The sequence below is a fragment of the Aegilops tauschii genome, chromosome 2 (assembly GCF_002575655.3).
Source record: "Aegilops tauschii subsp. strangulata cultivar AL8/78 chromosome 2, Aet v6.0, whole genome shotgun sequence".
NCBI lineage: Eukaryota > Viridiplantae > Streptophyta > Magnoliopsida > Poales > Poaceae > Aegilops > Aegilops tauschii.
This window is the reverse complement of record NC_053036.3, coordinates 471,228-543,316: the sequence shown is the minus strand read 5'-3', so window position 1 is coordinate 543,316 and position 72,089 is coordinate 471,228. Positions and strand designations below refer to the sequence as shown.

At 44.5% G+C, this 72,089-nt stretch overlaps 1 protein-coding gene across 2 annotated transcripts; it reads right to left on the bottom strand.

Annotated features, from left to right (window-relative positions):
* Positions 1–30,682: 30,682 nt before the first annotated feature.
* Positions 30,683–49,107, bottom strand: LOC109784862 (uncharacterized). Of its 2 annotated transcripts, none has more exons than XM_020343472.4 (5): positions 48,973–49,107; positions 48,644–48,731; positions 47,201–47,309; positions 31,262–34,224; positions 30,683–31,068 (listed from the first exon to the last, which is right to left on the bottom strand). In XM_020343472.4, the coding sequence occupies exons 3-4, from the start codon at positions 47,252–47,254 to the stop codon at positions 31,282–31,284; spliced, it is 2,997 nt and encodes a 998-aa protein (XP_020199061.1). In that variant the 5' UTR covers positions 47,255–47,309; positions 48,644–48,731; positions 48,973–49,107; the 3' UTR covers positions 30,683–31,068; positions 31,262–31,281. The 2 variants fall into 2 exon arrangements, with proteins under 2 accessions (XP_020199061.1, XP_020199062.1); XM_020343473.4 differs by having other exon boundaries at positions 48,978–49,106.
* Positions 49,108–72,089: the final 22,982 nt, after the last annotated feature.

Genomic DNA, 72,089 nt, shown 5'->3' with positions numbered 1-72,089 from the left:
TGTTGGATTGGAACTGATCGAATTGAACATTCAGACTGTAATAACATCAGACTGACTGAAGAGGTGTGCTTGTGGCGAACACAAATAAAGAAAAAAGAAACGGTGCTCAAAGGGAACAAAAACATGCTAAAGAAAATTAGTAACTATGGACAGATGCATGCATGGCGAAATTTATACTCTCTCCGGCCCTTTTTACTCCGCGTATTAGATTTGTGTCGAAAGTTTGACCAAATTTATACTTAAAAATATCAACATTTACAATAGCAAATATACATAATATGAAACTACATTTTATAATGAATCGAACAATATTGATTTGGCATTGTGAATGTTTGATACTTTTTTTTCTATAAATTTGTCAAAGTAGAGATTCTTTGACTTCGGACAAAACTTATGTGCAGACTGAAAAGAACTGGATGGAGTACTTCACCAACTCAGACGTCAAACAGATAATAGAAGGTGATGCCGAACAGAGAGAATCCTTTTCTCTTCTTCTTAAGTTTGCTGACTTATATAACCTGCATATCAGATATATACATACTGGGTGACTGAACCCAAACTGCCCCAAGTTATGACCAACAATCTGACAGGATTTGATTTGTGTAATCAACCTCTTTTTTTTGACAATTGATTGAAATAATCATCAACTCAACTGGCCAGTTATGCTGCAAATTTAAACAACTCATGCATCTGGAAAATCAAGTTGGTTTCAGCTAACGATGACAGAATGAGAGGAGAGCAGCACATGCCAACCCATGCGTCTTCCCGGATCTCGTATTGTTAGTGCACCGGACTAGTTGGTGGTGAGGGCCTTGATCTTCTCTCCAAGGCGAGCTAGCAAAGCAGGTTGATAGGGATACCATCAGTGGGCGTAAAAAGTCAAAACTAGCATACATCAGACTGCTAATGAATCACTGGGAAAGCCAGCTGGAATATGAAGAGTGCAAGCTGTTTGATTGGAACTGAATTGTAAGTACACTAATAATTGGACTATGCTAATGCTGATTCCTTTGTCAGTCGCTTAACTGACGACAGAAAAGTAAATAAGATGCATAGGCCGATAATATTTGTCATTTATAGCTCAGCAGAAAGAAAAGGTTGCCGCGTCAATAACTCATAGAGTACTAAAACAATAATTTTCTTATTAAGATGCCAAATCAGAAATCGTCACAAAGAAATAAAGGAAATACACATGTACGTACTAGTTCTGGTGTGCAGTGGGGTTTGGCCTTGCTTTTCCCAAAGAGAAAGCATCCATCCATAGCAGGTGGTTAGTTCTTTGCTTCGGGCTGCAGCAAAGTAGAGAACACAGATGGAATTTGAGCTTGGATTAGCCTCTCTCAGATAGTTTTGGAGCACCTCCTCCCTTTTCTCTGTGTTGTACATCTTTTGTCTTTGAAATAAAGTTTTACTGTAAGGGCTCCCCCATCAGTTTTCTGTTCAAACAATTACCACCATTTCATTTTTTCACTCGAGGGATATGAGTCCTTGTCAGAGTTGACAGTTAAGTGTCAAAACTTTGATTCCAAATTAATCAGGCTCTGGCTCTAGAAAAGGTAAGCAAAATGTTCTGAATCTTGGCTTCATGTGCAATGTCAAATCAGTGAATGGGAAGCATTTATCAATTCAAAACTCTTAGCAGCAGGGAGAAAACAGAGAATTAACAAGCTTCAACCAGCCTTCTACAAAGTGATCAGCTTCAACTAGTCTTAACTTTGAAAGCAAACGGTGCGCTTGGTGCTGTTATACTTTGCAGCACTTTGACCAAGATGATTTCCCAGAAATCTAAACTCAATTTTAACCAATGGAATGATGCAGATTTTCTGTCAGTGTCGGATCACTACAGACACAACACTTCATGGCTCCATGCACAAAGATGCGTTTGCCTTTTCCTTTTCTCTTTGAACAAAACAGGGCTGGGTTCTTTTGCTTTCTGATAAGAGGGAGCTGCTTCGTTGCTTGGATTTGGACTTTGGATCCATACTCACAAGAACCAAAATGCCCACGCTTTGTCGAATGTAAATTGTCGCTCTGTGTCACTTAATATGGAATCGTTCTAAACAAAATCTTACATTACTTATATATGGATCTACTTAATAAGTTCAGAAAACAACATGTGACCGTTGCAGCTCACACATAATATAATTTTACATGTACGTGGACAGTATGCAAAACTATCTGAATAAGAGATACAACTACGTCAATTCTTCTACTGTAATGGGAAATAATACTGTAATGATCGGTCCAAGTTATCTGAGGAGAAGGACGATATCATGTATACTAGTGCGTGCATGTATGCTGTCCAGGATGCATAGCAGTAGCAGGTCGATGTCCCACAGTATATAGTTGGCGGGCTGCTGGTTATGGTTAGTACGCCGGACTAGTTGGTGGTGAGGGTTTGTACAGACTAGAATGCTAAAGCTACTGGACGAAATGCTATCCCCAGTTACAGTTAGTACATGTACGTAGTAAAATAAATAATGGAACCAAATAAATACGCCACGACTGACAAGGTAATGGAACCAAATAAATACGTACTCTACTCAGTTGTTATATCACACCAAGCCAAGCCATGCATTTTCAGTCCAGCGTAGCATATACATGCTGCTGCTAGCTGTACTGAATCTGAATGAAGGGAAACACACACACACACACACACACACACACACACACACACACACACACGCACACGCATCGATCTCTGGTCTTTGGCACACTCAGACTCAGCCAGTCACACACATAAACAGAAAACAAAAACCACACCAACAATGAAATGATACACATTTTCTTTGAGGACAGGATGAACAGGGAATACCGTCTTTAGATCACCGCAGTTGACAATGTGGAGACTTTCCAAGTTCGGGAAATATGATCTTTGATTAGCCCACAGTAATGGGAGCACAAATGCAAGCCTTGGGCAAGAGTATAGGTGTATGCTCCGCAGCTTGGCAAAGCAATGAGTTTCCATGCCACTATAGGTCCTTCCTTTGCTCCAAATGCATTGCGCCATCAGTAGATCAGCCGCCCAAAAGGTCTCCATTTCTTTAAAGGGGTACCAATAATAGTTAGGCATGAAGACTGTGTGCATCTTGGGGCATCTCACCACATGGCACTGTTTAATCAAGATTCATCCCAAGTCCGGACATCATGTGTTCAGGGATGACAGTGGCGATGGAAGAATTGTCATGGACATGCAACGACTCGGATTGGTTCATTGCAAAGATGATAGCCTTGATTGCTTGTACACTCTCCACGCTAGCGTTGCTAGCTCCCTTGCCAATCTCCACATGGCAGCCCGATGGCTGAAACTGCATTCCATTGTTGTAGTCGTGATCAATAATTATGTTGCCAACAGAGACATCAATGTAGGTGCTGCAAGTATTGAGGTTTAATGACTTTGGTTGAGGAGGACCCATTATTTTCCCACTAGCACCAGGGCCCATCTTCTCCTTCATATAGCTTTGTCGCTTAACATTGGTGGTACAAGGGACACAAAGATTTAGATGGAACCTATTGTTCTTCCAACAGAATCGAACATTGCTTTGTAATACCAAGGACCGAAAAAACCTTATGTCCAATATAGTAACATACACTTCATGTAGTTTTGTTTGAACAGGACAAACCGAGGAATCAATTTGCAGTACTGTCAGTGTTGGCAGACCGTCTTTTGGCCATAAAATGGCATGGAGCTGCATACATCCCAATAGAATAATTTGATAGAGACATGGGACCTGCACCTCTTTGAGGTCAAGTGTTTTGACCAATGTGCCTGATAGATCTAGCGCCTCAAGATTCGGAAATGATCCACACAATCTGAACTTCACTAATCTTGCACAACCGGCGAAAGAGATATGAGAGATTCTAGCTTCCTTATTCTGACCGCCACTTGTACATGCATCCAAGCTGAATGATTCAAGTGATGACGGGAGTACTTCTGGTCCAACATGCTTCAGCCCTATACAGCCGTCTAGAACCGGAATCTTGACTCTTGTTGCCCCTGATAGACATGGCAAAACTTGTATTGTACTATCCCCAGAAAGGTCGAGGAACTCCATCTTGACCATATCTTTAAATTCATCCATTTTGCCTGTCTGCCAAGGGGATGTAGGCTCAGTTGCCTGATAGCATCTTGTATATATGTCCCCACCAAAAAAAAACACGCATATATGAGTCAGTGAATGGGTTCCGTTTCCGTTTTTTAATTAAATCTTGAAGTTGAACGTGACATTTTTATTCACGATGCATTCCAATACAAACAGCTATATATCTTTGACATGGATATTAATATATTTTAAACAAGTGTCATGTGTTTATAAACTTTATATATGCTACCACGATAATAGTACTAGTCTAGATTGTGAGAACAACAAGCATGTGTACACAGACCCAAATACCTTTCGAGGCATGATGGCTAGTATTTCAATGAAGCAAGCGAGCAAAGATAAGAGAAGAATTAATCACACATATAGTATCAGTTGTATATAGTACCTGAATTTACGGGCAGACACCGTTGGGCAGTTGGGCCAGAAGAAAGATGTTTATGTCATGTGACAGGAAGGAAGATGAATGAACGAAAGAATTCATGTACTTTGCTTGGGACTGCAGCAAAGTAAAGAAGAAAGATGGAATTGTCTGCTTCTTTCTCCTTTTCCTTTTTCTTTAAATAAAGCGTGGGCAGGGCAGGGTCTAGACCTTGGGTCACATTCCTAATGCAAATCACAAGTACTACAATGCCATCAGTAATGAGTTGAGAGGGCGAAGCCTAGCGCGGATCAAATACAACTATGGAATTAGTTGAGTATACCATCAATCGGCTGGAATCACTGCAAAAGCCGGCTGATATCTCACGAATGCAAGCTGTTTGATTGGAACTAAATTGTGCATTAATTAGACTGTGCTAATGCTGATTCCTGGGTATATGCATGGTATACTTCTCCTTGGTCAGTTGATTGACTGACGACAGAAAAGTAAATATGATGCATTTACAAAAGAGGTCCTAAACTAAAACAAAAATGTTGTTATCGACATGCCAAACAAACAAACGTCACAAAGAAGTAAACCAAAATAAATACTATGTTGAGTCTACAAAGAATAACTGCAGCATTAGTTTCAGAAGACTAACTTCAACATATACACGTACATGCTCTTCCCTCAAGTTGGAAGGGGCTAGACCATGCTGTTAGTTGATGTACTCTAGAAACTTCCCTCAAGGTGTGCCCAACAATATGACAGGATTTGATTTGTTGATAAGAAACTTTTTTTTCCGGACAATTGATTGAAATAATCATCGACTGGTCAGTTGTACCTGCAAACCATGTTGGTTTCAGCCAACGATGACAGAAAAGGAAAGCATGTTCCTGGCCGGAAGCAGAGCAGTTCGATGCATGCAACAGTTCTGGACACGGCTATAAATATTCAGTTGTGAGAAATAAATAAATATTATATAATCCATGTATATCACACCAAGCCATGCATGCATGCATGCATTTTCAGTCCAGCATACGTACGTACACATGCTGCTAGCTGTACTGAATCTGAATCAAGGAAACCCCCGTGATCCAGAGGTTGCGCCGAAGCACTGGCCCGCCGCCACGACTAGCACGATCGGCCTCCCTCCGTTTCTAAATACTCCCTTGGTCCTAAAAATTTCAGTGTGTTAACTTTATACTAACTTTAGTACAAAGTTGTACGTACTAAACTTGAGATACTTATTTTGGGACGAAGGTAATACAAGTCTTTCTAAAGATTTCAATAGGAACTATATACGGATGTATATAGACATATTTTAGAGTGTAGATTCACCCATTTTACTCCGTATGTAGTCTCTATTGGAGATTATCTCCAGAAAGACTTATATATTTAGGAACGGAGGGAGTACTACCTTTGATCCCCAGCATTAGTCCCGGCCGGGTTTCGGCCCAGGACTAATGGAACCTCTAGTCCTGGTTCCAACAACTAGTAGCGGGCGGAGGGACGGCCATCTCTAGTCCCAGTTCAAATGGGCCCTCTAGTCCCGGTTGGTGATACCAACCGGGACTAAGGCCTTCTTTGGTTCATAGGGTAGGAAAATCATAGGAATAGAAAAGTCATAGGAAATGAGATGACATGTATCTCAAATCTTATGAGTAGGAATAGGAAAGGAGATGCAATTTGATTCACATCATAGGATTTTTTCCATTGAGTCTAGGCTAATGTTTATTTTCCTATGAAATATGGAGGATAGGAATAATTCCTTCATAGGAATATATCCTATGAAATTCCTACTAGATTCCTTTAAACCAAAGGAGGCCTAAAGGGGTGGCGGCAGGCTGGGGCCCCTGCGAGAACTTTTCGTCCCGGTCGGTATCATCAATCGGGACTAGAGATGGACCTTTAGTCTCGGTTTGTATCACCAACCCAGACTGAAGGTATCTATAGGACGCGGATTTTGTCTAACTCGTTGCGCGCGCAACGCATATCTAGTCCACCCATCAGCATGCATGTCAAATCAACAAGTTGCTGACCCACACAGATTCTATGTATTCATTTTTTTAGAAAAGGAGGATGACCCCCGGCCTCTGCATCTGAGCGATGCATACGGCCACTTTATTAATTATTCTCACAAGACCTTACAAAGAAAAACAACAATAAGACTAAAGCCGCCGTCTAAGCAAAAGACTGTCGCTACACCTATCCAGTTGATGAAGGGGCGCAGATAGCCTGGGCCTAATACCAAACAGACATCGCAGCCAAACCTAACATCTAAGACCTGGGGTCCCATCCAGGACGCCTGCCGGGCATGGGTCTCACCGGTCCGGCGTGCACTCAGAGGCCGCCGCCGCCAACTGCCACCGCTCCATCTTCAGACCTGTACTGATGCATCAACCTTGCTCGGTCCAGCTATCGTCGACGCCACCACGGCGCCCAACGGCACCTCCTCCCCGCGCGCAAACGGCTGAGCACATCACAGTCGCCACTGATACACCTCAGCACCATGCTGCCAAGTACCACCAGCCGACACAGCTTGAAGTCTTTGGAAGATCTGTCGTGCGTAGCACCTGCCGACCAGGCATGACAAAGCGTAGCACCTGTCGGTCAGGCATGACTTGACATCTCCACAAAAGCTCCGTGCAAGACGAAGCCGCTCCACCTCCAGCCTCTCTGAACGGGAGCACCCCAGGAAGACACGGCGAAGAGTTGAGCACCACAAACACCACGAGAGCTGGACCAGTCGACCGCCATGGCGAAGCGACACCACGAAAGAGAACCGCCGCCATCAGGAACGCCAAGAACGCGCTGCAGCTGTCCACGAAAGAGATTCTATGTATTCATATGTATACCTGCTTTCTTCAGACACCTATGGCCCGGTGTGGGACAAAGAATCTTTCTAGACTGTACCCGTCCAAGTACTACTCAGTCATGGCATATGGACGATTCAAATTTCAATCTTTCTAGCACTTTGGCGGCTCTACATGCAGACATTGGAAGCAGGCTCCGTTCGGTATACAAGAACTTCGCAGGAATTTTTGAAGGACCGCTTTCCCTAGTAAGTTCTACCTGCAGGGCATTCGTTTCGAAGGAATCATGGTGACCCGTTCCACAGGAAAGTCATGCAAACCTGTACTTTTCAGAGGAAATAAAAAATCCAGTGAAACCTCATGTTCTGGCGGACGCCGAGGCTAAGGGCCTCTTTGATTTGCAGGATTTTGAAGATGCGGGAATAGAAAAAGTATAGGATTGGAGTGTCATGCCCATTTGAATCCTATACGATTAGCAAGGAGTATTTGATTTCATGGGAAAAGCAAAGGAATTATAAAAAGAGGTTGGAGTGGATGTTAGATTTCCTATGAAATGTAGTACAAAAGATTTCATTGGAAAAATTCCTATGGAATTCAATCCTATGAATCAAAGGACAAACGTAGGAAAAATTCTAAAGGATTTCAATCCTCCTAAAATCTTATAGAATTCCTTTGAATCAAAGGTGGCCTAAACGATGGCTCAGGTGGTCCAGCCGAATAAACAATGCAGCTGCATGAGAGTTGGAAGAGGTCACCGCTTCATTTAAGACAATAAAAAATGCTAATCATCCCAAGGGTGCCCAGACTGCCAAGGGTGCCTTTTCCTGCCAACCGAACAGGCCAGAGTACTTGAGTGGTTTGCTCTTCACCCTCAACTCTATTCTTGTGCAGTAATTTATTCCTACGCTTCTTCTTCCTCCCAATCGAACGGAGCCTAAACGGGTTTAACTAAATGGGCTGAACTGCCTTTACTTAATTACTAGAAAACTAATATTAAAAAATATGAAATTTACTGGAAAATCCAAAGAACTTTACTAACTCATTTTTTGAACATTATCATCAACACTATAAAACTTTATATTGCACATGTTCATGAGGCAAAGAACTTTATTGACTCCTTATTCGAACTTTAGGGTCAAAACTCTAAAAAACTGTATTGTCAAAACCATATCTCAAAAGTCCTTCTGATATTTGTTGCAAAGTTCAGACACAACCTTCATAAAGTTCTTCAGAAATTATTACAAATTATGGTGAGTTACAGAAAAGTTCTACTGAACTTGTGATAAAGTTCGGACACTGCCTTATTAAAGTTTTTAGGCAAAAATTAAAGATAGCGAACAGAAAGGTCCCGAATTTTTTCATTGCAGTTCATATAATGATTATAAAAAAAGTTGGACGCGACTAGGGAGCAAACAGGTGCTCCCTAGTGTTCCTTGGTACACACCCCATTTAAGGAAAGATATCTTCTCCCGTCTAGAAAAACGATCCAAAAAGGAAATGCCCAACACCTGGTCCCCTGCCCCGATCAGTTCTCGCGCAACAACCAACACCCCTCCCCTCCTAGATCACGTGCAGGAAAAAGGACGTGAGTTCCTGAGTTCCTTTCTTCCCCGTTACTCCCAACGCGCACACCTCCGTCCTCCCAGATCTCGATCCAATGAGAGCTCCATCTCGCCCCTGTCTCCTTTGACGGCCATGACCATAATGCTCTGCAGGCAATTGATGGGATTGGGGTAAGAACATAACCAAAATTCTTAAAAAGTGCAGCCAACATAAAAACACATGCAAGTCACATGCTAAACATTGGCAAGTCACATTCAAATGTCAAGCAAGTCCTACTCAAAAATCTAACTCAACAGGCAAAAAAATTCTGAAGAAATTTTTGTGTAATTCATCGTGACTTTGCTATCCAGAAAAAACTTGTATTGCGAAGTGTTGGCTTTGAAAACACACAGTTCAAAACATTGTTGTTCGGATAACATGAATACTAAATGTTGTGTTGTTATAAATGCATCATCTCTCCCTATATATCAGGTTGCATTTGTCTAGAATAAAAAAGTATAGACAAGACATTTGTGTGATTTTGGGAAAATTCAATGGAATCAACAGACAAAAGTTTTGTATTTTTAGGCAGGCTGCCTTAATTTGTAATAAATAAAACAGAACAAGTTGATGGTTCATGCTTTCCTATGCTGATATGTGGTTGTGTATGCAAAAACTAGAAAAAAAAGTCAAAGCAAAAACCCAATTATGTGTAATAGGCACTCGCACCTAGGGGTGATCTTTTATTCAAGTTTGTGTTGAGACGCAGGCAACTAATGAATTTGTGCTAAACTAGACGAAAACACAAAGAAGCCCTTGGGAGAAGATGTTTTAGGTTGTTTTTCTTTAGGGTTTTTGGGCTGGTTTCCGTTTTGGGTTTGTAAGTTGTGGGATGCATGAGCAGCTGGGTTGGTGTAGGTATTTTTGATCTTGTTTAGGCAAGTTGTGTTGAGATGTAGGCAAGTACAGAATGCTTTGCAGGCAACTGATGGTTTTGTGGGAAAAAGGAATAAAAACCCTTGGAGATCAGTTTTGTGATGTTGTCTATTGGTGTTTTGGGCTAGGTTATGCTGGTTTTTAGTTGTATGAACTACTAGGTTCGTGTTGTTTGGCAAAACTACATATTGGTGGGTTCAAGCTTCCTACCCTGATTTCTGGTTGTGTATGCAAAAACTACACACACACAAAATCAAACATCTATTGATGTTCTTTTCCAGGCAACTTTTAGTGCAAAACAACAAAATAAAAAAACAACTGTTATGGCTTTTTTGGGGAAAAATCAGTGCACTCAGTGGAAAAAAATTACATCTATGTTACAACCAACCCCCGTGTACAGATAATGAAAGATGTTTTTGCTTCGCTTTTTACTTGTAACATGCAAATGCTTTGAAGAAAAAGGCATTGAAAAAACAAGTTAGTCGCAACAAATTTGGTTTGCGCGAAGCATACCTAGAAAAGTGAGTGGTGGAGCTGCTTTCTTCGGCATGTTTATTTTGTTCTCCGGCTCTGTAGTTTGCATGAACTCTAGGTTTGGGAGAAAAAAAGGTACTCCTAGGTAACAGGAAAAAGAAATTAAAAGGCAAGTCATGTCAGGGAATGTAAGCAAGTTACATAGTAGCTTCAGGCAAGTTGTGGTTTTACCCGAAGTATGTGCTGAAAAGGTTGACTTCATTTAGTTTGAGAATTTTGTCAGTGGGCCTGCAAAAAACAATGAACAAAAACATAGCGGGGACGCATGGTATAAACAAAACTCAAACACCCCGCAACCAAAAAGCTATTAGGCGTGGCCAGTTAGTAGTAAGCGAGGTTTCGAAGGTTATATATAGAAGATACTAGTGTTGAGTGCATCGTCAAACAACACGATGATGGACCGAACCCACACAAGAACACAAAAAAGAAGTATTGTTCTTTGATACTGCTAGTTGTAACTGTGAGCAAAACATTTGAATGTGAGTTGAGTGTTGAGTATGTGAATTGATTGACATTTGAATACCCCCCCCCCCCCAAGTCTATGCCTAGCATTTGTGTGTGACCTACCATTTTTAGTTCCGCTAGCTTGTTCTATGTGTGTAACTTGCTTAGTCTAGTAGTGTGGACTTGCCTAACCCCTGGTTTATAGCGCAAGTGAATAAGTGTGTGTGTGTGTTCGTGAACTTCGAGATATGTGTGTGAGGTGCCAGCAAAAAGAAAGCATGTGACTGTTAAAAACCACTAGGATTGAGTTTTATACAATCTGGCGCTTGTGGGAAAGCTTCCAGGGCACTAACTGAAACAACTAGCAAAGAAGTCCTGGAACCATATCAAGCATCCTAAGTAACAAACTGACGCCCATTTAGGCAAATTCTGGATAACTCGTATACGACAGATGCCGCAACTCCATACTGCAAATCTGGCAACTCATGCGCACAGTTCTGGCAACTCGAAGCCTCTGCCCCCCTGCCAACTTCCCACCTCGCAAAAACCTCTCAAACTCTCCCCCAATGGCATCAATCGTCAACAACTTACCTAGAAGTGATGTTGAAGCTTCTCGCTTGGGCGTGTGCACGAAACCTCGAAAACGCCGCTTTGACGTCATTTCAGAATTAATTTAGTGAAGCCCTGCAAACAAAGCAAAAAAATTGTTTAGGCAAGAATATCAATGAAAGCATATTTACGAAACTTAGGTGATTTAGGCAAGTATTATTTATATGTACCAATTAAATCAATTTGTTGCTAAAAACAATCTTTGGGCAAATTGCGTCAGCCTCTCTAGCAACTAACTACCATGTGTTGGGCAAGTTTTGGGCGAAATAAAACCCAGCGCTCTCGGGAGCGGATCTTTGGGCAACTCATGTCAGCATCTCTAGCAACTAACTATCATGGGTCGGGCAAGTTTTGGACACTTTCGGCCCAAATCATCGACAGTTCCAGCACCCGCATCGCAAGAGCGGTTGGGCAACTCATGCCAACATATCTGGCAACTCACTATCATGAGGTGTGCTAGTTTTGGATGCTTTTGGCTCAAATCATCGACGATTCCAGCCCCCGCATCCCCAAGCCGTAAAACATCGCCGCGCTCAAAATCATCTATTTGCCCAAAAAGCCGGGACCCCGCACACCCCTCTTCAACCTCCCTATCCCGCTTCAATCGCATAGAATGGTAGATTTGAGTAGAAAAACACATGCTTATGGGGTCAATCTCGAGGTACTTACCGGCGGTTGGTGGCCCATTCCTCGACCATTGGCGACAACGTTTTCCTGGCTCTAACTCCACGCTAAGTGGTCACGGCACACGGATGGCGCTGCCCCCTTGGCTCTTGCTCTTGCTTCGCTTCCTGGTCGCCCGCACTCCGACACCTCTCTCCTCCCTCCGCTTGCTAGTTGCCGCAAATCATATCCCAAAAAATATGGAAAAAGATTGTAGGCAACTTTCTGACATTATTAGGCAAGTTAGTGTAGAAACCATTGACTAGAAGAAAGCATATTTTTTGGCTAGAACTCAATGGTAAAAAGGTTATAAATTGAAGGGCATTATCCTTGTGCAGCAAAGGGATACAAAACCATCCCCTAGCATGTTATGAAATATAATTGTCCGTTAGTTTTGTCTAAGTGAACACACATTAAATAGCGTTGGAAATCTCAGGTAGAACAGAGAAACTACAATGGTGAAAAACAGTCCAGTCCTCAAAAAGAGAAGGAATTTACCTCGTGAAGATGAACGGACATGGTGTCACTGTGCCGGCTCCAGCTTCTGGTTCCTTCCATCTCCCTCTCACAACAGCCAACAAGTCCTCTTGCCTCTCCTTCTCACCACTGCTTTTCTGTGTAACCTTCACCATGTTCAAAAATAGCCATCAACGCCAGACATTCAACTGATTTCTCTAATTGTCATTTCAACACCTATATAATTGGTAATACTACTCATTACGTATTGCTGTCACCATCTTTCACAAGAAGGCAGCAAGTCAATATCAAGTTATTCTGATTACAATTACTAGCATCAAAGAGAATGACAAGGGATTCAGTTCAAAATCCACCTACTACATATATTTGTGAACATGCAGACAACATCACCCAATGTGTTAGACTACAACTCACATGCCAGTTCTCGAGAAGATTGAAAAGGAAAGGAAAACATGACAAGAATAATCGTATGCAAACATGATAGATGTAATACTACATTTCTATTTGCAGATACAGAGCATAGTTGAGAATTTCAGAATAATCAGGGCCCGTGAGCAGGGGCACCGGCGCCGGTTGGAATCTGCCTTGTTTTACTGTCGTCGTTGGACGAAAAGGGTTGGAATGTGATGGGGATCGAAGCATCCAGTCGCGGGGCGCACTTGGCCAGCGAGGGATCGATGCAGCGGGGCGCAGGACGATGTCGGGAGGGAGAAGTGGGGCGGGGGGCCGCGTCGTCGCCGGTCGCTGCTGGTCGAGGTGTGGGGTGCGGCGTCCTGGATCTGGCCCAGGCCTCGGGGTGGTGCTGTACCGGGTGGGTGGGTGGATGGTGGAGGCAGTGTGTGAAGCTGGACGGCCGGTGCTGGTCGGAGGCGGGGAAGATTGTTCGCCGGGGCTTGTAGGGAGGTGGGTCAGCGGGGGGAGGTGGCCGTGGCATGGAGGGAGGTGGTCGGAGCGTGGAGGAAGATGCGCACGGGGTTTTGTTTTGGTACGACCAGACGACACCTGACAACACAAGATCAAGATCCTACGGCTTACAACGGTGTGCGCTCGGGACGCCTAAGATCAATCCATTTTGGTTAGTGTTGGGGAAAAACTACCTGAAAAATGATGGAGAGCAAATAAAATAAGATAAATTCATCATACAGGAGACACCATCCATCTGGAAAGCTTGAGAATGGATCAGACACGGCTGCTGGCCTGAATATCGGTTTCTAGAGTCACACGGGCTCAAGAAAAGATATAGCTTTGTACACTTATGGTCAGATCTGGGAAACGCAGTGGTAAACAACCAAAGGTAAAAAAATCCATACAAAGAGGAATCTCGATCTGCAACCACACTCATCACTCATTAGCAAAACAGTGACAATAATAAACCAGATAAATCTAACAGCAACCCCACTTCCTACGGGGAACAAAACAAATCTATTACCAACACATATAAATCGCTGCTACAACGCCTTGCCTTCGAGCTCCCAGACGCGTGATACGTCCATTTTGCATCATGCTTTTATATCGATATTTATTGCATTATGGACTGTTATTACACATTATGTCACAATACTTATGCCTATTCTCTCTTATTTTACAAGGTTTACAAAAAGCTGGAATTCTGGGCTAGAAAAAAAGCAAATATTAGAGACCTATTCTGCACAACCCCAAAAGTCCTGAAACTCCACACAAGTTATTTTTGGGAATAATAAAAAATACTGAGCGAAGAAAATACCAGAGGGGGCCCACACCCTGGCCACGAGGGTGGGGGGTGCGCCCTACCCCCCTACCTCGTGGGCCCCATGGTGGCCCTCCGGTGCCCATCTTCTGCTATATGAAGTCTTTCGTCCGAGAAAAAAATCATAGCAAGCTTACGGGACGAAACTCCGCCGCCACGAGGCGGAACCAATCTAGGGCTCCGGCAGAGCTGTTCTGCTGGGAAAACTTCCCTCCGGGAGGGGGAAATCATCACCAACGATCCTATCATCGGGAGGGGGTCAATCTTCATCAACATCTTCACCAGCACCATCTCCTCTAAAACCCTAGTTCATCTCTTGTATCCAATCTTTGTCCCAAAGCCTCAGATTGGTACCTGTAGGTTGCTAGTAGTGTTGATTACTCCTTATAGTTGATGCTAGTTGGTTTATTTGGTGGAAGATCATATGTTCAGATCCTATATGCATATTAATACCCCTCTGATTATGAACATGAATATACTTTGTGAATAGTTACGTTTGTTCCTGAGGACATGGGAGAAGTCTTGCTATTAGTAGTCATGTGAATTTGGTATTCGTTCGATATTTTGATGAGATGTATGTTGTCTCCCCTCTAGTGGTGTCATGTGAACGTCGACTACATAACACTTCACCATTGTTTGGGCCTAGAGGAAGGCATTGAAAAGTAATAAGTAGATGATGGGTTGCTAGAGTGACAGAAGATAAACCCTAGTTTATGCATTGCTTTGTAAGGGGCTGATTTGGATCCATATGTTTCATGCTATGGTTAGGTTTACCTTAATACTTCTTTTGTAGCTGCGGATGCTTGCAATAGGAGTTAATCATAAGTGGGATGCTTGTCCAAGTAAGGACAGCACCCAAGCACCGGTCCATCCACATATCAAATTATCAAAGTACCGAACGCGAATCATATGAACGTGATGAAAACTAGCTTGACGATAATTCCCATGTGTCCTCGGGAGCGCTTTCCTTCATATAAGAAATTGTCCAGGCTTGTCCTTTGCTAAAAAAAGGATTGGGCCACCTTGCCACACTTTATTTACACTTGTTACTTGTTACTCGTTACAAATTACCTTATCACAAAACTATCTGTTACCGATAATTTCAGTGCTTGCAGAGAATACCTTGCTGAAAACCGCTTATCATTTCCTTCTGCTCCTCATTGGGTTCGACACTCTTACTTATCGAAAGGACTACGATAGATCCCCTATACTTCTGGGTCATCAAAACTCTTTTCTGGCGCCGTTGCCGGGGAGTGAAGCGCGTTTGGTAGGTGGAATTTGGTAAGGAAAAATTTATATAGTGTGCTGAAATTTACTGTCACTTGTTACTATGGAAAGTAATCCTTTGAGGGGCTTGTTCGGGGTATCTTCACCCCGACCGGTAGAGCAAATAGTTGCTCCTCAACCTACTGAACCTATTGAAATTTTTTACTTTGAAATTCCTTCGGGTATGATAGAGAAAACTGCTAGCTAATCCGTTTGCAGAAGATGGAACATTGCATCCCGATTTACACTTAATCTATGTGGATGAAGTTTGTGGATTATTTAAGCTTGCAGGTATGCCCGATGATGTTATCAAGAAGAAGGTCTTCCCTTTATCTTTGAAGGGAGATGCATTGACATGGTATAGGCTATGCGATGATATGGGATCATGGGACTGCAAGCGATTGAAATTGGAATTTCATCAGAAGTTTTATCCTATGCATCTTGTTCATCATGATCGTAATTATATATATATAATTTTTGGCCTCACGAAGGAGAAAGCATCGCTCAAGCTTGGGGGAGGCTTAAGTCAATGTTATATTCATGGCCCAATCATGAGCTCTCAAGAGAAATGATTATTCAAAAAATTTATGCTCGGCTTTCTGACAACAATCGCTCCATGCTCGATACTTCTTGTACTGGCTCTTTTATGATGAAGACTATTGAGTTCAAATGGGATTCATTGGAAAGAATTAAACACAACTCTGAAGATTGGGATCTCGACGAAGGTAAGGAGTCAGGTATAACACCTAAGTTTGGTTGTGTTAAATCTTTTATGGATACCGATGTTTTCTGTAAATTTAGCTCTAAATATGGACTTGAGTCTGAGATAGTAGCTTCTTTTTGTGAATCTTTTGCTGCTCATGTTGATCTCCCTAAGGAGAAGTGGTTTAAATATCATCCTCCCATAGAAGTAAAAGTAGTTGAACCAATTAAAGTTGAAGAAAAGACTGTCACTTATAATGATCCTATTGTTCCTACTGCTTATGTTGAGAAACCACCTTTCCCTGTTAGGATAAAGGATCATGCTAAAGCTTCAACTGTGGTTCGTAAAAGCAATATTAGAACTTATACACCTCCTGAGCAAGTTAACGTTGAACCTAATATTGCTATTGTTAAAGATCTCTTGGCTGATAATATCGATGGGCATGTTATTTACTTCTGTGATGAGACTGCTAGAATTGCTAAACCTGGTGCTAAAGATAAACATAGACCTGTTGTAGGCATGCCTGTTATTTCCGTTAAAGTAGGAGATCATTGTTATCATGGCTTATGTGATATGGGTGCTAGTGCTAGTGCAATACCTATTTCTTTATATCAAGAAATTATGCATGATATTGCACCCGCTGAGTTGGAAGATATCGATGTTACCATTAAGCTTGCCAATAGAGATACTATTTCACCGATTGGGATTGTTAGAGATGTTGAAGTCTTGTGTGGGAAGGTTAAATATCCTGCTGATTTTTTTGTTCTTGGTTCCCCACAAGATAGCTTTTGTCCCATTATATTTGGTAGACCCTTCTTGAACACTGTTAATGCTAAGACAGACTGCGAAAAGGATGTTGTTACTATTGGTTTGGATGATATGTCTCATGATTTTAATTTCTCTAAATTTCGTAGACAACCCCGTAATGAGGAATTGCCTAGTAAAGATGAAATTATTGGTCTCGCTTCTATTGCCCATGCCTCCTAATGATGCTTTAGAACAATATTTGCTAGACCATGAAAATGATATGTTTATGAATGAAAGAAGGGAAATAGATGAAGTATTCTTTAAACAGGGACCTATTCTGAAACACAACTTGCCTGTTGAAATCCTAGGGGATCCTCCTCCACCCAAGGGTGATCCCGTGTTTGAGCTTAAACCATTGCCTGATACTCTTAAATATGCTTATCTTGATGAAAAGAAGATATATCCTGTTATTATTAGTCCTAACCTTTCAAAGAAGGAGGAAGAAAAATTATTGAAAACTCTGAAGAAGCACCGTGCTGCTATTGGATATACTCTTGATGATCTTAAGGGCATTAGGCCCACTCTATGTCAACACAAAATAAATTTGGAGAAAGACGCCAAACCAGTTATTGATCACCAACGACGGCTGAATGCTAAGATGAAAGAAGTGGTAAGAAAGGAAATATTAAAGCTCCTTGAGGCAGGTATAATTTATCCCGTTTCTGATAGTCAGTGGGTAAGTCCTGCCCATTGTGTCCCTAAGAAGGGAGGTATTACTGTCGTTCCTAACGATAAAGATGAATTGATTCCGCAAAGAATTATTACAGGTTATAGGATGGTAATTGATTTCCGTAAATTAAATAAAGCTACTAAAAAAGATCATTACCCCTTGCCTTTTATTGATCAAATGCTAGAAAGATTATCCAAACACACACATTTTTGCTTTCTAGATGGCTACTCTGGCTTCTCTCAAATACCTGTGTCAACTGATGATCAAGCAAAGACCACTTTTACTTGCCCTTTCGGTACTCTTGCTTATAGACGTATGCCTTTTGGTTTATGTAATGCACCTGCTACCTTTCAAAGATGAATGATGGCTATATTCTCTGATTTTTGTGAAAAGATTTGTGAGGTTTTCATGGACGATTTCTCCATTTATGGATCCTCTTTTGATGATTGCTTGAGCAACCTTGATCGAGTTTTGCAGAGATGTGAAGAAACTAACCTTGTCTTGAATTGGGAGAAGTGCCACTTTATGGTTAATGAAGGTATTGTCTTGGGGCATAAAATTTCTGAAAGAGGCATTGAAGTTGATAAAGCTAAAGTTGTTGCTATTGAAAAGATGCCGTGTCCCAAGGACATCAAAGGTATAAGAAGTTTCCTTGGTCATGCCGGTTTTTATAGGAGGTTCATTAAGGACTTCTCAAAAATTTCTCGGCCTCTGACTAATCTATTACAAAAAGATATCCCTTTTGTCTTTGATAATGATTGGGTAGAAGCATTTGAAATACTTAAGAAAGCATTGATTTCTGCACCTATCGTTCAGCCACCTGATTGGAATTTACCCTTTGAATTATGTGTGATGCTAGTGATTATGCTATAGGTGCTGTTCTGGGATAAAGAATTGATAAGAAACTAAATGTTATTCAATATGCTAGTAAAACTCTAGACAGTACCCAGAGAAATTATGCTACTACTGAAAAAGAATTCTTAGCAGTTGTATTTGCTTGTGTTAAGTTCAGACCTTATATTGTTGATTCTAAAGTAACTATTCACACAGATCATGCTGCTATTAAATACCTTATGGAAAAGAAAGATGCTCAGCCTAGACTTATTAGATGGGTTCTCTTGCTACAAGAATTGGATTTGCATATTATTGATAGAAAGGGAGCTGAGAACCCCGTTGCAGACAACTTGTCTAGGTTAGAGAATGTTCTTGATGACCTACTACCTATTGATGATAGCTTTCCTGATGAACAATTAGCTGTCATAAATGCTTCTCGTACTGCTCCATGGTATGCTGATTATGCTAATTACATTGTTGCTAAATTTATACCACATAGTTTCACATACCAGCAAAAGAAAAAGTTTTTCTATGATTTAAGACACTACTTCTGGGATGACCCACATCTTTATAAAGAAGGAGTAGATGGTGTTATTAGACGTTGTATACCTGAGCATGAACAGGAACAGATCCTACGCAAGTGTCACTCCGAAGATTATGGAGGGCACCATGCTGGAGATAGAACTGCACATAAGGTATTGCAATCCGGTTTTTATTGTCCTACTCTCTTCAAGGATGCCCGTAAGTTTGTCTTGTCTTGTGATGAATGCCAAAGAATTGGTAATATTAGTAGACATCAAGAAATGCCTATGAATTATTCACTCGTTATTGAACCATTTGATGTTTGGGGCTTTGATTATATGGGACCGTTTCCTTCCTCTAATGGGTATACACATATTTTAGTTGCTATTGATTACGTTACTAAGTGGGTAAAAGCTATTCCAACTAGTAGTGCTGATCATAACACTTCTATTAAGATGCTTAAAGAAGTTATTTTTCCGAGGTTTGGAGTCCCTAGATATTTAATGACTGATGGTGGTTCACATTTTATTCATGGTGCTTTTCGTAAAATGCTTGCTAAGTATGATGTTAATCATAGAATTGCATCTCCATATCACCCACAGTCTAGTGGTCAAGTAGAATTGAGCAATAGAGAGCTCAAAATAATTTTGCAAAAGACTGTTAATAGATCTAGAAAGAATTGGTCCAAGAAACTTGATGATGCATTATGGGCTTATAGAACTGCATATAAAAATCCTATGGGTATGTCTCCGTATAAAATGGTTTATGGAAAAGCATGTCACTTACCTCTTGAACTAGAACATAAGGCATATTGGGCTATTAAAGAGCTCAACTATGATTTCAAACTTGCCAGTGAGAAGAGGTTATTTGACATTAGCTCACTTGATGAATGGAGAACCCAAGCCTATGAGAATGCTAGGTTGTTTAAAGAAAAAGATAAAAGACGGCATGACAAAAGGATACAAAAGCGTGAGTTTAATGTAGGAGATTATGTGTTGCTATACAACTCTCGTTTAAGATTTTTTGCAGGAAAACTTCTCTCTAAATGGGAAGGTCCTTACGTTATCGAGGAGGTCTATCGCTCCGGTGCCATAAAAATCAACAACTTAGAAGGCACAAATCCAAAGGTGGTGAATGGTCAAAGAATCAAACATTATATCTCAGGTAATCCTATAAATGTTGAAACTAATATTATTGAAATCGTAACCCCAGAGGAATACTTTCCAGAAGGTTTCAGACTCCAAAAAGGAATAGGTACGTGGTACGGTAAGTAAACCGACTCCAAAACAATTCTAATGGCAATTTTTCTTTGTTTTGGAATATTTAGAAAAATAGGAAAATAAGAAGCAGTCCAGGAAGGACACGAGGCTTCCACGAGGGTGGGAGGTGCGCCCTACCCCCTGGGCGCGCCCCCTACCTCGTGGGCACCTCGTGTGCTCTCCGGACTCCGTTTTCTTGCATGATACTTCTTTTGGTTGGTAGAAATTCATTATATAATCCCCCGATGGTTTTGACCACCGTACCACGCAAATATCCTCTGTTTTTGTTTCGAGCTGTTTTTCGCCGCAGATTTGGAGCGAGATGCTCATTTGATGAGGATCAACGTTTCAAGTTCAGAGGAGGAGGATTTCCCTCTACCTCAACCTGGGGATATGCACGTGAAGTTCAAGAGGTCTAGTCTCCCTAAGAGGGCTAAACTATCTAACAATCGATCTATTCCTTCTCGTTTTCGGTAGAAAAGCAAAGGAGATTTATGTGACAAGATCTTGAAGCTGGAGTCGGAGGTTGATGATTCAAAAGGAGGAAATTGCTCTTCTCAATTACAACATGAAGAAGCTGAAAGCACAATTTACATCATCAACAACTCCATTATCATCACCTCCGAAGAAAGAAATATAATCACATGGGTATGGGCACTCCCCTTGGCAATTGCCAAGCTTGGGGGAGGTGCCCCGGTATCGTATCACCATCACACTCCTATCTTTACCGTTTTTCTTAGTTCGATCCTTTTAGTAATATCTTGATCTAGTAGAATAAAGTTTTAGTATGATCTAGTTGTGAGTTTTGCTTTATGGTCTTTCTATGTAATCGAGTCTGTGAGCTATATATAATAAAGATTAGTGTTGAGTCAAGGGCTTGATTACTATGCTATGATCTTGAGGGAATAAAAGAAACAAAGAATAAGAAAGAAATAAATAGTAACAAAGAGATCATATTGATCTTATGGAGAGTAATGACTTCACATATAAAGAGTATGATGATTAAAAATTGTTGAGAGTTGACAAACATAGTCTTGGTCATCGTTGCAATTAATAGGAAGTAATAAAGAAAGAGAGGTTTCACATATAAATATACTATCTTGGACATCTTTTATGATTGTGAACACTCATTAAATATGACATGCTAAAGAGTTGATGTTGGACAAGGAAGACAACGTAATGGGCTATGTTTTCTTATATCTGAAATAAAGTATATTGTCATGGATCATCCAACATGTTGAGCTTGCCTTTCCTTCTCATGCTAGCCAAATTCTTTGCACCAAGTAGAGATACTACTTGTGCTTCCAAATACCCTTAAACCCAGTTTTGCCATGAGAGTCCACCATATCTACCTATGGATTGAGTAAGATCCTTCAAGTAAGTTGTCATCGGTGCAAGCAATAAAAATTGCTCTCCAAATATGTATGATTTATTAGTGTGGAGAAACTAAGCTTTATACGATCTTGTGATGTGGAAGAAATAAAAGCAACGGACTGCATAATAAATGTCCATATCACAAGTGGCAATATAAAGTGACGTTCTTTTGTATTAAGATTTCGTGCATCCAACCATGAAAGCGCATGACAACCTCTGCTTCCCTCTGCGAAGGGCCTATCTTTTACTTTTATCTCTCACCCTTATGCAAGTGTCATGGTGATCTTCACCTTTCCTTTTTACATTTTATCCTTTGGCAAGCACCTTGTGTTGGAAAGATCCTGATATATATATATACCCAATTGGATGTAAGTTAGCATGAACTATTATTGTTGACATTACCCTTGAGGTAAAAGGTTGGGAGGCGAAACTATAAGCCCCTATCTTTCTCTGTGTCCGATTAAAACTCCATAACCACAAGTATTGCGTGAGTGTTAGCAATTGTGAAAGACTAAATGATAGTTGAGTATGTGGACTTGCTGAAAAGCTCTTACACGGACTCTTTCCGATGTTATGGTAAATTGCAATTGTTTCAATGACTAAGATTATAGTTTGTTAGTTCTGAATAAAGTTTCTGATTCATACTTGATATTGTGAATAGATTATTACTTGAACATAAGAAATCATATGATAATATCCATATATGTTGCTGTTATAAGAATGATCATGATGCCCTCATGTCCGTATTTTATTTTATCGACACCTCTATCTCTAAACATGTGGACATATTTATCATTATCGGCTTCTGCTTGAGGACAAGCGAGGTCTAAGCTTGGGGGAGTTGATACGTCCATTTTGCATCATGCTTTTATATCGATACTTATTGCATTATGGGCTATTATTACACATTATGTCACAATACTTATGCATATTCTCTATTATTTTACAAGGTTTACAAAAAGACGGAGAATGCCAGCAGCTGGAATTCTGGGCTGGAAAAGGAGCAAATATTAGAGACCTATTCTACACAACCCCAAAAGTCCTGAAACTCCACGGAAGTTATTTTTGAGAATAATAAAAAATACTGAGTGAAGAAAATACCAGAGGGGGCCCACACCCTGCCCTGGAGGGTGGGGGGCGCGCCCTACCCCCTGGGCGCGCCCCCTGCCTCATGGGCCCCCTGGTGGGGGCGCGCCTACCCACTCTTCTGCTATATGAAGTCTTTCGTCCGAGAAAAAAAAATCATAAGCAAGCTTACGGGACGAAACTCCGCCGCCACGAGGCGGAACCTTGGTGGAACCAATCTAGGGCTCCGGCAGAGCTGTTCTGCCGGGGAAACTTCCCTCCGGGTGGGGGAAATCATCGCCATCCTCATCACCAACGATCCTCTCATCGGGAGGGGGTCAATCTTCATCAACATCTTCACCAGCACCATCTCCTCTAAAACCCTAGTTCATCTCTTGTATCCAATCTTTGTCCCAAAGCCTCAGATTGGTACCTGTAGGTTGCTAGTAGTGTTGATTACTCCTTGTAGTTGATGCTAGTTAGTTTATTTGGTGGAAGATCATATGTTCAGATCCTATATGCATATTAATACCCCTCTGATTATGAACATGAATATGCTTTGTGAGTAGTTACGTTTGTTCCTGAGGACATGGGAGCAGTCTTGCTATTAGTAGTCATGTGAATTTGGTATTCGTTCGATATTTTGATGAGATGTATGTTGTCTCCGCTCTAGTGGTGTCATGACACTTCACCATTGTTTGGGCCTAGAGGAAGGCATTGGGAAGTAATAAGTAGATGATGTGTTGCTAGAGTGACAGAAGCTTAAACCCCAGTTTATGTGTTGCTTCGTAATGGGCTGATTTGGATCCATATGTTTCATGCTATGGTTAGGTTTACCTTAATACTTCTTTTGTAGTTGCGGATGCTTGCAATAGGAGTTAATCATAAGTGGGATGCTTGTCCAAGTAAGGACAGCACCCAAGCACCGGTCCACCCACATATTAAATTATCAAAGTACCGAACGCGAATCATATGAACGTGATGAAAACTAGCTTGACGATAATTCCCATGTGTCCTCGGGAGCGCTTTCCTTCATATAAGAAATTGTCCAGGCTTGTCCTTTGCTACAAAAAGGATTGGGCAACCTTGCTGCACTTTATTTACACTTGTTACTTGTTACTCGTTATAAATTACCTTATCACAAAACTATCTGTTACCGATAATTTCAGTGCTTGCAGAGAATACCTTGCTGAAAACTGCTTATCATTTCCTTCTGCTCCTCATTGGGTTCGACACTCTTACTTATCGAAAGGACTAGGATAGATCCCCTATACTTGTGGGTTATCAACGCGTCACTGTCTCAGCGCGCAGATCTTGCTGCCACCGAGCTGGATGGGGATGAGGCAGCCTGGCCTGCTCCATCTTGCCATAGATCTGGCGATATAGGAGGCATGGCGAGGACGGAGAGCGCTCGCCTGATGGTGGAGATGCACGGCTAGAGGTTGGGAGGGGGATGGAGCCGGTGGCGGCGATAGTGTCAATCCAGGTGACTGAGAGAGAGAGACAGATTGACCAGGGACGGAGGGCACGGGTAGGGATAAGGACGGGGGAGAGATATAGGTAGGCCGCTGGGGTGATGTGACTGTATTCAATCGTATAAGGGATTTCTTCCGGAGACCAGATGGGCCAGGCCGCTCGGATCAACATAAAGAAGTGACGGTCGCGATAAGCGTTGCGTGCGCATATGGTTAGCAATCGCCATATTCGGTATCTATATAGATGCTTCATCCAGCCCGAGCCCAAGTTCTCTTCTTTCTCTACTCTCTGTTTTCCCTTCCCCTAGCTCAAGCTCATCCTCCATTTTTGCCAAGATTTATCAAAGATTGAAGGCACCCCATCTATCCAAGGGTTCTAAAAGGTTAGCAACTTTATCCTTTCATCTCTCATTGCTAGTTAAGCTCGTTTCATGCTCTAAGCATAGTGATTTGTGGGGTTTAGCTTGAGAGTAATTATGTGGGAGTTTATTTGATTTATATGCAATTTGAGCTCAAATTAACTTCTTCATTTGCATATGTGTAGGTGTGGTTGACTTAGTCCCTTCCCGTCCCGTCCTCACCGCCGTCGATCGTCTGCACCCGTCCCGTTTAGGTGTGGGTTGGTGGTGTGCCCCCCACAGAAATGATTGTTCCTGAACAGGAAAAGGCGTTTAGGGAGGCAACCACAATCTTTGTGGGAGCAGTTCTGAGTGTGATTGAGGACAAGTTGATTGACGCATATATTCATATGTCGGTTGCCAAAAACTTGTGGGATGTGGTCGAAGTAAAATTTGGCGCAACCGATGCTGGAAGCGAACTATATGCTATGGAGCAGTTCCATGATTACAGGATGGTTGATAACCATTCTGTATTGGACTAGGCTCATTAGATACAGTGCATCGCTAAGGAGCCGGAGCTCCTAAAGTGTGAGTTACCGGACAAGTTTGTCGCGGGTTGCATTATTACAAAACTCCCTCCTGGATGGAGACTCTTTGCTACTTCTCTCAAGCACTTGAGACATGAATTCTCTATTGAGGATGTCATCGGTCATCTCAGTGTTGAGGAGAACTCGAGAGCAAAGGACTCACACTTGAAGGGGGTAGAGGGTTCTTCTAGCGCAAATGCGATGCAGAAGAACTTCCACAAGTTCAAGGGAAAGAACTCTATCCAGCACAATACTACATTTACAAAGAAGGGTAAGAAGAAAGACAAAAAGAGAGATGGCTGCTTTACTTGTGGTTCAAAGAAACATTGGGCAAACAAGTGGCCAAACAAGTACAAGAAGCCAGGACACGGCTCCAAGTCTATCAATGTCACTCTGAACAACAATGATGTGGCATCTGGGTATGGTAATCTGTTTACCATACTTTCAGTTTGCCAGTCCACCGATTGGTGGGTTGACACTTGGGCCAACATTCATGTGTGTACTAATGTGTCTTTGTTTAATTCCTACCAGGTCGCACGAGATTGTTCCATCCTGATGGGGAATGACTCGCATGCTTCTGTTCATGGTGTTGGCAAGGTAAATGTGAAGTTTACTTCGAGAAAGATCGTGCAACTGAAGAATGTACATCACTTATCATTTAGGTTACTTCATGCCACACGTGTGTCACTTATCACTTGGGTCAAATAACTGTTGCAAAGATCGATCTCGTTTGGACCAAAGTTTTGGGTGTCACTAATGCACTATGATCTGTGGGGAACTGTTGTGAACTTGTGATCATCATTGGAACTGCTTGCGCCTTCCGCATAAAACATGGAGAAAATGTAGACACTAGATCTTGCATAGTACACCCTCACCATCATCGACTATGCCGATCACATTAGCATGGATTTCATCATCCCCAACCATGAAGATGATGATTCTTTTCTGGAGATTTCGTCTTTCCCAAAGGACTATTGTTCGTCACCAACCAACAACGACTTATTTGGAAAACACCTTTCAAAATTACATGAATCACTGTTCCAACACACATAAATGTATTTTCCCAGATGTAGACACAATTTCAAATATGATGAATATGTCTTTTCATATGATTTTTTTGAAAGAAAAATGATGAACATTTATTTTTAGATACATAAATTATATTTTAATAAAATGTCTAGACAACATGCGTGGAGAAAATACATGCTTGGACACTCCTTGTTTATAGGTAATTCCTATTTGACGCTCCCTGCATCAAGATGAGGAAACCTATTTGGCGACCAGCACGCCAAATAGGTAGGAAACATAGACAACCCCTGTGGCCGGCCATGTAGGAGGAGGGACGCCCCTGTTTTTCTCTTCTTCTTTGTTTTTGCTTTCTGTTTTGACATTTCAAATAATTCAGGATTTCACAAATTCCCAATTTCAAAAAATAGTGAAATTAGAAAGTTTTTTTTTAATTCATAAAACGTTCATGTTTTGAAATATCTTCGGGTAATCATAAAATGTTTGTGCTTTTGAAAAAAGAAATGTTCACAAGTTCAAAAAATATTCATGATTTTGCAGAAATCTAAAAATGCGCAAATTTCAAAACAAATTCTCAAAACTATTCATTGATTAAAAACTGCTAGATGATTCAAAAAATGTGCACGAGTTTGAAAAAATATAATTTTTTAAAAAAAACATTGTTTGCGAATTTGTAAAAGATGTTCACAATTTCAAAAAATGTTCTTGAATTTGTAAAAAAGGTTCACAACAAATTCAAAATAGTGTTCATGATTTCCAGAAAGTTCACTATTTCAATAATTTTTTAGTACTTTTAAATATGTTTGCTTAATTAAAAATAGAAAAAGAGAGAAAATATAAATGAAAGAAAGGTAAAAATAATGGAAAAACTTAGCATGGGAAATACAAAAGGAGAAAATGAAATTAAAAAAAAAAGATAAAAAGGAAAAAATGAAAAGGGTAAAAGAAAGAGTAACCAGAAGGAAAATACATATAAGAAAAGAAAACCCGGTCTAGGGAAGGTTCCCAGAACCGGAGGAAAAAAAACTAGACTGGACAAGCCCATATGCTAGACAGGTGGGGGGGGGGGGGGGGTGTATGCACTAGGTCCCTATACAGCTACATACGTGCTAAATAAGAAGCGCCGTCAAAATGTCCCTATGACTTTTATAGGTAATTCCTTTTTGATGCTCTTTTTAGAAAACAAGGTCACCCCCCGGCCTCAGCATCAAAATGATGCATACGGCCATATTATTAATAAGCAAATCGTTCGAACAAAGTCTTCAAGTCCCAGAACACAAAGTGCTCATAACGAGCTGAAAAAAGAAAAAAAGCAGGATAACCACAACCGGTTGTACAAAAGAAAGATAGGAAACTAAACGCCTATCCTATTACATGACCGCAATCCAAACCGGTTGAAGATAGCCCGTGCTACCGTTTTCTAACGGATAGACCCAGTAACCATACGCTCCCTGGCATCCGTCGGAGTGAGTAGCAACCACATACGGATCAGCGTAGTGGCCCGAGAAATAACCTGCAAGAAATGAACATTCGTTGCTCTGTTAAAAACCATATCATTCATGCAGTTCCCCATAGCCCATAATAAGGCGCATACGCCTACACGGATGTGACTCGCAGTTTCTATCTCAACTCCATTTAGCCACGTGTTGATACTAGTAGGAGGAGCAATGTTAAACGCTATATGGATAGACCGCCATAATACTTTTGCCATCGGGCAATCAAGAAAGAGGTGTTTGATGGATTCATCATGATCACAATAACTACATCTCCGAGATCCAGCCCAGTTGCGTTTTACCAAGTTATCCTTAGTGAGAATTACTTGTTTGTGGACAAACCACATAAGCACTTTAATCCGTAAGGGTACTTTGACCTTCCAAATATTCACAGATCGAGGTATGGGAACCGAATTGATTAAATCCAAATACATTGACTTCACTGAAAACACTCCATTCTTGGCTAGTTTCCAATGTACTTGATCTAGCTGCTGAGACAGGCGGACATCCATCAATCTTCTCGCAAGATGGAGCCATGCTTCCCAATGGCTTCCCCCAAGCGTCCTTCTGAATTGAATATTTAGAGGGTTTGACTGTAATACTGTTGCAACGTAAGCATCTCTACGCTGAACAATATTATAAAGAGAAGGATATTGGGTAGCTAGAGGCCTCTCCCCAAGCCATGTATCCTCCCAGAATCTCGTGGAATTACCATTACCAACGATAAACTTTGTTCTATTGAAAAAGGCTAATTTCACTCTCATTAGTCCTTTCCAAAAAGGCGAATCAGTTGGTCTGACTGTAACCTATGCTAGGGTCTTAGTGTTAAGGTACTTATTACGCAGAATCTGGGCCCATGTGGCATGGGTCTCTGTAGATAACTTATACAGCCAGTTGCTGAGTAAGCATCTGTTTTTCACCTCAAGATTTTCAATTCCAAGACCACCTTGGTCTTTTGGTCTACAAATGGCATCCCATTTAGCGAGTCGGTATTTTCGTTTTAACTCGCCACTCTGCCAAAAAAAGGCGATCGATAGAAGTCCAATCTTTTCCGTACCCCTATTGGGATCTCAAAGAAGGACAACAGAAACATTGGCATACTCGTGAGCACCGAATTAATGAGAATTAGTCGGCCTCCGAATGACATGAGTTTGCCCTTCCAACAACTTAGTTTCTTTTCAAATTGATCTTCAGTACACTTTCATTCTTTGTTAGAAAGCTTACGATAGTGAATCGGTATGCCCAGGTATGTGGTGAAAGGCAACGAGCCTATCTCACAACCAAATAGTTGTTTGTAAGCTACTTGTTCATCTTCAGCTCTCCCAAAGCAAAACAATTCACTTTTATGAAAGTTAATCTTTAACCCCGACAGCTGCTCAAATAAACATAACAGAAGCTTCATATTTCTTGCTTTCGCCAGATCATGCTCCATGAAGATGATAGTATCATCAGCGTACTGTAGAATAGACAGTCCACCATCTACTAGATGTGGAACAAGCCCACCTACTTGGCCATTCTCTTTAGCTCTACCTATCAGAATTGTTAACATATCTACCACTATGTTGAACAGGATAGGTGATATCGGGTCTCCCTGTCTTAAACCCTTGTGTGTCTGGAAATAGTGACCTATATCATCATTCACCTTTATTCCGACACATCCTTTTTGAATTGCTTATGTGGGAGAATTTCACTTCCCCGGCCTCTACACCAACTAGGGATGTATACGGCCTTTAAGTATGAGTACTAGGATTTTTAATCTCGGTTATGCACCGAGCCTAGTCCTCAATAAATGTGTGAGTACCAGGAAAGCCTGGTCCTCAAGAATAAATAGGAACCCATATTCGCCTCCGTGAGGATTTGAACCCAGGTGTTGGGTTTGTACATCTTTTTTGATGCTTGGACACTCCTTGGCTTTTTTTGTTCTTTTCCAATGATTTTTTTTGAAAATTTCATGCCCTCAAGTCAACATACACATCCCAACATACACATCCCAGAAGTGCATATGACACCTTCTTGGAATGGTGGGAGCGGACGCGGCCAACTTTCAGGGGTTGTACAAGCAGGGATTTGACTCATTCGCCATTGCAACAGTGTGGCACTTGTGGAAACAACGGAACGCCAACTGAGTGGAGCGAACCTGACCACCAAGAATCTTAGTGCAGCAGATTTTGGAGGAGGTCAAGACATGGCAGCGGGCAGGAGTTGGGGTGGTGGGATTGAGTAGGTTTGTAAGAGAGAAGGCTTTTGCTTTCTTCGCTGGAGTGGGGTGTACCTGTGGTGATGTTCACATCCACTTGCAGGTTCTTATAAAACTGCTATTTCTCTTTTCTATAAAAGTAAGGTACGCCTTTGGCATACTCTAAAAATAAATTCTTAATGCATTGCTACTATTAAAAAAAAACAATGTCACAAACCACAAATTAACTCATGGACCATTCGTTTCCTCCCCATCTTGATTATTTTCCAATCCTCCTTGGGGATAATGCTTCACCAATCACGATTTCTCTAAAAGAAAGTCATTGCGAGGAATGGCGCATCAAGAAATAAATTGCCAAACACAAGACTTGAACCAGGTTGGCAAGGATAGCACGCGCCCATGAAAACAAACTCTACTAGCCAATACTCTTGTGCATAAACAAAGGACTGGAGAAATAAATATATCAAAGAAATAAATTAGAACCAAACAACTGCTGATATGGTGGCTTGCTTAGTCAGATCTGACTTAACATACCTGGACTTGGCTTTTTCGAGGCCTCTAGCTATGTAATTCTGTTCTTTTTCTCTTTTTGTCTGCCCTAAGGCTTCAGACTTCTCTCTTGTAAATTCCTAATCTATAATGAAAAGGCAGAGCACCTGCCATTAGCCCTCAAAAAAAAAAAGAACCAAACAACCATTGAATTTGAGTCGAACTCTGCATCTATCATGGCCTTTACTACCCTTCTCGTATATAATGGCGATCGGAGCGGGGTAAATCTCGTGGATTTAGAGAGACAATCGTAGCGTGATAAATCAATTCTTGATTGATTACATCAAACAAAACGCATGCTGCATGCTGAATCAACCACACATAAATTAACTACGTTGTTTCACTGTCTTTGGCAAGCAAGCAGCACTTTGGTCACACTCACACCAAATGGCCGGGGTTGTGTGGCCTTACGTGGTAGACACAACTAGGGACACCCACGGGACGGGCACATCAAACCTTCCTTATCATTACAGGCACACTCATTACAGCAGACCAAATCAAGCCACACACAGATGATACAAAGTATCATTCTTCACGGGAAAATAATTAATCAGGTGCACACACGCAGCGTCAAACCAGCACCAATTTATTCTTGGGAAAATAACACAATCTTGGCAAGCCAACACCTGAACCGTTGCGGCAACGACAGCAGCCGACAACAGCAAGATGCCGTCGTCGTTCTGCAATAACCAAGCCTACACAACAGAGGTAATGATAATACAGTTGATTAAAGGAAGCAGAATATAATGGATGAAACAAGCAATTTGGTACATAGGGTGGGGGGGGGGGGGATTAATTAGTTGTTGCTCTACATATATGTGTATGCAATTTATTCATATAGTATGTAACAGAGTATTTAATCACACAAGGTCTCTGATGTGTGTGTACCTGAATAGTGTCTGGTCGGCTCACCAAAGAACTGAGACTCTAGGCAGGGGCTTCTTGTAGTACGCCGAGTGGCGCAGCTGGAAGAGGGAAGGGTCGTGGCCGGCCTCCGGCCCATCCCACTCCAGCTTATCCCACCAGTCCTTCTCACAGTCCACAATCGGACGACTGCCTCGGTCAACGGCCGGGAGGCGCTTGAGACCCCAGCATCCCCTGACCCTGATGGTCTCAAGCTTGGGAGCAAACATCTTGGCTTTGCATATGTGTTGCAGCTTGAAGAGCTGATGCAAGTAGATATGCTTCAGGTTTGGGAATTCCAGTACACCTTTATGGTAGTTAGCTATTCTTGTCAGAACCTCTGGCGCCACAGGGAACACCTGCCCTAGATCACCACAGAAGACGATGTGGAGGGTCTCCAAGCTTCCCAAGGTGTATAACATGGAGAATGGGAGAACAAATGTGAGCCTCGGACATGAGAACAGGTGTATGCTCTGCAGTTTTGCAAAGGAAATATGGTCTCTAAGATACCACGTCCTTCCTTTGCTCCAAATGCAATGGGTCATCGGGAGATCAGCTGCCCAAAAGTTCACTAGTTCTTCAAAGTTGCAGTAATCATTGATAATACTGAAGGCTGTATGCATCTTGGGGCATCTCACCATATGACAAGATTTCAAATGTCGCCATGTAAGTTTCTCATTTCCTATGGACATCATATGTTCAGGGATCGTAGTGGTGATGCAGGAATTGTCGTGTGCATGCAATGACTCAGCCATGTTCATCACAAAGATGATAGCCTTCACTCCTCTTTTGTTGTCCGTTCTAGTGAAACTAATTCCATCACCAATCTCAACATGGGATCCCAACGGCTGAAACTGCATTCCATTGTTGTAGTCGTGATCAATAATTATGTTGTCAATAGAGAAATCAATGTAGGTGTTGTAAGTGTTGGGGGTTAACGACTTTGGTTGAGGAGGACCCATTATTTTCCCACTATTACAAGGGCCCATCTTGTCCTTCATATAGCTTTGTCCCTTAACATTGACGGTACAAGGGACACAGAGATTTAGATGGTACCTATTGCTCTTCCAACAAAATTGAACATTGCTTTGTAATACCAAGGACTGAAAAAACCTTATGTCCATTATAGTAACATAAACTTCAGGTGGTTTTGTTTGAGCAGGACTGGCCGAGGAATCAATGTGCAGCACTGTCAGTGTTGGCAGACCCTCTTCTGGCCATATAATTGCACGGAGCTGCAAACATTCCAATAGAATTATTTGCTGGAGATTTGGGGCTTGTACCACCTGAGTTGTGAGGTCAAGTGTCTTGACTCTTGTGCTTGAGAGGTCCAACTCCTCAAGGTTTGGAAGTGATCCACGCAGTGTGAAGTCAGACAATCTTGCACAACCAGCCATGGAGATGCGGCTTATTTTGGCTTCCTTGTAATTATCCTTTCTTGGTCTTGCATGTAAGCTGAATGATTCAAGTGATGGAGGGAGTCCTTCAACATGCTCCAAACCAACACAACCATCTAGAACTAGAGTCTTGAGGCTAGTTGATCTTGACAAGCTGGGAAAAACTGTGAATTCATCCTTTCCGCCCGTCTCCCAAGAGCAAGTAGGGTCAATTACTCGAAGCTTGCGAAGGTTCTGCAGTTGCCCCAATGCAAAAATGATGTACCAAAACCTTCCGTTCTTTATATGAACTTCCCTGATGTTTGCAGACATATGCTCTATTCTCTCTGGTGATGAAGGCAGATCCCAATCTGTATTGCATATGTCTATCACCCATAGGCTCTTAAAAAAATCCATTGTTGTCATATCTTGCTTTTTGGGTTCTTCCGCTTGTTGATCTTTGCAACTATCTAATCCGAGGAATCTTAAGTTGAGGCAAGAATGGAAAGGAGGTGAAGAAAAATTGAAGCTGCAGTGGCATAACTTGAGCACGCGAAGTTTGTCCGACTGATGAAACATGCCATTGGGTAATAATGGAGGATCAGATCCACTTGCGGCTGCTCCGAGAAAAAATGATGTTGACTCTGGATGCACAACAGACCTGTCCTTGACAAATATCCATCGTTTCGGAGGAGTCTCCAATTGTGCACCAAAATAGGGCAGTGCATTAGATGAATAATCCTCTATATTTAGGTGTTGATGCAGAGCAGCTGCAACCTCCCATGCTTCGTCACCCTGACCTCCTTGTATGATCCCATCGCAGACCCAATAGTTAGAAGCATGGGGGGCCCAGTCATAGTCCATGATGTTGCCTCCTTGAGAATTTAATGATAGCAGATACAAGCAACACTCTTCAACTGCTTCTCCAAGCTTATCCATGTACCCGGCAATTTCTCTAGCCTCATTTTGTAGCAAATAATTCCAAGGTTTAATCAACGAGTCCTCATAAAGAAAAAGATGTGAATTATCCACCTTCTCACTAATTCCTGGGTTGAGCCGAAGCCTTCCTCGAAATGTCCACAATACTTTACTGCCAAATGCAAACCATTGATCCATTAGAGGTTGGGGAATACCAAAATCATTCAAGTCAATTGTGTTGCCGCTTCCATTGTGGAAGAACACTAAACATATGTGTTCTCGTAAGGCTCGATTGATCTCTGCCCCAGCGTCTTGTATCTCGGCTCTAGAGCTTTCGTCTACCCCTCTGAAATCATCTTCTTGATCTTGCCTGTCAAAAATATCCATTACCCGCTGAGGAAGCTTGAGTTCTTCTGCGATCAATCTCTGGAGTGCTCTTCGGCTTTTCCACTTCGAGCAATCGACGTGTATGATCTTGTCGAATTTCTCCACCAGAGATGGTGGATGGTGTTCAGCTATGGCTCTAAGCACCGCCGAAGCAGCCAGCCCTTGCCATCCATCAAAATATATGGCCTTGTGTGCAGTATTGCTCGTATCCTCCAGATAAGGGATTATCAGTTGCACCGCTTGTTCGACGGTGTCCGGACCAATCCACTGCATAATTAGTCAATGGTAATTAGTTGAGGTGGCTCACTTTAGCAGTTTTCGACTAGTAACATACTAAATGTAAAAGGTACAGCTACTTTTTTTTATTTGGATCAAGACTAATTAATTAAAATGCAGGCACGGACGGAACTTACACCAAGCTGTGCACTGGTGGCGGCAGACGTGTTTTGATTAGCTGCTAGTTTTATACTCCCTCCGTCCGAAAATACTTGTCCAAGAAATGGATAAATTTGATGCATCTAGAACTAATAAACGTCTAGATACATCTATTCCTCCAACAAGTATTTCCGGATGGAGGGAGTAGTACTTAGTTATGAGAGTTTGTCTTACTTTTGGTGAGCTGGATCCTCTGTGATCATGGTTGCCAGATTTTGCTACTCCCTTCATCCATCTATATAACATAGGGTCTAATTCATTCTTTAAGGCTAACTTTGACCATATGCGTATGTCAAAGCAATAATATATGACATGAAAATTACATATACCATACCGTCAAATTCGTACGTGAAAGGAGCTTTCAATGTTATAATTTTCACATTATACATCTCATATACTATTAAGCTTATATATAGTAACACTATTCATCAACTAGGGTGTAGAATAAGTTATTCTTGAATAAGTTATTCTTCATCCGAGGTAATCTTACGATCGTTTCATAAATAAATTACATTTGAAATACAAATAGGTACATTCATATTGATTAAAAAACGTAAAATTTGACATACGAAAACAAAAATATAGGTCATAAGAGACCAGAAAAATTGTATTTTATGTATATTTTACATATGTTTTTACATTTGTAGTTTTATGTAGCATAAAATATATTTTTACGATGATTTTATATTTTCTTATGTTTTCTTTTCACGTATGAAATAAGACAAAATTTACGGAATGTAAAATTGTAGTGCATTGATGTTAAAACAGAGAGGGGTGAAGAATAACTATTCCTCACCTAAAGTGAAGAATAACTATTCTACCGCATCAAGTAGTGTCTTTGTGTTAATGCTGATGAACTGTAGCTATTGAATTAGCTTTAGGTGGTCTCTCTGGTGTCGATTTTAAGATAGTTTGTAATTGGCTCTAGGAATATGTTTTGTGAAACCTAGCAATGCAGTGTCTTCAAAAGTTCTTTATATGCAACACCGACAGTGATAATTATGTTGAGCAGCAGATAGTTCCATGGCTCTTGCTATAGTTTAATTGTATATAGTGACGGAAAAATATCTTTAATGCTAAAACTAAAGGATCTCCTTTTTGGAATGGGATCCAAGCGGTGAAACCTACGTCTACGGTTGGGGCCCGTTTCCTGGTGAATAATGGAAAATCCACGAGATTCTGGCTGGACGCTTGGTTGGGGCCTACCCCCCTTTTGATGAACCATGGGCCGCTCTTCCAGCTCGCAACGGACACGGAGCTGATGGTTGACGCTGCGTTGCGTACATCGCCGCCAGCCATCAGCTTCAAGAGAAATCTGAATCCTATTGAGGGCGATGTTGAGATGACTTGGTGCATTTGATCGGGGCGCGTGCACTAAATGATGCGACTGATGTGATCTCCCGGAGCTTGACCATCTCCGGGAAATTCTCCGTAAAACCCCAACAAACGTACCGAAGGTGATACGTTTGACATAGCTAGGGGCTATGGAAAGCGGGGATCCCACTCAAGATCACAATCTTCCTTTGATAAATGTTCCGTAACCGTCTACCATCCTCGGAAAACATAGCAAAGCATAACGGACCATATAATGGGTCCTGCACTGTTTCCGGGTTGACGGAGGGTGCTAACCATGTGTTCTTTCGGTGGCACCTAGCACGTTTTGCCTGGAGTGTTGTGCGAGAGGCGTTCGGACAGAACTGGAACCCGGCTTCGGGTGCTGACTTGCTCGATGTGCTGCAAACACAGCGTGGTGCTTTTGCTAGGATCGTGTGGCGTAGCGTAGGGGCGCTCCAGTGGGCTCTTTGGACTATCCGCATCAAAATTACTATTGAGAAGAAATTCCCCTCCCACCCAGTTGATGTGATATTCAAATGCCACCTATTTCTTGAGGTGTGGCAACCTTTGGGGAAGGAGTGTAACGCTGAGATCATGCAGGAGGTTATGGGGCGGATCAAAAGCATTCAGATGGTTGCTCGACACGACACGACGCCCCTTTGATCATCTTTTGGAGTCCTTGTTCGTTGGCCGGAGGCTGACACCAGCTATCTAAAGGAAATATGCCCTAGAGGCAATAATAAAGTATTATATATTTCCTTATATCATGATAAATGTTTATTATTCATGCTAGAATTGTATTAACCGGAAACATAATACATGTGTGAATACATAGACAAACAGAGTGTCACTAGTATGCCTCTACTTGACTAGCTCGTTAATCAAAGATGGTTATGTTTCCTAGCCATAGACATGAGTTGTCATTTGATTAACGGGATCACCTCATTAGGAGAATGACGTGATTGAAATGACCTGTTACGTTAGCTCTTGTAGCTATTGCTCTCTTCATGACTTATACATGTTCCTATGACTATGAGATTATGCAACTCCCGTTTACCGGAGGAACACTTTGTGTGCTACCAAACATCACAACGTAAATGGGTGATTATAAAGGTGCTCTACAAGTGTCTCCAAAGGTACTTGTTGGGTTGGCGTATTTCGAGATTAGGATTTGTCACTCCGATTGTCGGAGAGGTATCTCTGGGCCCACTCGGTAATGCACATCACTATAAGCCTTGCAAGCATTGTGACTAATGAGTTAGTTGCGGGATGATGTATTATGGAACGAGTAAAGAGACTTGCCGGTAATGAGATTGAACTAGGTATCGAGATACCGACGATCGAATCTCGGGCAAGTAACATATCAATGACAAAGGGAACAACGTATGTTGTTATGCGGTCTGACCGATAAAGATCTTCGTAGAATATGTGGGAGCCAATATGGGCATCCAGGTCCCGCTATTGGTTATTGACCGGAGAGGTGTCTCGGTCATGTCTACATAGTTCTCGAACCCGAAGGGTCCGCACGCTTAAAGTTACGATGACAGTTATATTATGAGTTTATATGTTTTGATGTACCGAAGGTTGTTCGGAGTCCCGGATGTGATCACGGACATGACGAGGAGTCTCGAAATGGTCGAGACATAAAGATTGATATATTGGACGACTATATTCGGACACCGGAAGTGTACCGGAGAAGTTTCGGATTAAACCGGAGTGCCGGAGGGTTACCGGAACCCCGCGGGGAAGTATTAGGCCTTAGTGGGCCTTGAGGGGAGAGAGAGGGCAGCAGCCAGGAGGTGGCGCGCCCCCTCCCAGGAGGAGTCCTAGTTGGACTAGGAGAGGGGGGCGCAGCCCCCTTTCCCTCTCCCTCTCCCTCTCTTTCCTTCCCCCCCTCTTTTCCTAGTAGGACTAGGAAAGGGGAGTCCTGCTCCTACTAGGAGGAGGACTCCCCTCCTCTCCTTGGCGCGCCTAGGGGCAGCCGGCCTCCCCCTTGCTCCTTTATATACGGGGGCAGGGGGGCACCTCTATACACACTTGATATACGATATTTTAGCCGTGTGCGGTGCCCCCCTCCACCAGATTACACCTCGATAATACCGTTGCGGAGCTTAGGCGAAGCCCTGCGTCGGTAGAACATCATCATCGTCACCACGCCGTCGTGCTAACGAAACACTCCCTCAACACTCGGCTGGATCGGAGTTCGAGGGACGTCATCGAGCTGAACGTGTGTAGAGCTCGGAGGTGCCGTATGTTCGGTGCTTGATCGGTCGGATCGTGAAGACGTACGACTACATCAACCGCGTTGTGATAACGCTTCCACTGTCGGTCTACGAGGGTACGTGGACAACACTCTCCCCTCTCGTTGCTATGCATCACCATGATCTTGCGTGTGCGTAGGAAATTTTTGAAATTACTACGTTCCCCAACAGTGGCATCCGAGCCTGGTTTTATGCGTTGATGCTATGCACGAGTAGAACACAAGTGAGTTGTGGGTGATATAAGTCATACTGCTTACCGGCATGTCATACTTTGGTTCAGCGGTATTGTGAGATGAAGCGGCCCGGACCGACATTACGGGTACGCTTACGCGAGACTGGTTTCACCGTTGCGAGCACTCGTTGCTTAAAGGTGACTGGCGGGTGTCTGTCTCTCTCACTTTAGTTGAACCGAGTGTGGCTACGCCCGGTCCTTGCGAAGGTTAAAACAGCACCAACTTGACAAACTATCGTTGTGGTTTTGATGCATAGGTAAGAACGGTTCTTGCTAAGCCCGTAGCAGCCACGTAAAATATGCAACAACAAAGTAGAGGACGTCTAACTTGTTTTTGCAGGGCATGTTGTGATGTGATATGGTCAAGACATGATGTGATATAATTTGTCATATGAGATGATCATGTTTTGTAACCGAGTTATCGGCAACTGGCAGGAGCCATATGGTTGTCTCTTTATTGTTTGAGATGCAATCGCCATGTAATAGTTTTACTTTATCACTAAGCGGTAGCGATAGTCGTAAAAGCAATAAGTTGGCGAGACGACAACGATACTACGATGGAGATCAAGGTGTCGCGCCGGTGACGATGGTGATCATGATGGTGCTTCGGAGATGGAGATCACGAGCACGGTGCTTCGGAGATGGAGATCACAAGCACAAGATGATGATGGCCATATCATATCACTTATATTGATTGCATGTGATGTTAATCCTTTATGCATCTTATCTTGCTTTGATTGACGGTAGCATTATAAGATGATCTCTCACTAAAATTTCAAGATAAAAGTGTTCTCCCTGAGTATGCACCGTTGCAAAAGTTCTTCGTGCTGAGACACCACGTGTTAATCGGGTGTGATAGGCTCTACGTTCAAATACAACGGGTGCAAAACAGTTGCACACGCGGAATACTCAGGTTAAACTTGACGAGCCTAGCATATACAGATATGGCCTCGGAACACAGAGACCGAAAGGTCGAGCGTGAATCATATAGTAGATATGATCAACATAGTGATGTTCACCATTGAAACTACTCCATCTCACGTGTTAATCGGACATGGTTTAGTTGCTTTGGATCACGTAATCACTTATATGATTAGAGGGATGTCTATCTAAGTGGGAGTTCTTAAGTAATATGATTAATTGAACTTAAATTTATCATGAACTTAGTACCTGATAGTATCTTGCTTGTCTATGTTAATTGTAGATAAATGGCCCGTGCTGTTGTTCCGTTGAATTTTAATGCGTTCCTTGAGAAAGCTAAGTTGAAAGATGATGGTAGCAATTACACGGACTGGGTCCGTAACTTGAGGATTATCCTCATTGCTGCACAGAAGAATTACGTCCTAGAAGCACCGCTAGGTGCCAGGCCTCCTACAAGAGCAACACCAGAAGTTATGAACGTCTGGCAGAGCAAAGCTGATGACTACTCGATAGTTCAGTGTGCCATGCTTTACGGCTTAGAACCGGGTCTTCAACGACGTTTTGAACGTCATGGAGCATATGAGATGTTCCAGGAGTTGAAGTTAATATTTCAAGCAAATGCCCGGATTGAGAGATATGAAGTCTCCAATAAGTTCTATAGCTGCAAGATGGAAGAAAATAGTTCTGTCAGTGAGCATATACTCAGAATGTCTGGGTATAATAATCACTTGATTCAACTGGGAGTTCAACTTCCGGATGATTGCGTCATTGACAGAATTCTTCAATCACTGCCACCAAGCTACAAGAGCTTCGTGATGAACTATAACATGCAAGGGATGAATAAGACAATTTCCGAGCTCTTCGCAATGCTGAAGGCAGCGGAGGTAGAAATCAAAAAGGAGCATCAAGTGTTGATGGTCAGTAAAACCACTAGTTTCAAGAAAAAGGGCAAAGGGAAGAAGAAGGGGAACTTCAAGAGGAATAGCAAGCAAGTTGCTGTTCAGGAGAAGAAACCCAAGTCTGGACCTAAGCCTGAAACTGAGTGCTTCTACTACAAGCAGACTGGTCACTGGAAGCGGAACTGCCCCAAGTATTTGGCGGATAAGAAGGATGGCAAGGTTAACAAAGGTATATGTGATATACATGTTATTGATGTGTACCTTACTAATGCTCGCAGTAGCACCTGGGTATTTGATACTGGTTCTGTTGCTAATATTTGCAACTCGAAACAGGGGCTACGGATTAAGCGAAGATTGGCTAAGGACGAGGTGACGATGCGCGTGGGAAATGGTTCCAAAGTCGATGTGATCGTCGTCGGCACGCTACCTCTACATCTACCTTCGGGATTAGTTTTAGACCTAAATAATTGTTATTGGTGCCAGCGTTGAGCATGAACATTATATCTGGATCTTGTTTAATGCGAGACGGTTATTCATTTAAATCAGAGAATAATGGTTGTTCTATTTATATGAATAATATCTTTTATGGTCATGCACCCTTGAAGAGTGGTCTATTTTTAATGAATCTCGATAGTAGTGACACACATATTCATAATGTCGAAGCGAAAAGATGCAGAGTTGATAATGACAGTGCAACTTATTTGTGGCACTGCCGTTTAGGTCATATCGGTGTAAAGCGCATGAAGAAACTCCATGCTGATGGACTTTTGGAATCACTTGATTATGAATCACTTGGTACTTGCAAACCGTGCCTCATGGGCAAGATGACAAAAACACCGTTCTCCGGAACTATGGAGAGAGCAACAAATTTGTTCGAAATCATACATACAGATGTATGTGGTCCGATGAATATTGAGGCTCGTGGCGGATATCGTTATTTTCTCACCTTCACAGATGATTTGAGCAGATATGGGTATATCTACTTAATGAAACATAAGTCTGAAACATTTGAAATGTTCAAAGAATTTCAGAGTGAAGTTGAAAATCATCGTAACAAGAAAATAAAATTCCTACGATCTGATCGTGGAGGAGAATATTTGAGTTACGAGTTTGGCCTACATTTGAAACAATGCGGAATAGTTTCGCAACTCACGCCACCGGGAACACCACAGCGTAATGGTGTGTCCGAACGTCGTAATCGTACTTTATTAGATATGGTGCGATCTATGATGTCTCTTACTGATTTACCGATATCGTTTTGGGGTTATGCTTTAGAGACGGCTGCATTCACTCTAAATAGGGCACCGTCAAAATCCGTTGAAACGACACCTTATGAACTATGGTTTGGCAAGAAACCATAGTTGTCGTATCTTAAAGTTTGGGGTTGCGATGCTTATGTGAAGAAACTTCAACCTGATAAGCTCGAACCTAAATCGGAGAAATGTGTCTTCATAGGATACCCAAAGGAGACTGTTGGGTACACCTTCTATCACAGATCCGAAGGCAAGATATTCGTTGCTAGGAATGGATCCTTTCTAGAGAAGGAGTTTCTCTCGAAAGATGTGAGTGGGAGGAAAGTAGAACTTGATGAGGTAACTGTACCTGCTCCCTTATTGGAAAGTAGATCATCGCAGAAATCAGTTTCTGCGACACCTACACCAAGTAGTGAGGAAGTTAATGATAATGATCATGAAACTTCAGATCAAGTTATTACTAAACCTCGTAGGTCAACTAGATCAAGATCCACACCAGAGTGGTACGGTAATCCTGTTCTGGAGGTCATGTTACTAGACCATGACGAACCTACAAACTATGAAGAAGCGATGGTGAGCCCAGATTCCGCAAAATGGCTTGAAGCCATGAAATCCGAGATGGGATCCATGTATGAGAACAAAGTATGGACTTTAGTTGACTTGCCCGATGGTCGGCAAGCCATTGAAAACAAATGGATCTTCAAGAAGAAGACTGACGCTGATGGTAATGTTACCGTCTATAAAGCTCGACTTGTTGCGAAAGGTTTTCGACAAGTTCAAGGGATTGACTACGATGAGACCTTCTCACCCGTAGCGATGCTTAAGTCTGTCCGAATCATGTTAGCAATTGCCGCATTTTATGATTATGAAATTTGGCAAATGGATGTCAAAACTGCATTCCTGAATGGATTTCTGGAAGAAGAGTTGTATATGATGCAACCGGAAGGTTTTGTCGATCCAAAGGGAGCTAACAAAGTGTGCAAGCTCCAGCGATCCATTTATGGACTGGTGCAAGCATCTCGGAGTTGGAATAAACGCTTTGATAGTGTGATCAAAGCATTTGGTTTTATACAGACTTTTGGAGAAGCCTGTATTTACAAGAAAGTGAGTGGGAGCTCGATAGCATTTCTGATATTATATGTGGATGACATATTACTGATTGGAAATGATATAGAATTTCTGGATAGCATAAAGGGATACTTGAACAAGAGTTTTTCAATGAAAGACCTCGGTGAAGCTGCATATATATTAGGCATTAAGATCTATAGAGATAGATCAAGACGCTTAATTGGACTTTCACAAAGCACATACCTTGACAAAGTTTTGAAGAAGTTCAAAATGGATCAAGCAAAGAAAGGGTTCTTGCCTGTACTGCAAGGTGTGAGATTGAGTAAGACTCAATGCCCGACCACTGCAGAAGATAGAGAGAAGATGAAAGATGTTCCCTATGCTTCAGCCATAGGCTCTATCATGTATGCAATGATGTGTACCAGACCTGATGTGTCCCTTGCTATAAGTTTAGCAGGGAGGTACCAAAGTAATCCAGGAGTGGATCACTGGACAGTGGTCAAGAACATCCTGAAATACCTGAAAAGAACTAAGGATATGTTTCTCGTTTATGGAGGTGACAAAGAGCTCATCGTAAGTGGTTACGTTGATGCAAGCTTTGACACTGATCCGGACGATTCGAAATCGCAAACCGGATACGTATTTACATTGAACGGTGGAGCTGTCAGTTGGTGCAGTTCTAAGCAAAGTGTCGTGGCGGGATCTACGTGTGAAGCGGAATACATAGCTGCTTCGGAAGCAGCAAATGAAGGAGTCTAGATGAAGGAGTTCATATCCGATCTAGGTGTCATACCTAGTACATCGGGACCAATGAAAATCTTTTGTGACAATACTGGTGCAATTGCCTTAGCAAAGGAATCCAGATTTCACAAGAGAACCAAGCACATCAGAAGACGCTTCAATTCCATCCGGGATTTAGTCCAGGTGGGAGACATAGAAATTTGCAAGATACATATGGATCTGAATGTTGCAGACCCGTTGACTAAGCCTCTTCCACGAGCAAAACATGATCAACACCAAGACTCCATGGGTGTAAGAATCATTACTATGTAATCTAGATTATTGACTCTAGTGCAAGTGGGAGACTGAAGGAAATATGCCCTAGAGGCAATAATAAAGTATTATATATTTCCTTATATCATGATAAATGTTTATTATTCATGCTAGAATTGTATTAACCGGAAACATAATACATGTGTGAATACATAGACAAACAGAGTGTCACTAGTATGCCTCTACTTGACTAGCTCGTTAATCAAAGATGGTTATGTTTCCTAGCCATAGACATGAGTTGTCATTTGATTAACGGGATCACCTCATTAGGAGAATGATGTGATTGACATGACCCATTACGTTAGCTTAGCACCCGATCGTTTAGTATGTTGCTATTGCTCTCTTCATGACCTATACATGTTCCTATGACTATGAGATTATGCAACTCCCGTTTACCGGAGGAACACTTTGTGTGCTACCAAACGTCACAACGTAAATGGGTGATTATAAAGGTGCTCTACAGGTGTCTCCAAAGGTACTTGTTGGGTTGGCGTATTTCGAGATTAGGATTTGTCACTCCGATTGTCGGAGAGGTATCTCTGGGCCAACTCGGTAATGCACATCACTCTAAGCCTTGCAAGCATTGTGACTAATGAGTTAGTTGCGGGATGATGTATTATGGAACGAGTAAAGAGACTTGCCGGTAACGAGATTGAACTATCGAGATACCGACGATCGAATCTCGGGCAAGTAACATACCGATGACAAAGGGAACAACGTATGTTGTTATGCGGTCTGACCGATAAAGATCTTCGTAGAATATGTGGGAGCCAATATGGGCATCCAGGTCTGCTATTGGTTATTGACCGGAGAGGTGTCTCGGTCATGTCTACATAGTTCTCGAACCCGAAGGGTCCGCACGCTTAAAGTTACGATGACAGTTATATTATGAGTTTATATGTTTTGATGTACCGAAGGTTGTTCGGAGTCCCGGATGTGATCACGGACATGACGAGGAGTCTCGAAATGGTCGAGACATAAAGATTGATATATTGGACGACTATATTCGGACATCGGAAGTGTACCAGAGAAGTTTCGGATTAAACCAGAGTGCCGGAGGGTTACCGGAACCCCGCGGGGAAGTATTGGGCCTTAGTGGGCCTTGAGGGGAGAGAGAGGGCAGCAGCCAGGAGGTGGCGCGCCCCCTCCCAGGAGGAGTCCTAGTTGGACTAGGAGAGGGGGGCGCAGCCCCCTTTCCCTCTCCCTCTCCCTCTCTTTCCTTCCCCCCTCTTTTCCTAGTAGGACTAGGAAAGGGGAGTCCTACTCCTACTAGGAGGAGGACTCCCCTCCTCTCCTTGGCGCGCCTAGGGGCAGCCGGCCTCCCCCTTGCTCCTTTATATACGGGGGCAGGGGGGCACCTCTATACACACTTGATATACGATATTTTAGCCGTGTGCGGTGCCCCCCTCCACCAGATTACACCTCGATAATACCGTTGCGGAGCTTAGGCGAAGCCCTGCGTCGGTAGAACATCATCATCGTCACCACGCCGTCGTGCTGACGAAACTCTCCCTCAACACTCGGCTGGATCGGAGTTCGAGGGAGGTCATCGAGCTGAACGTGTGTAGAGCTTGGAGGTGTCGTACGTTCGGTGCTTGATCGGTCGGATCGTGAAGACGTACGACTACATCAACCGCGTTGTGATAACGCTTCCGCTGTCGGTCTACGAGGGTACGTGGACAACACTCTCCCCTCTCGTTGCTATGCATCACCATGATCTTGCGTGTGCGTAGGAAATTTTTGAAATTACTACGTTCCCCAACACTATCTAATTTGCTTTCTATCTTATGTCGGCCTGGGAGCCATGGTGCCTGTAATGCCTTGGTTGTACTATTTCGTATGGTCTGTTTTGAACTATTTGTGTTTGTTGGATGATATATGTTGGGCTTTATTAATTTAAAGCCGGATGCTTCTTGCGTCTTCGTTCTAAAAAAGAGTATGCTATTTTGTAATTCATCTAGATAGTGCTTTTTAGGTGGCTTCTGTACGATTTTCAATGACTACTGCAGATGTCATTGGGATAGTAACGGTAAATCACCTATCATGGCAGTTGATGTTAAAGCCTGACCGACTCATAAAACATATCATGGCAGTTGATGTTAAAGCCCGACCGACTCCTAAAACCTGTCATGGCGGTTGATGTTAAAGCCCGACCGACTCCTAAAAGGCGACCTTGCATATCATAGATACAAGGTCCGGTTTGTTTTCCCATGCTATCATTAGTTCATTACAACTTCCGTATGTGTCGTGGGCGGTTTTTTCTTTAATCATGCAATAATGTTGATTGATGAAGATTAAACCATGCTGCTATGTTGCATAGGGGCATAGCTCTAGTGTCTCTTTGGAATGAGAATGCCGCACATACGGAAGATCTTAATGTGAACAAAATGATAAAAATGGTGTCAAAGAAAGGGTGGTTTCTTTGATTATGGCTGCACATTCAGAAAGCCCGAATGTCTTATTATGTATTCTCTGTTGTTACTTTGTACTAATGTTTTGCCCTTGTTGATAGTAACTCAATGCTAACTCTTTCTTTGGTGCTTTTATTACAATGTTACTAAGTCTGTCCTCTAGCTATGGTTCATGCTCAACATAGGTAATGCAGATGTTTTTGCTTGAACTGTGCAACAGTTAGACTTCCGTATAAAGTCTTTTTGCCTACCATCTATGATGTGACCTGACCGGCGACGTGATGGGCAGGTTTCATGATACTCTGCATCATGTTCAGCTGATCGCCAAGAAAGGCTGCCAATTTGAATCCAACCAAATGGAAATGAGGACCGTGGCGGAACTGTCCACTATGAGTACTCATGTGGCCATGATATTTTCTTTTTCTTACATGATTTCTGTAACATTTGATGTGTATTTATAGATGTGCTTTTCAGGGAAAAAATATTTAGGTGGACAGCCTGCAAATTAAGTTCAAACCAACCAGAACTACTGGTTTCTATCATACGACGAATGTACCCGTAAATCGATACTGGGGGCTAATGCTTATATGTGTACCAAGGACAAAAACCATTTAAGAGACCAGACACTAACCGTCACGTCATACTTAAGGTCTTGAATTAGCCGATAAGGCTACAAACATTGCTTGTTTTCACCATGTTTCCTCCTCCTTTAGGCTATCTACTTATGCGGTAGCTGCCGTGTATCTAGGGCCGGCCTCGAAGATGAAGACTTGTGCGTTAATCCAACAAAACTGATGCATACGCCATGACCGCTATGATTTCATAACTAGGAAGGTGATGGTGGAGGAGACGAGGGAGCTAGGACGAGATAGATCATAGCTAGAGCATACCTGTTGCTGTTTGGTTGTTAGCTGCTGGGGTAGAATCTAGCTAGCTAAGGTTTGTTCAATGAGATACTCCATCCGTTTCTAAATATAAGGCCTTCTAGAGATTTCAATATGGACTATGTACGAAGTATATAGATATATTTTAGAGTATATATTCACTCATTTTGCTCCGTATGTAGTCCTTATTGGAATCTATAAAAGGCCTTATATAGGTACTGTATTTGGTGTGTGCGTGTGTTCACTGATTGTATGTGTGTGTTTGATCTATGCCACCGTTGCTAGCTTCATCCTTGGAGCGAGCTAATGAACATGTAAACCTTGAACATATCATTTAGTATATTCAAGAACAAATTAATACAACCATCCCAGACATGCTTAATTGTTATACTATGAACAAGTGCCATGTCTAGATGTATACTACCACAAGAATTAAATTAGTATTGCCACTTTAGATTGAGAATTGCATGCATGTATCGGTAGAAAAATACCACTTCCGGTCCCGGTCCAGGTAGCCGTCGCAGTCGCAGTCGCTGTCGCAGCATGATGACTAATATTTCAATGAAGGCCTGGTAAAGACAGGAAAGCTCCAGCTAGCTCCTGATTGATAGTTAAAAGAGGAGCATAGGTGTTGGTATGTTTGTCCATAAACAAAACGAATATTGTCAGTCGATGCATAATATGCTTGTTTGTTGCTGTAGAAACTATATTAAAATCAGGCCAGTGTGAGCAATAAACACTAGACATATACATAGTAGAAGAGCTGAGATCACATATAGTAGTAGTAGTGGTGGTGGGCGAGATGTTGTTGTTGTTGTAGCACCCCGCCCGTTAGTGGGGGGCGAGATGTGTTGTGTGGTGGTTTAGTGCTACTTTGAGTACATGGATAGCTTAGAAAGAGTTTGACCAGCATATATACCCTTGTGGTCCAAACGTAGCACCTCCGGGTTAACCCTTTTACAAGAAATGAGGACGAAAGTGTAAGAGAGGTGCTCTATATGCGTGATCCCGCCTCACAGGTGGGCATGTTATTGAGCGAATTTGAGTTGGTGTGTTGTTACATTGTTGCTGAGGAGTGGCTTTAATTTTGCCAAAGCAAGCATGGGAACATACTATATGCAAAAGGTGTGCACCTACTTTGTTTTGTTATTAGCATTACCAACACTAAACTGCATGCATGGGAAATCATCTCAGTGGGGAAGGAGATGGTGGCTGTGTGTTTTGATTAGCACTTGGCACCATGCCACCATGGTGGTTGGTGCAGCCATTAAGACAAGACAGGTGGCAGCGACTAGCTAGCGTGTTGCTATGGGAAGTGGCAGATAATCGCATCCTCAATTTGGAGTGGTCTTATTAGCTATTGCATATCTTCAAAACTTCAAATGTGGATCAGATTAACTATATATAGGGGCCATGACGCATAGCACCTGCCAGCAGCAGGCATGATCCAGCGTCGTCTACGCATGAGTCGTTGTGCGTAGCACCTGCCAGCGACACATCCGTACCACTCGCCGTGCGTAGCACCTCTTGAGCCGGATCGAACCCGTCATTGTAGTAACATGCACGTACGCGTCAGGGTCTCAGATGCGGCGGATAAGTGTGACAACGGCTGAATCGTGTGGCCGTGTCAAAGGTTGTTACTCGTGGCCTTATTGCCGGCTACTGGAGAGAAAATAGCAGAGCAGGCAGGTAGTACAGTGTGTGTGTGTCTATCTCTATTAAAGGTTGTAATCAGCTGTGTGCGTAAAGTGAGAAGAAATACAGAAAAGTGGCATAAGTTGTGTGCGGTGCCAAGCCCCTATGTGTTTGTGTGATTCTTTTTCTTCCTCGGACTGTTCCAACACTTTTTACATCTTTGACATGGATGTTAATTAGTATTTTGAACAAGAATAGTTCTAGTCTAGATTGTGGCAAGAGCAAGCATGTGTAGGTACCTGTCGTGGCATCAAGACAAGAAGCTCCAAAAATCTAACCCATGGATCTGCACCTCCAGATGAAAGAATTTGCTAGCTGCTATACCACCTAGGTAGACGAGAGTAGGAATTAGTTGTCTCAGTCAAGGCATAATGTACCGCGAGTAATTAACATGCCCTTGATGAAAAAATACGATAAATAAATAGCAGGATAATTAACATGTGGTTTCTAGTAAGTAGTTGTGTCTGTGCATGAGCAAACACTAGCTGGGCGTAGATGCATAATGTACTACGAGCAATTAACATCAGATGTATAAAGCAGGAGAATTAATCATACACCATAGTAGTACCTTACTTTGCGGCACGCAAATCTTGCTTGCGCCAGGAGAAAAATGTTGATATGAAGGAGGAGAGGGGCGATGAACGAACCACCAGGGATATTGGGGAGCAGTGAACCAGCTAGCTATGGCATGGTATGTAGTGAGTGCAGCGCCTGTATTTTTTGGCTTTGCTTTATGAGATGGTCCATTCCTTGCTTGAGGCTGGAGCAAAGATGGAATTGCAGCCATGCCTCTCTGCTTCTTTGCTTCTTCCTTTTCCTTTCTCTTTGAAATAAAGCAAGGGTGGGGCAGGCCCTAGACTTTGGATCGGATTCCATTTAATTCACATAATACAAATCATGCGTGAGTACTAATTACAACTCACTTCATTCCACAATGTAGTGCATCTTTGGTTTTTCAAAAGTCAAACGTGTCTGTATTTGATCAAGTTTACATAATAAACTATTAACATCAAAAGATACTGAATAAAGAAAATATAAAAGTACACTTCATGATGAATCTAACGGTACTAATTTTGGATTTTGGATTTTGGTATTTTCTCTATAATATTGGTCAAACATAGACATGTTTGACTTTCAGAAAACAAAATATGCACTCCATGGTGGAACAGAGGGAGTGCAACTTTGTGTGCTCTAGTCGGGCCTGGGAATGTATGTATGTATGTATGTATGTATGGTGACATCAGCTTGGTTTTTGCCGGCATAATCAAGCGGCATGGTAGTGTACGTACAGTGGTACTCAACAAACTCCCATGGACATGTCATGGAGTGATCGTGTCTAGGGTCACATAGGTAGTTTTCCATTGCCCTATACTGCATATACTAATATCAATGCAACGCTCACTGTGAGCAGCAAGTCTTGTCAGCAGAAATATCTTCCTTCTTCTCCCTCGCTCGCACCCAGATCCTGCCGCCGGCGAGCTCCATGTGGACATGCATCTCGGCCGTCATAGTGGCCTCTGTCATCTTTACATTCACCGCCACCAACAGTCGTCGGCGCCGCCATCGGCACTCCTGAAGATCAATCTTGCATGTAACTAGAACGGGAATAGCCTCACGTTATCCTCTCCTGACGAGCAGTAGCCGCCACCTCTGCTTCTTCCTCGGAGCACCAATCCTAGTAGCCCAGATCTGAGGGAACTTTAGTGAAACCATGGGAGCAGAGGAAGAGAGGGAGACGAGCAGTGGATGAATGAAATGATAGGGGATGCTCACGAGTGGAATGGTGGACGTGGATTTTTAGAACATCTGCACCCGGGCCCTGCTATCCTGGCTGTCCAATATTGCTTTAAGATCTGTGCAACATAACTAACTTTCTATATGAAATTTTCTCTTTTTTGCTTCTCTCACATAGAACATGTCTTGAAGTCCAAACCTTTGCAGCGTGGCAAAGCTTTCTATCTAGAATCTAGGATAAATCTTTCAGAATTTTTTGTCAAACATAAATATACAAAAACTAATTTTTTAATCTAAAATCAGTTTTTGTATATTTATGTTTGACAAAAAATTCTGAAAGATTTATCCTAGATTCTAGATAGAAAGCTTTGCCATGCTGCAAAGGTTTGAACTTCAAAACATGTTTTATGCGAGAGAAACAAAAAAGAGAAATGTGTTTGCACGAATCGCGATGCGCAGAATGGATGGCTAGATAGGGAGGGCCTGGGTGCAGGTGTTCTATTATATGTTTTCGGTGAATGGTGGAGGACAAGAAATAGGACGGGGGCAGAGAAAGGAAGACGGGCAAGGAATACGACTGAGCTCACGATGTGGGACCGTGTGAGACGGGGAGAATTCTTCCCATGTCCAGGGGTCGGGGTGAGGAGCCTAGGGATTTCAGGGGGTTCGGGCCAAAAATCTCTCTTCCGTGATGTCCCCAAATGGATCGTTACGAAAACCGGGGTGGAGATTTCAAGTGGGTGTTGCGCCCAGGAAAAGAACGGGGATCCCTTGCAACCAAACGAGTCCTAAGAGTGTTTTCGGCATTATACTAGTGTTAAAAACGCTGTTAAATTGTGGGACGGAGGATGTTGCAATTAAATGGGCGGTTATAGGCGCCGGAGCACTGACGCAAGTTTCGGCCGGTCAAGTCCTGTGCGGCCGATATGGAAAATTCCAACCGTCACATCCAGCCTCCCACTTCGTCCCCAACCTCCAGCTCCCACATGCCTTTGACTTTCCCCCAAAAAAATCAGACCAACTCCCCCGTGTGGGGAGAGGACAAGGCAGCTAGCGCCGTCGACCCCATCCATGGACGTGGAGGGGACCACCCACTGCCGGTGAGTTCGCAGTGGTCCGTCGACCTCAGCTGGAGCAAAAAAATATCAGCAAACAAAGAAAGTCCGATGGTCCATTGAAGAAAAACAATGTTGCCTCCCTAAGAATTTAGTGATAAAAAATACAAGCAACACTCTTCAAGTGCTTTGTCATGCTTGTTTATGCACCCAACAATTTCTCTAGCCTCTTCTTTGAGCAAAGATTCCAATCATAATTAATAGAAGCAGAATAAAGAAAAAACTGGGAATCATCCACCTTCTCGCTAATTCCTGGGTTGAGCCGAAGCCTTCCTCGGAATGTCCACAACACTATACCGATGCCGAATGCAAACCATTTAGGACATGATTTCCCAGCCACGACCCGAACAGCCCCCCCCCCCCCCCCAAGGCCCCCGCGTCGCTCCCGTAGGGGCGACTCGGGCGGCTCAAACCCTAGCCCGCCGCCAGGGCTCCCTCCCCCTTTTCCTCTCCCTCGTTGCCGTCGGAGGGGGTCGCCGGAGCGCCGCGCGGCCGCCGGGGATGGTGGCGGCAAGGATCTGGTCGCTCCGCCCCTGTGGAGGATCTCGGAGCCGAGGTGGCGACCTCGGGCGGTGGTGCTGCGTCGTCCTCAGCAAACGGCGGCAGCGGGTGCTGGCCGCCCATCTCGGCCGTGCGGGCGGCGCGGTGACGGCGGGCGATGGTTGTGGTGCGCGTTGGCTTCGGGGCACCCGCATCAGATCTGAAGGCATCTTCCTCTTCAACCTCTTGTCACCCTCGTCTCAGATCCGTTCTCCGGTGGCCTCCGGGTAACGTAGCCATGTCTCCTCTCGAGGTGGGGGTTGGGAGAGGGGACCGGAGAAATCCGTGGCTGCTATGCTGGCCTGCCGGCGGCGACGCCCATGGGCGCCGTACCCTACCTGTAGGGGCTGGTAAAAATGACCCCTTTCCCCCTCCTCTTCCTCCCGTGTTGCTCGTGGACCAGGTGAAAACCCAAATCCCTCGGGATTGGGCGGCAGCGACGCCGTGGGCGCCGTCACCCTCAAGGGGGTGCCGTCTTTGGTGAGCTCTGGGGGAAGTGTGCTTGTTTTGGTTGGGGGTTGCTCAGTCTTCATCAGCCTTGCCGTGTAGCTTGCTTCTCCTCGTGTGCAGATATCATGTATTGCCGATGCTTTCCTTGGATGAGCTCCAAGTAGTTTGGCGGCGGTGTCCTGGTGTGGTCTTCCGGTTGGCAACGGCGTCGGTCACTCTTTAGCCCTCGGGTGGGCGTCTCCACCTTTCGACGGATCAGCGTCCTTCGTGCCAGGGCGAGGGGGCAGGGAGCCCCCTTCTGAGGTGGAGGAGGGCGACATCGACGGCCAAAGCCCATGGAGCTGACAACGGAGCTCCTCCAACTACTGTTTGGTTCTTCCCTAAGCTTTGCTGGTGCCCTGCGTGGTGTTCTGCTCGCTGTGGAGGGCTTCTTCGACTTCTAGCTGGACTTGTGCTTTAGTTTCCATATATTTGCTAGTAGTTTGTAGTAGCCTAATAGCTTTTACACAGCACCATGTATCGGCTTGCTGTTTTGTTCTTTGTTTCCTTTATTTGTTCGTTGTAATCCTGGCCGGTTGATGACTTTGTTAATTCAAAGCCGGGCTCTTCTTGAGCCTTCGTTCTAAAAAAAAATGCAAACCATTTATCAGGCCGGGGAATCCCCAAATCCGTCAAGTCAATTGTGTTGTCGCTCCCATTATCGAAGACCACTAAACATTTGCGCCCCCCAAGGACCTGAAGGATCTCTCTTCCAATGAATCCTATTTCAGCTCTTGAACCTTCATCCACACAGCGGAAATCATCTGCTTCATCTTGCCTATAAAAATTATCCATCACCCGACGAGGAAGCTTTAGTTCTTGTGCGATTGTCCTCTAGAGCGCTCTTCGGCTTTTCCACCTCGAGCAATCGACGTGGACGATCTTGTCAAATTTCTTCAACAGAGATGGCGGAGGGTCTCGAGAGTTAGAAGATGAATAGTGCTCCACACACACTTGTATATTTCTCAGAGAGGATTACAGGTACATATATAGCCGGCTCCCTCTACACTCCCGCAGTCATAGGCACGCAGGCCTTGTGCGCGGAGTGGGAGTTGAGGATCCTAAAGACTAGGACTAGATACAAGAGATTACAATGGTACAATCGGTTAACACCCCCCCGCAGTGGGAACGCCGCCTGGCCGAACGTTCAGACTGGTGCAAAAGTCGGTGAAGACGACAGAGGGCAGCCCTTTGGTGAAGACGTCAGCGAACTGTGAGCCAGACGGAACGTGAAGAACACGAGCCTCGCCCAACGCAACACGATCGCGGACGAAGTCGAGATCAATCTCGACATGTTTGGTCCGCTGGTGTTGCACGGGGTTGGTGGAGAGGTACGTGGCGCTGATGTTGTCGCAGTAGATGATGGTGGCGTGCGGCGGTGGACGATGAAGCTCGTGGAGGAGTTGGCGCAGCCAGGTGGTCTCGGCGACGCAGTTGGCGACGGCTCTATATTCTGCTTCAGCACTTGATCGAGAAACAGTGGGATGACGCTTCGAAGACCAGGACACGAGATTGGGCCCAAGGAATATGCAGAAACCCGAGGTGGATTTGCGTGTGTCAGGGCATCCGGCCCAATCAACATCGGAATAGGCAAGCAGGTCCTGAGAAGGAGAACGGTAGAACTGCAGGCCATAGTGGGAGGTGCCTTGGAGATACCGGAGTATGCGTTTGACAAGGGTGAGATGCGAGGTGCGGGGCGCGTGCATGAAGAGACACGCCTGTTGAACGGCATAGGAAATATCAGGCCGAGTTAGGGTAAGGTACTGTAGGGCGCCGGCGAGGCTTCTGTAGTGTGTGGGATTGGAGAGAGGGTCTCCATCGAAGGAGGAGGGTTTGGCCTTCGTGTCAATGGGAGTCGAGATCAGGTTGCAATTTAACATGTTGGCTCGATCTAAGATCTCGAGGAGGTACTATTGTTGGGAGAGAAAAAGGCCTGAGGAGGTGCGAGTTACGTTGACACCAAGACAATGATGGATGTCACCGAGATCGGACATGGCAAATTCAGCCTTGAGAGCGGTGATGACAAAGGACAGGGTGGAAGAGTTGTTGGTGGTGAGAATAATGTCATCTACGTAGAGAAGTAAGTAAGCCGTGGAAGAGCCGCGTTGCAAGATGAAGAGGGAAGTGTCACACCGAGAGGAGACAAAACCCAAGGATAGGATGAAGGACCTGAACCGTAGAAAGCAGGTACGGGGAGCTTGCTTGAGGCCGTAGAGGGACTTTTGGAGGAGAGAAACATGGTTGGGGTGGGAAGGATCCATGAACCCAGCCGGTTGGGCACGGTAGACTGTCTCACGGAGATTGCCGTGTAGAAATGCGTTTTTGACATCAAGTTGGTGAATGGGCCAAGCGTGCGCGGTGGCAATGCTGAGGACGAACCGAATCGTGGCCGGCTTCACCACTGGACTGAATGTCTCCGTGTAGTCAACCCCTTCCTGTTGCGTGAACCCTCGAAGAACCCACCGCGCCTTGTAACATGCCAAGGAGCCGTCCGGATGCAGCTTGTGCCAAAAAATCCATTTCCCGGTGACCACGTCGACACCTGCAGGGCGTGGAACCAAACACCACGTTTTGTTCGTTACCAAAGCATTAAATTCATCGAGCATAGCATTGTGCCAGTGAGGGTCTTTGAGAGCAGATTTGTAAGTGGCAGGAAGAGGGGAAATGGCGTCGGAGGTGGTGAGGGTGAGAGAGGCGACGGGGTTGAGCAAAACCACGTTTGGCGCGGGTCGTCATTTTATGTGCGTTGGCAGGGGGCAACCGGAACGACGGGACGATGTGGCGGAGACGGAGTGGCCGAAGCGGAATGCGAGGGAGATCTGGTGGGGCATGCAGGAGAGCTGGGGGATGAATCTGGGTTGGATCTGAGGCGGGCGGGTGATACAAGACGGTCGGTGGGGGAAAGAGCCGGGGATGACGCGTGGGGGGAAGGCACATGGTGGGTGGTGGGGCGGGGAGCAGGCCTGGTCGGGGGAGTGGGGGTGCATGGCGCGGCGGGTGAGGCGTGGTTGGTTGGCCCTGGATCCGAGGAAGATGGGGTGCGCAGGCTGGCGTCCGAGGAGGGGGGATCCCGACGGGGATTGCGCGCAGGTGGGTGGCAGGGGCGGGATCCGAGGCAGGATCCGGTGCGGAGGAGGGGGAAGTGGCCTGGCGTGTGGGGGGTTTGTAAGGAAAAACGGATTCGTCGAAAATAACGTGACGGGAGACGATGACTTTGCGCGTGGTAAGATCAAAACATCTGTAGCCCTTGTGTTCAAGAGGGTAGCCAAGGAGAACGCAGCGTGAAGAGTGAGGGGCAAGTTTATGGGGGCTGGTGGCACAGAGATTGGGAAAGCATAAGCATCCAAAGACGCGAAGGTGGTCATATGTGGGGTGGGCACCGGTGAGGAAGAAGAAGGGTGTATAAGGAGTGGTGTGGGTGGAAGGGCGGCGATTGATGGGATGGGTCGCAGTGTGGAGGGCCTCAACCCAAAAGGCAGGTGGTAAACGTGCTTGGAGGAGGAGAGTGCGGACAAAATCGTTCATTGTACAGATCATGCGCTCGGCTTTTCCATTCTGGGGGAAGTGTGTGGGCAAGAGAGACGGTAGATGATGCCGTACGTGGAGAAAAAGGAGCGAAGCGAGGTGTTAATGAATTCACCGCCATTGTCACACTGTATGCATTGGATAATAGTGTGAAATTGGGTGTAAATGTAGGTAAAAAAACATTGAAGAACAGAGGAGGTCTCGGACTTATGGCGAAGAGGAAACGACCAAGAGTAGTGCGAGTAGTCATCGAGGATGATGTGGTAGTAGGAGTAACCGGAAAAACTCACAACAGGTGAAGTCCAAAGATCACAATGTATAAGTTGAAATGGTGCAGTAGTACAATTATTTGAAGAGGCAAATGCTAAACGGGGTTGCCGTCCTAGTTGACATGAGGAACAGGGAGAGCTTATATTTTTATTACAATCGGGAAGAAAGGTTCTAGAGAGGGAAGCTAAAGTAGATTTGCTTGGGTGCCCGAGACGCCGGTGCCACAGATCGCCGGTGGTGGTGAGGAGGGCGGAGAAGCTATCCGCACGATCGCCGTAGAAGGGGTAAAGCTGGCTGGAGCTACTGGACGTCAGAAGTGGAGACCGAGTGGGAAGTGCCTTCACAGAGAAACCAACAGGGTTAAAAGCAACTTCAACATTGTTGTCGCAAGATAATTTGCGGACAGAAATGAGATCCTTAACAATGCCCTGGGCGACAACTACATCACGAAGGGAAAGGGAGGAAGGGGGAAGGGTGGTGGAGCCAGTGCCGATAATGGGTAGGCGATGGCCATTGCCAACAATGATGCTCAAAGAAAAATGTGATGGTAAAGAACGAAACAAGGAGATTTTACCAGGGTGCCGGTGACGTGCGTGGCCGTGCCGGAGTCAAGGATCCAATCGGTGCTGGACCCGGGAAGTCCATGCTGGCTGTAGGCGTGGTTGAAGAGAGCGGTGTGATCCCATGAGGGCGCGCCGTATGGGGCAGGCGGCGAGGGAGCCGCCGTGTGCGGCGAGGACGGCCCGGTCAGCATGAGGGGTACGCCTGAGAGTGGACCCCAGGGCGAGGGCCGAGGACACCGGCGGCGTTGGGAGGGATCCAGGCAGGGCGGGATGAGGAAGTGCCATGCTGAACGGGGCGAAGTAGCCCGTCCAGGGCGCCGCCTGGGGCGGCTGGGCGCCGCGTCCAGAGTCGGGACGGCCACGACCATGGCCGCCGCCGCGGCCACGACCGCGTCCACCACCGTAGCCGCCGTTGCTGCGGCCAGCGCCGCTGCCACCGCCGTTGCCACCAGTGCCGCTGTTGCCGCGGTCACCGCGGTCACCGCCGCGTTCGTTGTTGTTGTTGGGGCCTCAGCAGCGCGGAGGTTGATGTTGTACTCAGCCAGCTCGACACGGGAGCGGGCGACATCGAACAGAGGGAGAGGCACCGTGTCGCCGAGGATGGTGCGGATGGTGTCGAAGCGCGCGTCGAGGCCGTGAAGGAACTGCATGCACAGATCAAGGTCGGAGACGAGGGCACCGGTGTCCGCAAGCCCATCGGCAAGGGTCTTGAGACGACGCGTGTACTCGGAGACCGCGAGGTCCCCCTGCTTCAGATTGCGGTACTGCCGCGTGAGATGGAGGTACTGCGCCCCCTGGTTGGCGAGGAAGTAATCCTTGATGCGCTGCCAGGCGGTGTACGCATCGGTCGCGCCGCCCATGATGAGCTCGAGGAGGGAATCCGCCAGCGTGAAAAAGATCCAGAGGACGATGCGGTGGTCGACAGCGAGCCAGTCGGTATCGGGGTTGAGAGGAGGACGACGCTCGATGTGGTCCTGGACCCAGTGCTGCATGAGGACGCAGGTGAAGAAGGTGCGCCACTTGATGTAGTTGTGCTCCGCCGGATCGAGTTTGAACTTGATGTGGTTGGAAATGTGGTCGTTGTGGAAGTTGTGGAGGAGAGGATTAGTGGGTGGGGCGAAGGAGGAGGCGATGCATTGGAGGTGGCCGGAATGGCGGAGGAAGGAGGAGGTGAGGTGCCAGGAGGGGAGGACTGAGGGGCCGAGGAGGAAACGGCCGGGGAGGGGAGATCGCCGAAGATGTCCTCGAAGGACATGGCGACTGATACCAAGCTAGAAGATGAATAGTGCTCCACACACACTTGTATATTTCTCAGAGAGGATTACAGGTACATATATAGCCGGCTCCCTCTACACTCCCGCAGTCATAGGCACGCAGGCCTTGTGCGCGGAGTGGGAGTTGAGGATCCTAAAGACTAGGACTAGCTACAACAGATACAACAGATTACAACGGTACAATCGGTTAACATTGAGCTATGGCTCTAAGCGCCCCCCCACCCCCCAAGCAGCTAACCCACGACATCCATCATAATAGATGACCTTGTGTGCAGTACTGCTCGTATCCTCTAGATAAGGGGTTATCATTTGCACGGCTTCTTCGATGGTTTCTTGAGCGATGGCCTGCATTAGTTGATGAGAATTAGTTGAGGTAACTCAATTTAGCATTTTTCCCTAGTAACTGTATGCAAAAGGTGCACCTACTATTTTTTTTGTTATTACTAGTGTCAGCGCTAATTAATTAAATGCATTGCATGGCCGACACTCATACAATGCTCATGGCAAACCAACATCATACAATTTCAGTATTGTTTCTGTGTCGGTGGGACCTATAGAAGATGACAGGGTACGTCGGGAACGGAAAGAAGACGGTGGCGGCCGGTGTACTCTTTAATTTTTTTAATTAGCCTCAAGGTTTGAAGGGTTAATTAATTTTAGCAAGAATTGCATCCTGTATTAATAGATCGAACGTCAAATAAAATAAATAGAAATAAAACTTAGCGAGGTATTTTTGTATTTTTTGGTTTAATAGATCGAAAAATAAACGCAAGGAAAAAGTAGATCGCAAGGCAAATATATGAGAAAGAAGACCCGGGGGCCGTAGGTTCACTAGTGACTTCTCTCGAGAAAAATAGCAAACGGTGGGTAAACAAATTACTATTGGGCAATTGATAGAACTTCAAATAATTTTGATGATATCCAGGCAATGATCATTACATAGGCATCACGTCCAAGATTAATAGACCGACTCCTGCCTGCATCTACTACGATTACTCCACACATCGACCGCTATCCAACATGCATCTAGTGTATTAAGTTCATAGAAAAACAGAGTAATGCAATAAGAACGATGACATGATGTAGACAAGATCCCTTTATTTATTGCGTAGATATAGATGTCGTCTTTTTATCCTTAGTAGCAAAGATACATATGTGTTGTTTCCTTTTCTGTCACTGAGATCGAGCACCGTAAGATCGAACCCACTACCGAGCACCTCTTCCCATTGCAAGATAAATAGATCAAGTTGGCCAAACAAAACCCAAATATCGGAGAAGAAATACGAGGCTATAAGAGATCATGCATATAAGAGATCAAAGAAACTCAAATAACTTTCATGGATATAAAAAGATATAACTGATCATAAACTCGAAGTTCATCGGATCCCAACAAACACACCGCAAAAAAAGTTACATCATATGAATCTCCAAGAGACCATTGTATTGAGAATTCAGCGAGAGAGAGAGAGAGATAGAGAGAGAGAGAGAGAGAGAGAAAGAGCCATCTAGCTACTAACTACGAACCCGAAGGTCTACAGGGAACTACTCACGCATCATCGGAGAGGCACCAATGGAAGTGGTGAACCCCTCCGTGATGGTGTCTAGATTGGATCTGGTTGTTCTGGACTCTGCGGCGGCTGGATGAATATTTCTTCGACTCCCTAGGGTTCTGGTATTTTTGAGGTATTTATAGAGCAAAGAGGCGGTCCGGGGGGCACCGAGGTGGGCACAACCCACCAGGGTGCACCTGGGCCTCTTGGTGCACCCTAGTAGGTTCTCCCCTCCTCGGGACTCCCCCCAGGTGCAACCAGGGTCCAATGTCTTCCTTTTGGCCCATAAAAAATCATCCTGAAGTTTCGTGGCATTTGGACTCCGTCTGATATTGATTTCCTGCGATGTAAAAAACATGGAAAAACAACAACTAGCACTTGGCACTATGTCAATAGGTTAGTACCAAAAAATGATATAAAATGACTATAAAATTATTATAAAACATCCAAGATTGATAATAAAACAACATGAAACAATTAAAAATTATAAATACGTTGGAGACAGCCATAACGTGCGGCCCTTGGACCTCCATGCCTTGCGCCACCACATCCTCCAGCCCATGCCCATCGCAGGGAGCTCTCACCTGCCCTCAAGGAGCCAGACTGCTGCCTACCGCCGAGGTCTGAGCCCTTCTGATCCAATCCTTCCGCACCAATCAGACGCCCCTGCCGCCGCCGACGCCGCCCGGGCTTTGCCCGACGATGCCATCTGGCAGCGACGAGGGGAGGGGAAGGTAGGCTGAGGCACCGGGCAACTGGCTTTGCGCGCCTCGGTGCAGCCCGTCGGTGAAAATAGGAAGATGGAGATCGATTGCAAAGAAAGGAGATTGAGAACGATCTCTAGGTGTTGAACGTGACATATTTGTATTGCTATTCCTATCTTCTCTAGCCTTGTATAGTTGACTCCTAAAGATATGGTAGGATTAGTTTCCTTGTCACGCAAGACATCATGTGTATATATTGTGACCGACTCCATGGAATATAATTGAGTTGCACCGCATATTCTTTCTACATGGTATCAGTTTTACCGCGATCTCCTCTCACTTACGCAACCCGCAGCCGCCGCACCCTCCCGTAGCCACCGCTGCCGCCAACTCCAAACCCTAACGCCGCCGCCGCCGCTATCTCTCCTGTAGCTGCCGCCGCCGCCTCCTCCTACCTAAAACCCTACGGTGCCGTTGCTGTTGGGAATCGTAGCATAATTTAAAATTTTCCTACGCTCACCAAGATGCATCTATGGAGTCTACTAGCAACGAGGGGAAAGGAGTGGATCTACATACCCTTGTAGATCGCGAGCGGAAGCGTTCCAATGAACGTGGATGACGGAGTCGTACTCGCCGTGATCCAAATCACCGATGACCGAGTGCCGAACGGACGGCACCTCCGCGTTCAACACACGTACGGTGCAGCGACGTCTCCTCCTTCTTGATCCAGCAAGGGGGAAGGAGAGGTTGATGGAGATCCAACAGCACGACGGCGTGGTGGTGGATGTAGCGGGTCTCCGGCAGGGCTTCGCCGAGCTTCTGCGAGAGAGAGAGAGGTGTTGCAGGGGAGGAGGGAGGCGCCCAAGGCTTAGATGTTGCTGCCCTCCCTTCCCCCCACTATATATAGGGCCAAGGGAGAGGGGGGGCGCAGCCTTGCCCCTTCCTTCAAGGAAGGGTGCGGCCAGGGGGGAGTCCTTCCCCCCCAAGGCACCTCGGAGGTGCCTTCCCCCTTTAGGACTCTCCCTTCTTTCTTATCTCTTGCACATGGGCCTCTTGGGGCTGGTGCCCTTGGACCATATAGGCCAAGGCGCACCCCTTACAGCCCATGTGGCCCCCCGGGGCTGGTGGACCCCCTTGGTGGACCCCCGGACCCCTTTCGGCACTCCCGGTACAATACCGATAAAGCGCGAAACTTTTCCGGCGACCAAAATAAGACTTCCCATATATAAATCTTTACCTCCGGACCATTCCGGAACCTCTCGTGACGTCCGGGATCTCATCCGGGACTCCGAACAACTTTCGGGTTTCCGCATACATATATCTCTACAACCCTAGCGTCACCGGACCTTAAGTGTGTAGACCCTACGGGTTCGGGAGACATGCAGACATGACCGAAACGCCTCTCCGGTCAATAACCAACAGCGGGATCTGGATACCCATGTTGGCTCCCACATGTTCCACGATGATATCATCGGATGAACCACGGTGTCGAGGATTCAATCAATCCGTATGCAATTCCCTTTGTCAATCGGTATGTTACTTGCCCGGGATTCGATCGTCGGTATCCCAATACCTTGTTCAATCTCGTTACCGGCAAGTCTCTTTACTCGTACCGCAATGCATGATCCCATGACTAACGCCTTAGTCATATTGAGCTCATTATGATGATGCATTACCGAGTGGGCCCAGAGATACCTCTCCGTCACACGGAGTGACAAATCCCAGTCTCGATCCGTGCCAACCCAACAGACACTTTCGGAGATACCCGTAATGCACCTTTATAGTCACCCAGTTACGTTGTGACGTTTGGCACACCCAAAGCACTCCTACGGTATCCGGGAGTTGCACGATCTCATGGTCCAAGGAAAAGATACTTGACATTGGAAAAGCTCTAGCAAACGAAACTACACGATCTTTTATGCTATGCTTAGGATTGGGTCTTGTCCATCACATCATTCTCCTAATGATGTGATCCCGTTATCAATGACATCCAATGTCCATAGTCAGGAAACCATGACTATCTGTTGATCAACGAGCTAGTCAACTAGAGGCTTACTAGGGACAGGTTGTGGTCTATGTATTCACACATGTATCACGATTTCCGGACAATACAATTATAGCATGAATAATAGACAATTACCATGAACAAAGAAATATAATAATAACCATTTATTATTGCCTCTAGGGCATATTTCCAACAGTCTCCCACTTGCACTAGAGTCAATAATCTAGTTACATTGTGATGAATCGAACACCCATTGCGTCCTGGTGTTGATCATGTTTTGCCCTAGGGAGAGGTTTAGTCAACGGATCTGCTACATTCAGGTCCGTGTGCACTTTACAAATATCTATGTCTCCATTTTGAACACTTTCACGAATGGAGTTGAAGCGACGCTTGATATGTCTGGTCTTCCTGTGAAACCTGGGCTCCTTCGCAAGGGCAATAGCTCCAGTGTTGTCACAAAAGAGAGTCATTGGGCCCGACGCATTGGGAATCACCCCTAGGTCGGTAATGAACTCCTTCATCCAGACTGCTTCCTGTGCTGCCTCCGAGGCTGCCATGTACTCCGCTTCACATGTAGATCCCGCCACGACGCTTTGCTTGCAACTGCACCAGCTTACTGCTCCTCTATTCAATATATACACGTATCCGGTCTGTGACTTCGAGTCATCCAGATCTGTGTCGAAGCTAGCGTCGACGTAACCCTTTACGACGAGCTCTTCGTCACCTCCATAAACGAGAAACATATCCTTAGTCCTCTTCAGGTACTTCAGGATATTCTTGACCGCTGTCCAGTGTTCCTTGCCGGGATTACTTTGGTACCTTCCTACCAAACTTACGGCAAGGTTTACATCAGGTCTGGTACACAGCATGGCATACATAATAGACCCTATGGCCGAGGCATAGGGGATGACACTCATCTGTTCTATATCTTCTGCCGTGGTCGGGCATTGAGCCGTGCTCAATTGCACACCTTGCAATACAGGCAAGAACCCCTTCTTGGACTGATCCATACTGAACTTCTTCAATATCTTGTCAAGGTATGTACTCTGTGAAAGACCAATGAGGCGTCTTGATCTATCTCTATAGATTTTGATGCCTAATATATAAGCAGCTTCTCCAAGGTCCTTCATTGAAAAACACTTATTCAAATAGGCCTTTATACTTTCCAATAATTCTACATCATTTCCCATCAATAATATGTCATCCACATATAATATGAGAAATGCTACAGAGCTCCCACTCACTTTCTTGTAAACACAGGCTTCTCCATAATTCTGTGTAAACCCAAACGCTTTGATCATCTCATCAAAGCGAATGTTCCAACTCCGAGATGCTTGCACCAGCCCATAGATTGAGCGTTGGAGCTTGCATACTTTGTTAGCATTCTTAGGATCGACAAAACCTTCCGGCTGCATCATATACAACTCTTCCTTAAGGAAGCCGTTAAGGAATGCCGTTTTGACGTCCATCTGCCATATCTCATAATCATAGTATGCGGCAATTGCTAACATGATTCGGACGGACTTCAGCTTCGCTACGGGTGAGAAAGTCTCATCGTAGTCAACCCCTTGAACTTGTCGATAACCCTTAGCGACAAGTCGAGCTTTGTAGATGGTCACATTACCATCTGCGTCCGTCTTCTTCTTAAAGATCCATTTGTTTTCTATGGCTCGCCGCTCATCGGGCAAGTCAGTCAAAGTCCATACTTTGTTTTCATACATGGATTCTATCTCGGATTTCATGGCTTCTAGCCATTTGTCGGAATCCGGGCCCGCCATCGCTTCTTCATAGTTCGAAGGTTCACCGTTGTCTAACAACATGATTTCAAGGACAGGGTTGCCGTACTACTCTGGTGCGGAACGTGTCCTTGTGGACCTACGAAGTTCAGTGGCAACTTGATCCGAAGCTTCATGATCGTCATCATTAACTTCCTCCCCCGTCGGTGTAGGCACCACAGGAACATTTTCCCGCGCTGCGCTATTTTCCGACTCGGAAGGAGTGACTATCACCTCATCAAGTTCCACTTTCCTCCCACTCAATTCTTTCGAGAGAAACTCCTTCTCTAGAAAGGACCCGTTCTTGGCAACGAAGATCTTGCCTTCGGATCTGAGGTAGAAGGTGTACCCAATAGTTTCCTTAGGGTATCCTATGAAGACGCATTTTTCCGATTTGGGTTCGAGCTTTTCAGGTTGAAGTTTCTTGACATAAGCATCGCATCCCCAAACTTTTAGAAACGACAGCTTAGGTTTCTTCCCAAACCATAATTCATACGGTGTCGTCTCAACGGATTTAGACGGTGCCCTATTTAAAGTGAATGCGGCAGTCTCTAAAGCATAACCCCAAAATGAGAGCGGTAAATCGGTAAGAGACATCATAGATCGCACCATATCCAATAGAGTGCGATTACGACGTTCGGACACACCATTTCTCTGAGGTGTTCCAGGCGGCGTGAGTTGTGAAACTATTCCACATTTCCTTAAGTGTGTACCAAATTCGTGACTTAAACATTCTCCACCACGATCTGATCGTAAGAATTTTATTTTCCTGTCACGTTGATTCTCAACCTCACTCTGAAATTCCTTGAACTTTTCAAAGGTTTCAGACTTGTGTTTTATTAGGTAGACATACCCATATCTACTTAAATCATCAGTGAGAGTGAGAACATAACGATATCCTCCGCGAGCCTCAACACTCATTGGACCACACACATCGGTATGTATGATTTCCAATAAGTTGGTTGCTCGCTCCATTGTTCCGGAGAACGGAGTCTTGGTCATCTTACCCATGAGGCATGGTTCGCACGTGTCAAATGATTCGTAATCAAGAGACTCCAAAAGTCCATCTGCATGGAGCTTCTTCATGCGCTTGACACCAATGTGACCAAGGCGGCAGTGCCACAAGTATGTGGGACTATCGTTATCAACTTTACATCTTTTGGTATTCACACTATGAACATGTGTAACATCACGTTCGAGATTTATCAAAAATAAACCATTGACCAGCGGGGCATGACCATAAAACATATCTCTCAAATAAATAGAACAACCATTATTCTCAGATTTAAATGAGTAGCCATCTCGAATTAAACGAGATCCAGATACAATGTTCATGCTCAAAGCTGGCACTAAATAACAATTATTGAGGTTTAAAACTAATCCCGTGGGTAGATGCAGAGGTAGCGTGCCGACGGCGATCACATCGACCTTGGAACCATTCCCGACGCGCATTGTCACCTCGTCCTTTGCCAGTCTCCGTTTATTCCGTAGTTCCTGTTTTGAGTTACAAATATGAGCAACCGCACCGGTATCAAATACCCAGGAGCTACTACGAGTACTGGTAAGGTACACATCAATTACTTGTATATCACATATACCTTGGGTGTTGCCGGCCTTCTTCTTGTCCGCTAAATATTTGGGGCAGTTCCGCTTCCAGTGACCACTTCCCTTGCAGTAAAAGCACTCAGTCTCGGGCTTGGGTCCATTCTTTGACTTCTTCCCGGTAACTGGCTTACCGGGCGCGGCAACTCCCTTGCCGTCCTTCTTGAAGTTCTTCTTACCCTTGCCCTTCTTGAACTTAGTGGTTTTATTCACCATCAACACTTGATGTTCTTTTCTGATCTCTACCTCAGCTGATTTCAGCATTGAATATACCTCGGGAATGGTCTTTTCCATCCCCTGCATATTGTAGTTCATCACAAAGCTCTTGTAGCTTGGTGGAAGCGACTGGAGGATTTTGTCAATGACCGCGTCATCCGGGAGATTAACTCCCAGCTGAGACAAGCGGTTGTGCAACCCAGACATTCTGAGTATGTGCTCACTAACAGAACTGTTCTCCTCCATTTTACAGCTGAAGAACTTGTCGGAGACATCATATCTCTCGACCCGGGCATGAGCTTGAAAAACCAGTTTCAGCTCCTCGAACATCTCATATGCTCCATGTTTCTCAAAACGCTTTTGGAGACCCGGTTCTAAGCTGTAAAGCATGCCGCACTGAACGAGGGAGTAATCATCAGCACGCTGCTGCCAAGCGTTCATAATGTCTTGGTTCTCAGGGATTGGTGCTTCACCTAGCGGTGCTTCTAAGACATAATCTTTCTTGGCTGCTATGAGGATGATCCTCAGGTTCCGGACCCAGTCCGTATAGTTGCTGCCATCATCTTTCAGCTTGGTTTTCTCTAGGAACGCGTTGAAATTGAGGACAACGTGGGCCATTTGATCTACAATACATAGTGTAAAGATTTTAGACTAAGTTCATGATAATTAAGTTCATATAATCAAATTATTTAATGAACTCCCACTCAGATAGACATCCCTCTCGTCATCTAAGTGAAACATGATCCGAGTTCAACTAGGCCGTGTCCGATCATCACGTGAGACGGACTAGTCAAGATCGGTGAACATCTCCATGTTGATCGTATCTTCTATACGACTCATGCTCGACCTTTCGGTCCTCCGTGTTCCGAGGCCATGTCTGTACATGCTAGGCTCGTCAAGTCAACCTAAGTGTATTGCGTGTGTTCCGAGGCCATGTCTGTACATGCTAGGCTCGTCAACACCCGTTGTATTCGAACGTTAGGATCTATCACACCCGATCATCACGTGGTGCTTCGAAACAACGAACCTTCGCAACGGTGCACAGTTAGGGTGAACACTTTCTTGAAATTATTATAAGGGATCATCTTACTTACTACCGTCGTTCTAAGCAAATAAGATGCAAAAACATGATAAACATCACATGCAATCATATAGTGACATGATATGGCCAATATCATCATGCTCCTTTGATCTCCATCTTCGGGGCACCATGATCATCTTCGTCACCGGCATGACACCATGATCTCCATCATCATGATCTCCATCATTGTGTCTTCATGAAGTCGTCACGCCAATGATTACTTCTACTTGTATGGCTAACGCGTTTAGCAACAAAGTAAAGTAAATTACATGGCGTTATTCAATGACACGCAGGTCATGCAAAATAATAAAGACAACTCCTATGGCTCCTGCCGGTTGTCATACTCATCGACATGCAAGTCGTGATTCCTATTACAAGAATATGATCAATCTCATACATCACATATATCATTCATCACATCTTCTGGCCATATCATATCACATATATCACTTGCTGCAAAAACAAGTTAGACGTCCTCTAATTGTTGTTGCAAGTTTTACGTGGTTTGTAGGTTTCTAACAAGAACGTTTTCTTACCTACGTATGACCACAACGTGATTTGCCAATTTCTATTTACCCTTCATAAGGACCCTTTTCATCGAATCCGTTCCGACTAAAGTAGGAGAGACAGACACCCGCTAGCCACCTTATGCAACTAGTGCATGTCAATCGGTGGAACCTGTCTCACGTAAGCGTACGTGTAAGGTTGGTCCGGGCCGCTTCATCCTACAATGCCGCCGAAACAAGAAACGACTAGTAGCGGCAAGAAGAATTGGCAACATCAACGCCCACAACTTCTTTGTGTTCTACTCGTGCATAGTAACTACGCATAGGCCTGGCTCATGATGCCACTGTTGGGAATCGTAGCATAATTTAAAATTTTCCTACGCTCACCAAGATGCATCTATGGAGTCTACTAGCAACGAGGGGAAAGGAGTGGATCTACATACCCTTGTAGATCGCGAGCGGAAGCGTTCCAATGAACGTGGATGACGGAGTCGTACTCGCCGTGATCCAAATCACCGATGACCGAGTGCCGAACGGACGGCACCTCCGCGTTCAACACACGTACGGTGCAGCGACGTCTCCTCCTTCTTGATCCAGCAAGGGGGAAGGAGAGGTTGATGGAGATCCAACAGCACGACGGCGTGGTGGTGGATGTAGCGGGTCTCCGGCAGGGCTTCGCCGAGCTTCTGCGAGAGAGAGAGAGGTGTTGCAGGGGAGGAGGGAGGCGCCCAAGGCTTAGATGTTGCTGCCCTCCCTTCCCCCCACTATATATAGGGCCAAGGGAGAGGGGGGGCGCAGCCTTGCCCCTTCCTTCAAGGAAGGGTGCGGCCAGGGGGGAGTCCTTCCCCCCCAAGGCACCTCGGAGGTGCCTTCCCCCTTTAGGACTCTCCCTTCTTTCTTATCTCTTGCGCATGGGCCTCTTGGGGCTGGTGCCCTTGGCCCATATAGGCCAAGGCGCACCCCTTACAGCCCATGTGGCCCCCCGGGGCTGGTGGACCCCCTTGGTGGACCCCCGGACCCCTTTCGGCACTCCCGGTACAATACCGATAAAGCGCGAAACTTTTCCGGCGACCAAAATAAGACTTCCCATATATAAATCTTTACCTCCGGACCATTCCGGAACCTCTCGTGACGTCCGGGATCTCATCCGGGACTCCGAACAACTTTCGGGTTTCCGCATACATGTATCTCTACAACCCTAGCGTCACCGGACCTTAAGTGTGTAGACCCTACGGGTTCGGGAGACATGCAGACATGACCGAAACGCCTCTCCGGTCAATAACCAACAGCGGGATCTGGATACCCATGTTGGCTCCCACATGTTCCACGATGATATCATCGGATGAACCACGGTGTCGAGGATTCAATCAATCCGTATGCAATTCCCTTTGTCAATCGGTATGTTACTTGCCCGAGATTCGATCGTCGGTATCCCAATACCTTGTTCAATCTCGTTACCGGCAAGTCTCTTTACTCGTACCGCAATGCATGATCCCGTGACTAACGCCTTAGTCATATTGAGCTCATTATGATGATGCATTACCGAGTGGGCCCAGAGATACCTCTCCGTCACACGGAGTGACAAATCCCAGTCTCGATCCGTGCCAACCCAACAGACACTTTCGGAGATACCCGTTATGCACCTTTATAGTCACCCAGTTACGTTGTGACGTTTGGCACACCCAAAGCACTCCTACGGTATCCGGGAGTTGCACGATCTCATGGTCCAAGGAAAAGATACTTGACATTGGAAAAGCTCTAGCAAACGAAACTACACGATCTTTTATGCTATGCTTAGGATTGGGTCTTGTCCATCACATCATTCTCCTAATGATGTGATCCCGTTATCAATGACATCCAATGTCCATAGTCAGGAAACCATGACTATCTGTTGATCAACGAGCTAGTCAACTAGAGGCTTACTAGGGACAGGTTGTGGTCTATGTATTCACACATGTATCACGATTTCCGGACAATACAATTATAGCATGAATAATAGACAATTACCATGAACAAAGAAATATAATAATAACCATTTATTATTGCCTCTAGGGCATATTTCCAACAGTCTCCCACTTGCACTAGAGTCAATAATCTAGTTACATTGTGATGAATCGAACACCCATTGCGTCCTGGTGTTGATCATGTTTTGCCCTAGGGAGAGGTTTAGTCAACGGATCTGCTACATTCAGGTCCGTGTGCACTTTACAAATATCTATGTCTCCATTTTGAACACTTTCACGAATGGAGTTGAAGCGACGCTTGATATGTCTGGTCTTCCTGTGAAACCTGGGCTCCTTCGCAAGGGCAATAGCTCCAGTGTTGTCACAAAAGAGAGTCATTGGGCCCGACGCATTGGGAATCACCCCTAGGTCGGTAATGAACTCCTTCATCCAGACTGCTTCCTGTGCTGCCTCCGAGGCTGCCATGTACTCCGCTTCACATGTAGATCCCGCCACGACGCTTTGCTTGCAACTGCACCAGCTTACTGCTCCTCTATTCAATATATACACGTATCCGGTCTGTGACTTCGAGTCATCCAGATCTGTGTCGAAGCTAGCGTCGACGTAACCCTTTACGACGAGCTCTTCGTCACCTCCATAAACGAGAAACATATCCTTAGTCCTCTTCAGGTACTTCAGGATATTCTTGACCGCTGTCCAGTGTTCCTTGCCGGGATTACTTTGGTACCTTCCTACCAAACTTACGGCAAGGTTTACATCAGGTCTGGTACACAGCATGGCATACATAATAGACCCTATGGCCGAGGCATAGGGGATGACACTCATCTGTTCTATATCTTCTGCCGTGGTCGGGCATTGAGCCGTGCTCAATTGCACACCTTGCAATACAGGCAAGAACCCCTTCTTGGACTGATCCATACTGAACTTCTTCAATATCTTGTCAAGGTATGTACTCTGTGAAAGACCAATGAGGCGTCTTGATCTATCTCTATAGATTTTGATGCCTAATATATAAGCAGCTTCTCCAAGGTCCTTCATTGAAAAACACTTATTCAAATAGGCCTTTATACTTTCCAATAATTCTACATCATTTCCCATCAATAATATGTCATCCACATATAATATGAGAAATGCTACAGAGCTCCCACTCACTTTCTTGTAAACACAGGCTTCTCCATAATTCTGTGTAAACCCAAACGCTTTGATCATCTCATCAAAGCGAATGTTCCAACTCCGAGATGCTTGCACCAGCCCATAGATTGAGCGTTGGAGCTTGCATACTTTGTTAGCATTCTTAGGATCGACAAAACCTTCCGGCTGCATCATATACAACTCTTCCTTAAGGAAGCCGTTAAGGAATGCCGTTTTGACGTCCATCTGCCATATCTCATAATCATAGTATGCGGCAATTGCTAACATGATTCGGACGGACTTCAGCTTCGCTACGGGTGAGAAAGTCTCATCGTAGTCAACCCCTTGAACTTGTCGATAACCCTTAGCGACAAGTCGAGCTTTGTAGATGGTCACATTACCATCTTCGTCCGTCTTCTTCTTAAAGATCCATTTGTTTTCTATGGCTCGCCGCTCATCGGGCAAGTCAGTCAAAGTCCATACTTTGTTTTAATACATGGATTCTATCTCGGATTTCATGGCTTCTAGCCATTTGTCGGAATCCGGGCCCGCCATCGCTTCTTCATAGTTCGAAGGTTCACCGTTGTCTAACAACATGATTTCAAGGACAGGGTTGCCGTACTACTCTGGTGCGGAACGTGTCCTTGTGGACCTACGAAGTTCAGTGGCAACTTGATCCGAAGCTTCATGATCGTCATCATTAACTTCCTCCCCCGTCGGTGTAGGCACCACAGGAACATTTTCCCGCGCTGCGCTATTTTCCGACTCGGAAGGAGTGACTATCACCTCATCAAGTTCCACTTTCCTCCCACTCAATTCTTTCGAGAGAAACTCCTTCTCTAGAAAGGACCCGTTCTTGGCAACGAAGATCTTGCCTTCGGATCTGAGGTAGAAGGTGTACCCAATAGTTTCCTTAGGGTATCCTATGAAGACGCATTTTTCCGATTTGGGTTCGAGCTTTTCAGGTTGAAGTTTCTTGACATAAGCATCGCATCCCCAAACTTTTAGAAACGACAGCTTAGGTTTCTTCCCAAACCATAATTCATACGGTGTCGTCTCAACGGATTTAGACGGTGCCCTATTTAAAGTGAATGCGGCAGTCTCTAAAGCATAACCCCAAAATGAGAGCGGTAAATCGGTAAGAGACATCATAGATCGCACCATATCCAATAGAGTGCGATTACGACGTTCGGACACACCATTTCTCTGAGGTGTTCCAGGCGGCGTGAGTTGTGAAACTATTCCACATTTCCTTAAGTGTGTACCAAATTCGTGACTTAAACATTCTCCACCACGATCTGATCGTAAGAATTTTATTTTCCTGTCACGTTGATTCTCAACCTCACTCTGAAATTCCTTGAACTTTTCAAAGGTTTCAGACTTGTGTTTTATTAGGTAGACATACCCATATCTACTTAAATCATCAGTGAGAGTGAGAACATAACGATATCCTCCGCGAGCCTCAACACTCATTGGACCACACACATCGGTATGTATGATTTCCAATAAGTTGGTTGCTCGCTCCATTGTTCCGGAGAACGGAGTCTTGGTCATCTTACCCATGAGGCATGGTTCGCACGTGTCAAATGATTCGTAATCAAGAGACTCCAAAAGTCCATCTGCATGGAGCTTCTTCATGCG

What these genes read in the sequence shown, in the direction of transcription:
- LOC109784862 (XM_020343472.4), bottom strand. Translation starts at nt 47,254, where the DNA reads ATGCTGCGACAGCGACTGCGACTGCGACGGCTACCTGGACCGGGACCG. An exon ending in CTGGACCGGGACCGGAAGTG is followed by an intron (nt 34,225 to 47,200) that starts GTATTTTTCTAC and finishes CTAATTATGCAG; the next exon opens with TGGATTGGTCCGGACACCGT.